The sequence below is a fragment of the Leptodactylus fuscus genome, chromosome 4 (assembly GCF_031893055.1).
Source record: "Leptodactylus fuscus isolate aLepFus1 chromosome 4, aLepFus1.hap2, whole genome shotgun sequence".
In the NCBI taxonomy this organism is placed as follows: domain Eukaryota; kingdom Metazoa; phylum Chordata; class Amphibia; order Anura; family Leptodactylidae; genus Leptodactylus; species Leptodactylus fuscus.
The window spans coordinates 71,551,331-71,623,419 of NC_134268.1; the positions used below are offsets into that span (position 1 = coordinate 71,551,331).

The 72,089-nt window shown below is 42.4% G+C and overlaps 1 protein-coding gene across 1 annotated transcript; it reads left to right on the plus strand.

Annotated features, from left to right (window-relative positions):
• The first annotated feature begins 240 nt into the window (after window positions 1–240).
• Window positions 241–20,910, plus strand: LOC142200341 (myosin regulatory light chain 2, smooth muscle minor isoform). Its single transcript, XM_075270633.1, has 4 exons — window positions 241–379; window positions 16,312–16,513; window positions 17,958–18,119; window positions 20,058–20,910. The coding sequence occupies exons 2-4, from the start codon at window positions 16,330–16,332 to the stop codon at window positions 20,228–20,230; spliced, it is 519 nt and encodes a 172-aa protein (XP_075126734.1). The 5' UTR covers window positions 241–379; window positions 16,312–16,329; the 3' UTR covers window positions 20,231–20,910.
• The last annotated feature ends 51,179 nt before the right edge of the window (window positions 20,911–72,089 follow it).

Sequence of the window (72,089 nt, forward strand, 5' to 3'; positions counted from 1 at the left end):
TGTCAGCCAATGTCTCATTACGTCATGCCGGCTGGAATGTGTCCCACCCTTCCCAGAGGACTCCACCACCTGCACGGCGAGTCACACGCCTTTCTCTCGGGTTATATGTAATGGATTTTCAGTAAATAAAACGCGACCACCATTATATTCATAACGTAAATAAAGACACTTTACCAGAAGCGCTATGTTGTTTAGGCGAGGGGCTTTGTGTGAGCGCTCCCCCCGTTGCTGAGTGGTACAGTCCATCCGCTCCCTGTGGCGAGTAATGCGGAAGTGACTGTGTGGAGGAGTGGTTGTGTGAGGGGTGTTGGTCGTAGGTGAAGCGTCTGTGTGAGGGATCCAGCTCCGGCTATATCAGTTCATCTCTGCCCAGTGTGCGGTAAGTGTTTATGTCCTACAGGAGTCCAGTGTAGTATAGTAAGTGTATGGAGGGCTACGGTACAAAGGCCGCGCCAGGGGTCCTGTCTACACCTGGCCTAACAGCGGCAATTACCACGCCCGGCATCCTGGAAGATGTAGCCTCAATGTACGTACTGTGTAAGATGTAGCAGAGCTGTACTGTGCGAGGTGTAAGATGTAGCAAAGATGTGCGTGTACTGTGTAAGATGTAGCAGAGCTGTGCGTGTACTGTGCTAGGTGTAAGATGTAGCAGAGCTGTGCGTGTACTGTGTAAGATGTAGCAGAGCTGTGCGTGTACTGTGTAAGATGTAGCAGAGCTGTGCGTGTACTGTGTAAGATGTAGCAGAGCTGTGCGTGTACTGTGTAAGATGTAGCAGAGCTGTGCGTGTACTGTGTAAGATGTAGCAGAGCTGTGCGTGTACTGTGTAAGATGTAGCAGAGCTGTGCGTGTACTGTGTAAGATGTAGCAGAGCTGTGCGTGTACTGTGTAAGATGTAGCAGAGCTGTGCGTGTACTGTGTAAGATGTAGCAGAGCTGTGCGTGTACTGTGTAAGATGTAGCAGAGCTGTGCGTGTACTGTGTAAGATGTAGCAGAGCTGTGCGTGTACTGTGTAAGATGTAGCAGAGCTGTGCGTGTACTGTGTAAGATGTAGCAGAGCTGTGCGTGTACTGTGTAAGATGTAGCAGAGCTGTGCGTGTACTGTGTAAGATGTAGCAGAGCTGTGCGTGTACTGTGTAAGATGTAGCAGAGCTGTGCGTGTACTGTGTAAGATGTAGCAGAGCTGTGCGTGTACTGTGTAAGATGTAGCAGAGCTGTGCGTGTACTGTGTAAGATGTAGCAGAGCTGTGCGTGTACTGTGTAAGATGTAGCAGAGCTGTGCGTGTACTGTGTAAGATGTAGCAGAGCTGTGCGTGTACTGTGTAAGATGTAGCAGAGCTGTGCGTGTACTGTGTAAGATGTAGCAGAGCTGTGCGTGTACTGTGTAAGATGTAGCAGAGCTGTGCGTGTACTGTGTAAGATGTAGCAGAGCTGTGCGTGTACTGTGTAAGATGTAGCAGAGCTGTGCGTGTACTGTGTAAGATGTAGCAGAGCTGTGCGTGTACTGTGTAAGATGTAGCAGAGCTGTGCGTGTACTGTGTAAGATGTAGCAGAGCTGTGCGTGTACTGTGTAAGATGTAGCAGAGCTGTGCGTGTACTGTGTAAGATGTAGCAGAGCTGTGCGTGTACTGTGTAAGATGTAGCAGAGCTGTGCGTGTACTGTGTAAGATGTAGCAGAGCTGTGCGTGTACTGTGTAAGATGTAGCAGAGCTGTGCGTGTACTGTGTAAGATGTAGCAGAGCTGTGCGTGTACTGTGTAAGATGTAGCAGAGCTGTGCGTGTACTGTGTAAGATGTAGCAGAGCTGTGCGTGTACTGTGTAAGATGTAGCAGAGCTGTGCGTGTACTGTGTAAGATGTAGCAGAGCTGTGCGTGTACTGTGTAAGATGTAGCAGAGCTGTGCGTGTACTGTGTAAGATGTAGCAGAGCTGTGCGTGTACTGTGTAAGATGTAGCAGAGCTGTGCGTGTACTGTGTAAGATGTAGCAGAGCTGTGCGTGTACTGTGTAAGATGTAGCAGAGCTGTGCGTGTACTGTGTAAGATGTAGCAGAGCTGTGCGTGTACTGTGTAAGATGTAGCAGAGCTGTGCGTGTACTGTGTAAGATGTAGCAGAGCTGTGCGTGTACTGTGTAAGATGTAGCAGAGCTGTGCGTGTACTGTGTAAGATGTAGCAGAGCTGTGCGTGTACTGTGTAAGATGTAGCAGAGCTGTGCGTGTACTGTGTAAGATGTAGCAGAGCTGTGCGTGTACTGTGTAAGATGTAGCAGAGCTGTGCGTGTACTGTGTAAGATGTAGCAGAGCTGTGCGTGTACTGTGTAAGATGTAGCAGAGCTGTGCGTGTACTGTGTAAGATGTAGCAGAGCTGTGCGTGTACTGTGTAAGATGTAGCAGAGCTGTGCGTGTACTGTGTAAGATGTAGCAGAGCTGTGCGTGTACTGTGTAAGATGTAGCAGAGCTGTGCGTGTACTGTGTAAGATGTAGCAGAGCTGTGCGTGTACTGTGTAAGATGTAGCAGAGCTGTGCGTGTACTGTGTAAGATGTAGCAGAGCTGTGCGTGTACTGTGTAAGATGTAGCAGAGCTGTGCGTGTACTGTGTAAGATGTAGCAGAGCTGTGCGTGTACTGTGTAAGATGTAGCAGAGCTGTGCGTGTACTGTGTAAGATGTAGCAGAGCTGTGCGTGTACTGTGTAAGATGTAGCAGAGCTGTGCGTGTACTGTGCTAGGTGTAAGATGTAGCAGAGCTGTGCGTGTACTGTGCTAGGTGTAAGATGTAGCAGAGCTGTGCGTGTACTGTGCTAGGTGTAAGATGTAGCAGAGCTGTGCGTGTACTGTGCTAGGTGTAAGATGTAGCAGAGCTGTGCGTGTACTGTGCTAGGTGTAAGATGTAGCAGAGCTGTGCGTGTACTGTGCTAGGTGTAAGATGTAGCAGAGCTGTGCGTGTACTGTGCTAGGTGTAAGATGTAGCAGAGCTGTGCGTGTACTGTGCGAGGTGTAAGATGTAGCAGAGCTGTGCGTGTACTGTGCGAGGTGTAAGATGTAGCAGAGCTGTGCGTGTACTGTGCGAGGTGTAAGATGTAGCAGAGCTGTGCGTGTACTGTGTAAGATGTAGCAAAGCTGTGCGTGTACTGTGCGAGGTGTAAGATGTAGCAGAGCTGTGCGTGTACTGTGTAAGATGTAGCAGAGCTGTGCGTGTACTGTGCGAGGTGTAAGATGTAGCAGAGCTGTACTGTGCGAGGTGTAAGATGTAGCAGAGCTGTACTGTGCGAGGTGTAAGATGTAGCAGAGCTGTGCGTGTACTGTGCGAGGTGTAAGATGTAGCAGAGCTGTACTGTGCGAGGTGTAAGATGTAGCAGAGCTGTGCGTGTACTGTGTAAGATGTAGCAGAGCTGTGCGTGTACTGTGTAAGATGTAGCAGAGCTGTGCGTGTACTGTGTAAGATGTAGCAGAGCTGTGCGTGTACTGTGCGAGGTGTAAGATGTAGCAGAGCTGTGCGTGTACTGTGTAAGATGTAGCAGAGCTGTACTGTGCGAGGTGTAAGATGTAGCAGAGCTGTACTGTGCGAGGTGTAAGATGTAGCAGAGCTGTGCGTGTTATTAACTACTACAGATCCCATAGTAAGTAAACAGTGGTGTTAGGTGGGACACTGCATCTCATCTCATCCCCCTACTACACCTGTATGTCAGTGATGAGTACTGATGGGGCATGCTGGGAATTGTAGTACTAAGTATGGGCCAAGATCTCTTTATGGGACATTTTTTGGGCTGTCTTCTCCAGCAGTGTAGGTCTACATTGTTAGTCCCATGTTGTAGTTCTCATCAGCGACCTGTTATTTGGCGGATATACCAAGTTGATCGGTTACTTGCAGTTACTTTGTTTTTTGTCTCATATTTCCCGTCTCCTACACGTTACATCATTGTGCACATCCCCTGCATACACTGTTACAATGTTACCATATAGTATCTATGTGGAAGACTTCTGGTGCTGAGAGCTGTCACCCTGGGAAGTAACTTCACAAAGCCTTTGTATATGGAGCAGTGATCGGGTGAATAAAAACTTGTTACCTGATCAATGCAAGTTTTATATAGTCAAATGTATGGTCATTGTAACCATGGAGTGTGCTGTATACGTAATGCAGGTGATATGAGTGATTGCATGTCCCCCTTCCTGTCTTTGTAAAGTATAACAGCCATTGACTTGCATATTGTTGGCTGCTACTTGTAATGCCCCCTGACATCTCTATCTGCTCTTATAACTGCTCTGTGCAGACTGTGTTATGTATGAGTAGTCTTTATCTAGATGGTACAGTGCAAGCCATTTCCTTCCCTTTAGTTTTCCTGTCTTTGACCATATCTACATATAACATGAAGATATCGGAGTGGTCCTCTGCCAGTCTGCAGTACCAAGACTCCTTATGATAGTGTAGATTCTTTTATCTCTTCTTATGTTACTGATAAGTCGTCCTCAGTATAATAGGCTTGCAAACATCCAGGGACTGATTCTTACTGTCTTATCATTGCAAGATCTGAACCTTTTACATGTTGAGATGATTAGGATTTCAGGAAAGCCAACCAAACTGAATACAGATGTGCTGCAGGGGATTGCATAATCTTAGATGTTTTATGTGAAGGCGCGCTACATCTCACACCACTGATGTCCGGAAGAGTTGCCATAGGTGTGCCATTTGTGGGATGCTTCATATGGGCATCATAGCACTGAGAGCCTCCTGACTACTATGGCGATTGTTTTGCTAGGATTGGCTACTGTGTTTTTGTTTAGTTTTTTTTTTCTAACTCAAAATTTTTATTCAAAAAAACTACAGATGGAAAAAACTAACTGAAACCTGCATAGGCGAATGTGCTCCTAATTCCACTCACATATTTATGTGAAAATACAGTGGGGCAAAAAAGTATTTAGTCAGTCACCAATAGTGCAAGTTCCACCACTTAAAAAGTTGAGAGGCGTCTGTAATTTACATCATAGGTAGACCTCAACTATGAGAGACAAAATGAGAAAACAAATCCAGAAAATCACATTGTCTGATTTTGTAAGAATTTATTTGCAAATAACACCGGGCACAGATCGGGAAAGCCGACAGTGCGCTGAATTCAGCGCACTGTCGGCTTTCCAGCAGTATATAGAACTGCCTGTGCCCCAAACCAGGAAAGGTCCTCTAAAGCAGTTATCAATCACAAGGACCCCATAGACTATAATGGGGTCCATGTGTTTTCCGAGCGGTGTCCGCATAAATCATGCGGACAGAAAAGTACTTCTTGCAGTACTCAAGTGAACTCTCCATTATGCTTTTTTTTTTTTTTTTGTAGATTTTGATGCTTTTTTTTTTTTTTTTTTTTTTTCTTGAATGGCTCAGAAAGGAATGGGGAATGTAAAGGAAGCTCTTATACTTTTTCCTTCTGTTAAATCCACTCCTGACTATGGCACACAAAAAAACGCAGAAAAATCAGTTTTTTTGCAACGTGAGGCTTTAATCTTAAAGAAACTAAAAGAGGTGTGCCAAGAATAATCTATAAATATAGAAGAGGACACAGCTATTCTTAAGTTCTATTCACATCTGCTGTGTCACAGATTCTAGTAAATGTTCCGGCAAAAAAAACAGCACAGCATGCAGCGCTATTTTTGACTAATAAAATGAATGAGCCTTGCGTGATTCCATTTAAAGTCAGTAGGGTCCTGTCACATGACGGTCATTTTTATGTTTTAGCTCAATGTGAATGGAGATGTAACCCAGCCTAACACCATTTAATAGAATCCATGTTGAAATTCAGTCCTTGAGCACATGAGATTGTTTAATGACAGAATTATTTTCAGCCATGTCTGGCAAAACGTTAAGGCAAAAATTGCAGCGTCATAGCAAAGTGGATGGGAGTCTAGTGCGGAAAAATACGCTTCCTGCAGGCAAGCAGTGATTTCTAAAACTGTGCAGCATGTCAATTATAACTACAGTTTCCGATAGGTATAACTAAAGCACTGCGGGGAGAATCGTGATGCATTGCCGCCATGTGGGGGTCTTAGCCTAAAATAGCATTGATTTAATTAGTTTGAAGCCATTGTATATTGTATTGTTGTACCTTGCACAGCCGCAGCTATGACTATGGCCGAGACCAGCGGTAATACACTTCTGTGGTACTACACTGTCCTGGTAGATTGCTATAGAAAATTGCAGAACTTCACCATTAGTGTTGCTCTATAAGGAGACACATGAAACTATATGTATATGTGCGGTTTCATGTTCTTCTCTCCTAGAGAGAAAATTCTAACTGCGCCAAAATCTGCGGTACGACAAAGAGGTGGATGTGGTAAAAGATCCTCTAACACACGTAGCAGTTCCTGTACAGCAACCACATACAGCTGACGTCCACCATTCACAGTGGGCCACTGGCTGCACAATGTTGTGGGTAACAGGTAGTTCCATGCCATGACCATTGGGCGGCTTAGGAGGGTGAAAGTTTGGTTATACAAAGTTGCCAAACGGTGGCAGCTATGTATGTCATCACCCTGATAATTCTTCATAAGAGATATAGTGCGCCAATGTTACCCATCAGCGTTTTTACCACGTTATTGTTTGCATTTCTTGAAACCACATGTGTGCATATATTATCAGTGTAAGGTGAGATTCACGTGAAATAGTGATTCACAAAGGGTGGGTTCACACCTGCGCCCGGTCTCCGCTTTGCAGGTTTCCATCTTCTGCCCGAGAAACTAGGACAGGAGATGGAAACCGACAGTCAGTTTTCAAACCCATTCACTTGAATGGGTTTGCAAAGTGACTGCCTGTGAGCGTCTTCTGCCTCTCTGCAGTGAAACTTTTTTTCTTTTTTTTTTTTTTTTTTTTTTTTTTTTTTAACCCAACCGGACAGAAAGTCGGACATGCAGGAACTTGTGTCCGGTTGAAAAAAAAAAACCAAAAAACATTTCGCCGCGGAGAGGCACAAGACACTCACAGGCGGACACTGACTGCCGGTTTCCGCCTCCTGTCCAGTTTCTCGGGCAGAAGACAGAAACCAACAAAGCAGAGACAGGGCGCAAGTGTGATCCCGCCCTAACAGGTATATGAGTGCTGCCATGCGATAACCGTATTCACTGTCATGTGAATGTACCCTTAGGAGCTGTTCATGTCATGTTGCCATCATCAATTTAACCGATTAGTTTAACACATAGTTCATATGAGCATTCGTCTCTGCATGGGCACCTGAAAGACGGAGAGCCTGTCCGCCTAAAAAGCTGTTATTCATGGACACCATAGACTATGATCCCTATAAAACTGTCATAGAGAAAAGTTCTCCTTGCAGGACTTTTCTCTCTGGCGATTTAAGGCAGAATCTGCAGCAGAGTCTGTAAAACTGATCAGTTAAACCGATGAACAAAATTTTATTTATTTTATTTTTTTTTTAAATGTAGATTGTGAGCACCATATACGGATCACAATGTACATTTTTTTTCCCTAACAGTGTGTCTTTGTAGAATGGGAGGAAATCCATGCAAACACATGGAGAACATGCAAACTCCTTGCAGATGTTGTTCCTGGCGGGATTCAAGTTATTGGTGTAGAAAACGGTACATGTGTTAGTGCAAGTAAATGTATGATGTGTAATAGCAGCATGAGGCTCCATTCAGACAATCAAGGTGAAGAACGGCCATTTTGCGCCCGAGGAGCGCTCATTTTTATGGATCCCCCCCCCATACATTTGAGTGGGTGGAGGGTTCTGTGAAAACGGACAAAAATAGGACATGAACTATATGTTGATGGCTTGTTGTAATGGTCATGTGACTAGCCGCCATTCATTGATATTGAATTCAATGCTGCCCTGTGACGTCCGTTTAAAAAAAAAAAAAAAAAACGTTACACGGCCTTTATTCAGTGTGCTGTAAATGTGGCTTTAGTCTGCATGTTCATGTAGCATTCCCCAGTGATAGCACAAACATTGGCAGCACATGCAGGCAGGATTTCGGCTGGATCCTTACATGGGACAGTTATCAAGAAAGAGCGCTCCATGGAACACTTGTCCCCTGTAATTGGGCTCTTTGTCCTTTATTGTACTTCTACATGAAACTCTTATGGAGCTGGTATATGGTCATCTGCATGAGATTTACTGCAGAAGTAAGTGTTTGTGTTCTATTTGGTGTCTAAGGCCCCACATGGTGTCGACGGCAGAGGTTTCCTCTGCGGACTTTCTACTTCCATTATACCTATAGAGAAACCATCGGCATTTCCATAGGTATAATTAATATAATATAATAATAATAATAATACATTTTATTTATATAGCGCCAACATATTCCGCAGCGCTGTACAATTTATAGGGTTCAGATACAGACATACATAACAAAGAACGTCATTTCACACAATGGGACTGAGGGCCCTGCTCAAAAGAGCTTACAATCTATGAGGTAGAGGGGGTGACACAAGAGGTAGCAGGGACGGCATTGCTTATACAGTGTTCAGACAATTTTGTGCATTAGGAATTGTAATAGGCTTGTCTGAAAAGATGTGTCTTTAGTTTGCGTTTGAAACTGTAGAAGTTGGGAGTTAATCTTATTGTCCGGGGTAGAGTATTCCAGAGAAGTGGTGCAGCTCGGGAGAAGTCTTGTATACGAGCGTGGGAGGTTCTGATAATAGAGGATGTAAGTGTTAGGTCATTGAGTGAGCGGAGAGCACGGGTTGGGCGGTAGACAGAGATGAGGGAAGAAATGTAGGGAGGTGCGGCATTATGGAGAGCCTTGTGGATGAGAGTGATAACTTTATATTTTATTCTATAATGAATAGGCAGTCAATGTAGTGACAGGCACAGACCGGAGGCATCGCTGTAGCGTCTAGCCTGATAGATGAGCCTGGCCGCTGCATTCAGAATAGATTGTAGAGGGGAGAGTTTAGTGAGGGGAAGACCGATTAGTAAGGAATTACAAGGCGAGAATGAATCAGAGAGACAATAAGTGTCTTTAGTGTATCTCTGGTAAGGAAAGGGCGTATTCTGGAGATGTTTTTGAGGTGGAGGTGACATGAATGTGCGAGTGATTCAATATGAGGGGTGAAGGAAAGGTCTGCGTCAAATATGACCCCAAGGCAGCGGGCATGCTGCCTAGGAGTTATAGTAAGGCCTGAGACTGCAATGGATATATCAGGGACAGATCTGTTAGATGGTGGAAACAGTAGTAGTTCAGTCTTAGAGAGATTTAGTTTCAGATAGAGCGAGGACATGATATTAGAGACAGCAGAAAGACAGTCGCTGGTGTTCTGTATTAGTGCAGGTGTGATGTCATGGGAAGATGTGTATAATTGGGTGTCATCAGCATAAAGATGGTACCTGAAGCCAAATCTGGCGATGGTTTGTCCAATGGGGGCTGTGTAGAGAGAAAAGAGCAGGGGGCCGAGGACCGAGCCTTGAGGAACCCCAACAGCAAGGGAAAGAGGGGAGGAAACAGAGCCTGCAAGTGATACACTGAAAGTGCGGTCTGAGAGATAAGAGGAGAACCAGGAGAGCGCAGTGTCATTGAGGCCGACTGAGCGGAGCATAGTGAGGAGAAGTTGATGGTCAACAGTGTCAAAAGCTAAACCAAGCTGGTTTTGAGAATCACTGCATATCCTCACTGCGGTTTATACCGCAAAGTGGGCATGGGACTCTCTGGAATCCCATTCACTTTGGTCTGACTGTAAAACGCCACAATTTTGCCACGTGGGGCCCTGGCCTAAAGTAATTTTCACTCTGCTATCCAAAAGTATTGAATGGCACAACAGCCTGAATATACATTGATGCATGTCTATATTTGCTAAGGCCCCATATAGCGGGTTACAGTTAAAAAGAGCTGTGGGAAAAATTGTGGTGGAGCCATATTGTAGTTTTTGCTGCATCGCTTTTCACTGACAGTCTGCAGACTTTCTGCCTGTATTATACCTATACGGAAATGTCAGTGTTTCTATAGACTAACATGCTTCCATCTACAATAACACAAGCATTTTTTAAAAACCACAGCATTTGCTCTGCAGATTTTTCCCAGGCAGTGTTCAGCCCCCAGCCTTCCTTCCCTGATATTGCAGGTGTAATTTACCTGTGCTATAGGGGCTGACTATAAGTAATTACCTGTAGGATTGGGGGAGGAGTGGGCATAGCACCCTGCATTTACACATTAATTGTAGAGAGTCATAGTGTAGCATCCATAGACATTCTGCATTCACTCTGCATCTGCGGCTCCATTCTCCTGAGGTTTTTTTCTGCCAGATTTCCAACACTGCAGAATATATTTGTACTCTATAAATAACTAAAACGCATCATAAATAAATATCACCTATGAATATAAAAGTATGCCATGTATTTTTAGCATTGCTGCTAGGGGACAATCCCTGCGTGGTGCGGTGACGTGTGTGCGAGCCTACAGCTGTGGTGTGTGACATCTAAGGCTGGGTTTACATGGTACATTTCTAGACTAAAGAACTGCATGCAGTTTTTAATTGTAGTAATGAGTAGCCTTTGTTACTGTGTCACATTTATTCTATCAACCACTAAACCAAAGCTATGTGCTAGGCATTACTGCTGTTAAAACTGCCAGAAAAGCGCTGTGTACACATGGCCGGAGGAGTAGGATCATAGGAAATCTTATTTAAGAGACATTACAAGGTGCCAAGTTATATCAAGCTGGTTGTAAGCATGAAATATTCTGCTGTATACTTGGTATGTGTGTTATGAGGAGAGAAAAATAGGGCAGACTGCATGGGTGAAGAGTAAAACCCAGGAAAAGAACCGCCAGTGCTGACAGCTGCCATTACAATGGAAAAGTGAGGAGAGAGACGGGACTGGCACAAAGGAAACCACAGCACAAGGAGTGTAAGCCTGCTAACATTAGGAATACAAGGAGTGTAAACCTGCTAACATTAGGAATACAAGGAGTGTAAGCCCGCTAACATTAGGAATACAAGGAGTGTAAGCCTGCTAACATTAGGAATACAAGGAGTGTAAACCTGCTAACATTAGGAATACAAGGAGTGTAAGCTTGCTAACATTAGGAATACAAGGAGTGTAAGCCTGCTAACATTAGGAATACAAGGAGTGTAAACCTGCTAACATTAGGAATACAAGGAGTGTAAGCCCGCTAACATTAGGAATACAAGGAGTGTAAGCCTGCTAACATTAGGAATACAAGGAGTGTAAACCTGCTAACATTAGGAATACAAGGAGTGTAAGCTTGCTAACATTAGGAATACAAGGAGTGTAAGCCTGCTAACATTAGGAATACAAGGAGTGTAAACCTGCTAACATTAGGAATACAAGGAGTGTAAGCTCGCTAACATTAGGAATACAAGGAGTGTAAGCTTGCTAACATTAGGAATACAAGGAGTGTAAGCCCGCTAACATTAGGAATACAAGGAGTGTAAACCCGCTAACATTAGGAATACAAGGAGTGTAAGCCCGCTAACATTAGGAGTACAAGGAGTGTAAGCCTGCTAACATTAGGAGTACAAGGAGTGTAAACCTGCTAACATTAGGAATACAAGGAGTGTAAGCCTGCTAACATTAGGAATACAAGGAGTGTAAGCCTGCTAACATTAGGAATACAAGGAGTGTAAGCCTGCTAACATTAGGAATACAAGGAGTGTAAGCCTGCTAACATTAGGAATACAAGGAGTGTAAGCCTGCTAACATTAGGAGTACAAGGAGTGTAAGCTCGCTAACATTAGGAATACAAGGAGTGTAAGCTCGCTAACATTAGGAATACAAGGAGTGTAAGCTCGCTAACATTAGGAATACAAGGAGTGTAAACCCGCTAACATTAGGAATACAAGGAGTGTAAGCCCGCTAACATTAGGAATACAAGGAGTGTAAGCCCGCTAACATTAGGAGTACAAGGAGTGTAAACCTGCTAACATTAGGAATACAAGGAGTGTAAGCCTGCTAACATTAGGAATACAAGGAGTGTAAGCCTGCTAACATTAGGAATACAAGGAGTGTAAGCCTGCTAACATTAGGAATACAAGGAGTGTAAGCCTGCTAACATTAGGAATACAAGGAGTGTAAACCTGCTAACATTAGGAATACAAGGAGTGTAAGCTCGCTAACATTAGGAATACAAGGAGTGTAAGCTTGCTAACATTAGGAATACAAGGAGTGTAAGCCTGCTAACATTAGGAATACAAGGAGTGTAAGCTTGCTAACATTAGGAGTACAAGGAGTGTAAGCCTGCTAACATTAGGAGTACAAGGAGTGTAAGCTCGCTAACATTAGGAGTACAAGGAGTGTAAACCTGCTAACATTAGGAATACAAGGAGTGTAAGCCTGCTAACATTAGGAATACAAGGAGTGTAAGCTTGCTAACATTAGGAATACAAGGAGTGTAAACCTGCTAACATTAGGAGTACAAGGAGTGTAAGCTCGCTAACATTAGGAGTACAAGGAGTGTAAACCTGCTAACATTAGGAATACAAGGAGTGCAAGCCTGCTAACATTAGGAATACAAGGAGTGTAAGCTTGCTAACATTAGGAATACAAGGAGTGTAAGCCTGCTAACATTAGGAGTACAAGGAGTGTAAACCTGCTAACATTAGGAATACAAGGAGTGTAAGCCTGCTAACATTAGGAGTACAAGGAGTGTAAGCCTGCTAACATTAGGAATACAAGGAGTGTAAGCCTGCTAACATTAGGAATACAAGGAGTGTAAGCCTGCTAACATTAGGAGTACAAGGAGTGTAAACCTGCTAACATTAGGAATACAAGGAGTGTAAACCTGCTAACATTAGGAGTACAAGGAGTGTAAACCTGCTAACATTAGGAATACAAGGAGTGTAAGCCTGCTAACATTAGCAATACAAGGAGTGTAAGCCTGCTAACATTAGGAATACAAGGAGTGTAAGCCTGCTAACATTAGGAGTACAAGGAGTGTAAACCTGCTAACATTAGGAGTACAAGGAGTGTAAACCTGCTAACATTAGGAATACAAGGAGTGTAAGCTTGCTAACATTAGGAATACAAGGAGTGTAAGCTTGCTAACATTAGGAATACAAGGAGTGTAAGCTTGCTAACATTAGGAATACAAGGAGTGTAAGCCTGCTAACATTAGGAATACAAGGAGTGTAAGTTCGCTAACATTAGGAATACAAGGAGTGTAAGCCCGCTAACATTAGGAATACAAGGAGTGTAAACCTGCTAACATTAGGAATACAAGGAGTGTAAACCTGCTAACATTAGGAATACAAGGAGTGTAAGCTCGCTAACATTAGGAATACAAGGAGTGTAAGCCCGCTAACATTAGGAATACAAGGAGTGTAAACCTGCTAACATTAGGAATACAAGGAGTGTAAGCTTGCTAACATTAGGAATACAAGGAGTGTAAGCTTGCTAACATTAGGAATACAAGGAGTGTAAGCTTGCTAACATTAGGAATACAAGGAGTGTAAGCCTGCTAACATTAGGAATACATGATGTCTAGCAGAGTGGAGAGGCTTCATGCAGTGATAAGAACACACCACTAGAGGGCACCTACAGTAACGCTCCATATAATGAAATCCACCTTTATTCTCTGAGGGTCTGTTCTTGTGATACTTTGGGGTATTTCTATACAGAGAGTATCCTGCTACACACACAAATGGAAGAAAAGATGGTTTTCATTACAATCCTCTATAGTTCTGGGAGAAAGAAAAATGAAGTGTGAACAGAGCTGTAGATAGTAGATGTATAGTTTTTTGTGCAGTAATGTTTACAGGTCTGAATTGCTTCAGTTATGGATCAAAGAGATAAAAAGGCCTCAGGATAGACCAGATCATGGAGTAATATGTCATGTATAAACTGACTGGGTGACTAGTGACTGAGTAACCAGATCTGAGCTAGAGAAGTGCTGCCTGCCAGAGCTGGGCCTCTATAGGGCACCTTTATCCCACAGTGATATCATACCGTATATAAAGCTCGCCGTAACACATGGCAGGAATGTAACCTTTCAGAGCTCCATGACGGGGCCATCACAAAGACTATTAGAAGAGCTGCTCGCTCGCTGACTGTCATTGTCCTGTGGAGATGAGTCAGGTAAAGCTGCGCACTGATCAGAACTCTATGGATATATTTTACTATATTGTGTGGATTCCTAGGATAGTGGACTGTGGTGAGATGTAGGATTGTTCTGTAGCTGTGTATGGATATACTTTACTATAATGTGTGGATTCCTGGGATAGTGGACTGTAGTGAGATGTAGGATTGTTCTGTAGCTGTGTATGGATATACGTTACTATAATGTGTGGATTCCTAGGATAGTGGACTGTTGTGGGATGTAGGATTGTTCTGTAGCTGTGTATAGGATATACATTACTATAATGTGCGGATCCCTAGGATAGTGGACTGTGTGAGATGTAGGATTGTTCTGTAGCTGTGTATGGATATACCTTACTATAATGTGTGGATCCCTAGGATAGTGGACTGTGGTGAGATGTAGGATTGTTCTGTAGCTGTGTATGGATATACTTTACTATAATGTGTGGATTCCTGGGATAGTGGACTGTGTGAGATGTAGGATTGTTCTGTAGCTGTGTATGGATATACATTACTATAATGTGTGGATCCCTAGGATAGTGGACTGTGGTGAGATGTAGGATTGTTCTGTAGCTGTGTATGGATATACTTTACTATAATGTGTGGATTCCTGGGATAGTGGACTGTGTGAGATGTAGGATTGTTCTGTAGCTGTGTATGGATATACCTTACTATAATGTGCGGATTCCTAGGATAGTGGACTGTTGTGGGATGTAGGATTGTTCTGTAGCTGTGTATGGATATACCTTACTATAATGTGCGGATCCCTAGGATAGTGGACTGTAGTGAGATGTAGGATTGTTCTGTAGCTGTGCATGGATATACATTACTATAATGTGCGGATTCCTAGGATAGTGGACTGTTGTGGGATGTAGGATTGTTCTGTAGCTGTGTATGGATATACTTTATTATAATGTATGGATTCTTAGATAGTGGACTGTGGTGAGATGTAGGATTGTTCTGTAGCTGTGTATGGATATACATTACTATAATGTGTGGATTCCTAGGATAGTGGACTGTAGTGAGATGTAGGATTGTTCTGTAGCTGTGTATGGAGCTTCTTTGTCATCCTCTGTCTAATTCACTTCTGCCTGTTCTGAAGGATGAATTCAGGATTTATTTATTTGTTGATGTCTTTAACAGATTGTGTGACTTGTAACTATAAAATTCATAATAGTGACTGGGGTGTAATAATGGGGTTAAAATAGTTTTCTAGTCTATTTCTATTTGTCATTACTGAAGCTCTCTGTTACGGGCAGGTAGAAATGTAAACGGTGTGGACCAAGATGGCTTCCCGTACACTGTAAATGAGCTATAATCCTTCTATCATGAAATGCATCATTCTGATTTACACTGTGATTTTATTCCTAATCATTTCTACGATCTCGGTTCAAGGCAGGTGTATGGAAACTTAAGAGATAGATAGATAGATAGATAGATAGATAGATAGATAGATGGTGTTTCACTTAGTTATGATTTTTTGGGACTGGATATATTGGGGGACATTTATCAAGGCTCTTGCACCTATTTTCTTCACCTTGTATTTGTAACTATTTACAAGTCCTTTACACAAGGTCCTGTTGGGGTAAGTGGACATGGTTTATCTGGAGTAACATTTTTCAGTGTATTTATAAAATTATAAAAAAGTGTCATCTGTACTCCACCCTAAGGGCAGCGTAAACCCCACCACTCAAAACCCTGACATGTGACAGCATTGGAATCATAATATCTATGAGGTGAATTCTGCACAGTTTATCATCTGATCGTGTCTTATTAGTAAATTAGGAGTTTTGGGATTTAAAAAAAAAAAGTGCTCGGCAGAAAGCAGCACGTCAAAACATTTGCAGAGAGATGAGAAATGACACTCATTGTATTGTCAGTCACTGTCCCATAGTCATTTCTCTATCAGTATGCCATTGGAGTGTGGGAGGAAACCCATACAAGCGGCTGTTGTCCTTGGCCGGACTCCAGAGTGCTAACCACTGAGCCACCAGGCTGCCCATTCCTGGGTTTGTTATAAAGGCGCCGTGACTGGCATTGGGATTTTACTATTCGTGATGGATATAATACTTAAGATTAGTTCAATTACACCAGGAACATATTGGACTTGTTTAGTGGCCAAGTAATGAGACGCTCTATAAAAATCAGAAGTAAAAAAAAAAAAACAATAAAAGTTAGGATGTCTATACTGTTCCTAGGATATGCCCAACCCCCTCCCCCAACAGATTACCAGTATTATGTAGTTTTAAACCTTTTACGTAACTTAATAAGAGATCATTTGTTTCCCTTTTAGACTAACACCACCGCCAAGATGTCAAGCAAAAGAGCAAAGACAAAAACCACCAAGAAGCGCCCCCAGCGCGCAACCTCCAATGTTTTTGCTATGTTTGACCAGTCCCAAATCCAGGAATTTAAGGAAGCCTTCAACATGATTGATCAGAATCGGGATGGTTTTATTGATAAGGAGGATTTGCACGATATGCTCGCTTCCCTTGGTAAGTAATATGTCCTAGCATTTACTTCAAGAAAACAATGTGAATGTCGCCATTGGCATTCATTGAGATGGATCGGGTTATAGTTTACACATAACATTTTTCTTGGGAGATTTATTCCTGTTTTTATGCAGTTTGTCAGACATGACTTTATTAGAGATAAGGTTAGGGCTTCTACTTCTCATTCTGCTGGATGCAGTGACAGATTTCCTAAAAAACTCACTTAACCATTTTCTTGGAAAATTACATTCCAAATGAAATGTTGGCAACAAAATTGCTCCTGTTATAAGGAAATGTATTTTTGTCATTTGCACTGCTGAACGGCACCTACTAACTAATAACTGTAACTAAATTCTGGTGAGCGTGTCTGGGGTACAGAGGCGACGATGTCACATTGCTCATAATATCAGAAGAGCTCCCACTTTTATATGGGGAGGGATTCCAATAGGCCACAGGTGACAAACATATACCTAGGGGTAAGTCCATACATGCTGGAAAATAATACTTTGCAGATATTGCCATCAGTCCTCAGTAAAAATCCTTGTTTTAGAGAAGCTATCCACTTTTACAAAACTGATGGCTTATTCTTAAGACAGGTCATCAGTTTTAGGTTGTCAGGACTGTTGTTTTGACAGATCAGCTGCTTTTCTGGGCACTCTGCTCCCAGCGTTGCTTACACTGCTCACACTAGCATTCAGGTTTTCTTTCTTCGGACCCGAAAAACTGCACCCTATTCATTTAAACATTGGTTACCCTCGGACTCCATAGACTATAATGGGCTCCGCCGGGTTTCTGCCCGAAATCGGCAGAGAGAAAAGTCCTGCAAGCATGCCGAATGGGGGACAGAGTCCCTGAAGTTAGTGCGAGCCGAATGTTACTCGCTGTATTCTTGATGGTAGAGGTTGTGAGTTCTGCAACGGTGTCCCATTTCAGTCGACTACCCCTTGAGAGAGGTGAAAATCCGAAAAAAAAAAAAAAAATTGACATGTTGCAAATTTAAAATCCGGCCAGATTTTTTTTTTTTTTTTTTTACAGTTAGTGAATCTGATTCACTTTTTCACATGCTATGATATGTCATGCTATGGACTTCCTGCATGCAAACCCAGACCGAAAATCTGAAGCTTCTCAGTCTGAGCAATAGATGACTATAGTAATTATTTTGTGTTACTACCTGATGGAAGTGTTAGTGTTTAGCAGGTAAAAGCCCATGGGTCCGCGGTGCTTGTATGACTGTAAATGGTTTTCTATGTTGAAATTTTCTGTGAAAGATAACAGATATCTTGCTGTTTATTCCCTTTTGAAGGTACAGCTTGAATTGGGTTAAAGTGACCTGTGTATGCCAAGTTGTTAGTTGCTTAGTTACTACTGAATAGTCTTTCAGAGAATATTTTCATGGAAATGTAAAAAAAAAAATAAAAAAAAAATGACACTCTTATTTCTGTTTTAGGTAAGAACCCTACAGATGAATATTTGGAAGCCATGATGAATGAGGCACCTGGACCCATTAACTTTACCATGTTTCTTACCATGTTTGGAGAGAAGCTGAATGGTACAGATCCAGAAGATGTCATCAGAAATGCATTTGCATGTTTTGATGAAGATGGACACGGTATGTAAACCCTTCTGAGGGAGCAGGTTGTGTACAACTAAGACAAGTAAATTGTAATATCCAAACATATTGAAAACCAGGGCTGTGCAGTAGATAGGCCAAATCACTGAGCGACTCCAACCTCATAAATGGCTGACAGTGAGTGTTTGGTTAGAATGAGTCCCCTTCAGACACACATCGTCTTGTCATCTACAAGGTGCCTTTCATTAACTGATGTTCTAGGACATAGGTTGGCACTTCTGGCAAATTTACTTGGCTCTCCCTAATGTTTAAAATACTGCCATAATGCTACTGTCTCATGGACCATCTAAACACAGTCAGAAAAGAGGAAGCACTAAGGGGGAAAGGCATGGTGTCCCCATGTCCAGGCTGTGATCTAGACTAGTTAGAGGGCAGCAATTGTCTGTGCAATTCATTTTTGTACCTTGACGCAAGTGTAAAGTTCATTTGGACAAGGCTGAACAAATTTGCATGGGTTTATGGAACAGAAGAGACCGGGCTATGTGAGGGACATCCTCTGCCCCCACAAAGCTGACTTACTGCAGATCACACTGTGTACTGTGTTCAGCCAAAAGCCCTGTCCACCAGAGAAGAATCATCTTTACAGAAAAAAGTCAGGGACAGGGTCACATTGACATGGAACCTTAATCACCCAGTTAGTAGGTTGCTGTAATGGTTTGCAGTATATATAACTTTCATGTAGGTGTCTACCTCTTTACCATTATTACATAGTACACTGAGAATTCTATTATTTTATTTAGCATAATTGTATAGCTCCATCATATTCCTCAGCACTCTACATACATTGTCTGTCTCTGTACCATATAGGGATCAGGTCTACATTCCCTATCAGTCGGTCTTTGGACTTGGATTGTTTACTGATCACTTTGTGATTTACTGCCACACAGTTTCCAGTTTGAGGAGAGTCCACTATCACCTCTCATTGTCTAGGAATCTGGCTAACTGTGAAATGACATTGGGCACCTGAATATCTATTGATCTCTCCCCTGTTCTTTACGCTGGCGGGAGACGATGGGAAATCCTAGAAGTGTAATTGCTCAGGCTTCCTGTATTGAAGGAATGTTCCTGTCTTGCACATAAATGGATATTCACTTCTGGAACCTGCACCGAACTCTGTCCTCCCAATAAGGTGGCTGCTGTATCCAAGTGTAAATTGAATGACAAGATGACCATGTATTTCTGTGGTTCTCATTCATTTCTGTGAGAGTTGGAGGTGGGGTTTGCATCTGTGAGACATTTATGGCATTTCCGGTTGATATGCTATGTGTACATGTTACTGTATGTAAGTTTGGCTAAGTTCACATCTGCACTGGAGTGTTTGTTGGAGACTGCCGCAGAAATAGTCAGAGAAAGTTGTGCACAGAGGACTGTACTCTGCACCGTTTCCAGTATTAAAAACGTCAGACCTCATCATAGTCTGTGGGTTCTGCCGGGGTCTGCAGGTAACTGCTATTTTGCTCGTCGGCAGCGCCGTCTTTCGGGTCTGCCATTGGACCCAACTGAAAAGAAAATTTGTCGTATGCCAGAAATTGTTTTATACTAGGAAATTGTATACCACAAAAGTGCTTAGCCCAGCTCTATATTTTAAGACCTGTGACTGCCTTCTAAGATTGAAGATGGTGGTTATATGAATGTTCAGAAGTGGTTGGAGTAAAGGGGTGGACAGATGAGGAAGCGGGTATATTAATGAATTACGTGGGCATCTTCATTTTTCCAGATGTGGCACATCACAAGGCCTTGATATAAAGAGCTGATGTAAGCACTGAGCTGGTATAGCGTTTCCTAGCAGAAGACATTGTTTATGGCATGTTACAAATTTTACCAGAAAGTGGGCAGCCCCTTTAGGCTCCATCAGGGGGTGGAGGTCTTACTGGGAAAGTCTTAGTCTTTGCTTGATGGTGGTTTATTCGGTTGCAGGTCATATCCCAGAGGAATATCTGAGAGAGCTTCTGACCACAATGGGAGACAGATTCACAGACGAGGAGGTGGACGAGCTGTTCAGAGAAGCACCAATTGACAAGAAGGGCAATTTCAATTACATTGAGTTTACACGCATCCTGAAACATGGCGCTAAGGACAAGGATGACTAAGTCTTCTCCTTGGTCTCCACTCTACTCTAGCTTTCTGCTCTCTGAGTTCCTTCTGGTAGATCTGTGCATGCATGTAGCTCTGTAAAACCTTCTTTGTGTATTTATGGATTTATTCCAAGCCAGTATGGCGTACGCACATCTATAAGCAAACTGGAAACAGAAGATGTAATTGTAACATTTTACTAGGAAGTATAAAGAATTGCTGCACAACAGACCAAACGATTCTGTTTTTTTGACTCAAGCTGGATTTTTTGCAATTTTGTAAAAAAAATAAATAAAATGGAAATAAAGAACTGTCTATCAAATTGTATCTCAGTGTGGTTTGGCAGAGTGGAAACAAACGAAGCTCAAAGTAGCAATGGTTGAAGTGAAAATGTCACTGTACCTCTTCACTTCCAATATGCTAAAACCATACGACTTGTTTCACCTGCTAAAGGTCACACTCTTCTATCTGGCAGCTGCCTGCACTGCACATTGTTCTTTCATCTTCTGGATATTGTATTTCTGAGACTGCCACACACTAAGTATTAAGGAATGACGAAGAGTAACCAGGGAGCCCCATCGGGGGATAGCGAGGAGAACACATCATCAGCATGTTTAATAGACAAACAGATACACTTTTATTTTCAGATCAGTTACGATATTTCAACATTTTATATAATAAAAGTGTTTTTATCAGACTCTGTGTTTGAGTAGTGTTTGTCTTATACCATTTTTTTTACTGTGAATATTATAGAATATTTACCATAGAGAAGTAGGTAGAAGTAGATCATTATTAAAAAAAAAAAAAAAATTAATTGTCCTCACATATATAATTGAGATGAGCGAACACTATTCGCTCGAATATAACGCTCCCATAGAAATGACTAGCAGACTTTGCCAGCGGCCGACCGCTTAACCCCTCGCAAGCCGGCTACGTCCATTCATTTCTATGGGAGCGTGCCATTCAAAACGGCTGTTTCGAATAGTGTTCGCTCATCTCTAGTACTAGACCTAAAAACATGATCCAGAATTATTTCATGGGGAGAGCTGACAGATTGTAGGCGTCACCCCACAATCCTCATTTATCATGTGTCATCTGATCACCGAAACTGGGGGTGTTGATCCTCCTATTACTCCTCACTGCATGACCAGTCCTGCGGCCCAGCCTGCTCCATATATTGTCTAATGGACTAATAGAAAAGGTTGAACTCTGTACTGGGAACCCCTGAGTGATCAGTGAGGGTCAGCCATTTATCACCTGTCCACAAATGACAATTTTAGGATGACCCCTTTAAACGTTATGCTTGGAGTCCAATGTGTTTCTGATGTTCATTGTTATTTTTCCAAGCTGCCTACAATGGTAACCCTGTTCTTTTTCAGTGGTGTACAGTATATACTCTCCCAAACGGTTTATATGTAATGTAGGAACAGATCCTGGAATTGGTTTCTCCTTTTCAATTTATAAGTTTGTTTCGGAGAACCAATCTCTTGAACGTGATGTAAGCCTGAGGGTTTGTCTACATGAGACTGAAACACTGCAGAAAATCTGCAGCAGTAAAGTGGATGAGATTTTCATATATATTATTCACATGCTGTGAAAAAAACATTACGTAGAATTAATGGGAAATTGACCTGTACTGCAGCAATTATGTGTAGACTATTTCTAGCCTACAATTATGTGTAGACAAATTTCACCCTTTGTATTGCAAAAGTATGTTCACATGGCCTCAAATTCTTCTGTTTCCGACCCTCCGGCATCCCGCAGGTGCAAGGCAAAGCAGAGCTTCAGCTCTCATCTACTGATATAGGCTCGGAGGAATGGCGATAGTTCACAGAGTGGTTCACGCACCGGAGTTTGCAGCAAGCTGGAGCAAAAATTCTGTAACACAATCTATAACAAAGAAAGGCACAATTTAGTCTCTATTCAGATCACATTTTTTTACATCTTCAAAACTGACGCAAACGGAGGGCTATCTGTTTCCATAGACCTTAATGTTTAAAAAAAACCAAAAACTGAACCGTTGCTGTCTATTTTTTGGACGAACACAAAAGTATGGTATACTACAGGGTTGGCCAAAAGTATTGTCACCCCTGCAATTCTGTCAGATGATACTCATTTTCTTCCAGAAAATGATTGCAAGCACAAACTCTTTGGTATTATTATCTTCATTTAATTTAATTTGTAGAATGTGAGGAAATCCAGACAAACACGATGAGAACATACAAACTCCTTGCAGATGATGTTCCTGGAGGGATTCGAACCCAGGACTCCAGCGCTGCAAGGCTGCAGTGTTAACCACTGAGCCACCGTGTTGCCCTCGTGGTTTTTTTTTTTTTTTTTTGGGGGGGGGGTTCGCAGTGGATTGTACAATCTTTGAGGCTAAGGCCCCACCAAGTGCCCTACAGCATCACTGTTTTTCCCACAGCGCTTTTCACAGAAAGTCCGCAGACCTCTACAGACTTTCTGCTTCCATTATACCTATAGGGAAACCTCCAGTGTTTCCATAGGTATAATTGACATATTTTCAGAAAAGTTGGGCCCCTGGGGTTCACTAGAATTCCACTCACTCTATGACTGTAAAATGCTGTGTCATTTATGCCATGTAGGGCCTCGGCCTGAGAACGATTCAAGATGGGACCGAAACATCGCTACTTGGAATAAAAGAAAATTTGCTATTGGAACCAGTAGAGTCCTGCCATTTTTAATTCTTATATGCACATTGAAAGTAGTCGCCTTCCTTAGGATTTGCAAAATCCAAAATAGTAAATATATATAAATATATAAAACTTAACCTTTAATTGAAAAACATGTCCATAAAATACAGCAATACCAAATTCACAGCATGATTAGACGATAGACTGACCTACATGTTGTCCAAAATGGCATAAAAAAAAAAAAAAGCGTGGCCCAGGCAGGAGAAGGTAGGGATCTGAGCGGCAAGAGCAGTGCTCCAAGGTTCGGAAAGTCTGCCTCAAGTGCACCAACTGGCTCATTTACATAAGACTTGCATAAGGTTTTTTTTTTCTCTAAATCTACAAAGGTGGCATACATAACAGAGGTATATTGTTTATCAGTGTTTGTGCTCTGTAACATGGTGGTGGCAGTTGTGTATGCTTGGGGGAGGTAGCTGGCTCCTTTAAGTAGTTCGTACTAATCTTTCTATATCCTGAAAAGCCATCTTGTTAAAACTAGTGGACAGCTGCATCTATTTGGATCACTATTCCATGCACAATGGCTGCTCAGAAGTATGTGAGTTATTTCCCCCTTATTTATGGCACAGGAACTGCTGTATTATCCGAGACAGATGCAGCTGGGAAATAAGAGTACTGATGACAGGAGATAGCACAAGTACATATGGAACTAGCACAAAGTGCTGCAGCGCTACAACTGTTATTTGTCCAGTAATGACATGGTTAACATTTTCCTGTGGTTCAGTGCTCTATGGTATTTGTTCACATATGCCAAATGTGAAGCAGCACAAAGATTTCTCATCTGTAAGAAAATGCCCTTAAAGTGGACAGTTCATGTTCTCTGAGCTCAATGGCGTTATATACTGCTAGAAAGCCGAGAGTGAACTGAATTCAGCATACTGTCAACTTTGATAATATGCCCCATCCGCCCTGTTTCAGAGATATCAATACTGTCAGTTTTGGCACTGATATTCCTACACCCTGGTCCTGGGACATATACCACATATACCAAAAGCCATTCCTCTTAATTTTCCAGCGCCGGCATTTTCGCCTGCAGTCAGCCGTGACCAGATACTAATGCAGAGCAACAGCATTCCAGTGCGACTCCCAGATGAATGGGCCTAACCAACAGAGAGTCTCAAGCCGTGGCTGGATTGGTCACAGAATCTGCCTCAAGATCAAGCAGGATGCTTCTTTTTTTCTGTGTCCTGCTGTGATCTCTGCATCCCTTAGCTTCCATTCACAGAGAGTTTTTTGGCACTGATTTTAACGCAGAATCCGGATTAGAATCCATCTGGAAAATAGCCTCCCATTCACATCAATGGGTTCCTTTTTCAGGGAGCAGCTGTAGTCAATACTAGGGTGTGATATTTGGCGGGTGTCACTGAAAGTATTGTGGCCCCCAAGAGCAAGAAGTGTTTGGTAAAAAAAATAAATTCATCAATACAAATAGCAGAACAAGAAGCCAACAGCTCCTCTGCTCTTATGCTAACCAAGTAGGGTAGAATAAAATTTAGCAGTACCTCCACTGGAACCCCTATACGGATTATAAAGGAGATTTGACGCAATAGCAACACCACATCACTTCCTGTCAGATCACAGATACAAATGAATCATTATTGCTATGCTTGAATTATTACTATTGTAGTTGTAGTATTACTATTGTAGTTAATCCTTCCAGTTAGGGTCCATTCACACGGAGGAAAATGGCGCCAAATTTAATGTGGAATTTCAGCGCTGAAAAATAAGCTTCCCATTGACTTCAATGGGTTCCTATTTCTGCAAGCAAAAGTCAATGGGAGGCTTTTTTTTCAGCGCTGAAATTCCACACCAAATTCAGCACCATTTTCCTCCGTGTGAATGGACCCTTAGAGGAGTAGTACAATGTATTATAAAAATTGTGGTCCTCGCCACCCTAGAAGCAATGACATCCTGCTTGTCATCAAGCGACTGCTGTATTATTGGCCTCAACAGCGATGTGTGAACAAACATGTGGGTCATGTTCTGTGTTTTCTATCTATCATTGTTGTAACTAGTACTGACCGTAGTGGTCATGTGATGACAAACAGGATGTCAACACTTCCGGTCTGGCAACAACGGGAAACAGCGGTGACCAGTCAACTGGTGCTGGAATAAAACATATATAAAGGGTAATCCAATGGAGAACAGTAAAAAATATCATTTGTGGATTTGTCGCTTTTTAATTCCAGGTTATATTCCAGGTGGTTGTAGCAGTAAATGTAAAGTCTGTAATTTATTGTCTTCATAATGACCTATATTTTGGGTTTGTTACTGCGGAGGTGTGGAACTACTACATGTGGTTAATAGTCCTTGGAGGAGTGATGGATGAGATCAGGGGAGATTGTGAAATCAGTTTGGTACATTAAGTTTCAGGGTAAGGCAGGTAGAGTTATTGTCATAGCTAAAGAACTGCAAATGTGTTGGCCAAATGGTTGAGAAACTGCATGGTACAAAACACAATCGCTTTCTGTTTGCATCCAATCCTGATGAAGGTCAGATGGGTCCACCAGACTAGCACATGACCCCGTGCTGAGCCCTGTTTCTTCATAGTTTCTGAAGAAGGCAAACTGATTTAGAGCCCATAAGAGGACTAAAAGGGTTAAACACACTAAATCTAATATATCGGCTAAAGTGATATTTCCTCTGTGGTTTTGCTTTAGTTTGAGAACCCAGGAGAGGAATAATGGCAGTAAGTATCCAGAATACTGGAATATAGGTTATTCTCAGTATATTTAGAATGTTTACCCTTTGAACTGAATGGAAAACCAGAATTGTTAGCTTGTTATTGGCTTTAGCATTTCTGCAAGAACATTTTATTGTGTAAACTGATGCATGACTGAATATGGCCACACACAGAGAATAGACTATGTATACAAATGTGGTAGTAAGGAATAGCTCAAATAATGGTAATGCAACCTACACCTGTGTCCAGGGCCCACACACCGAGCAGCTGGGCGCACACTATGCCACAATATTACATCCAATGTAGTCCTTACATCTGACCCTGTGTCCACATACCTTGTTGTAGAGAAATGATACCACCATGAACATAAAGTACTGGGTACCATGTGCCCACTTGAAATGAACGGAAACCATAAAAGGATTTGGAATAGTTATGTCTGTCATTTTTACTTTATGGTTGGAGTGCCTTTCCTTTGTGTAAGAATGGGTACAAATTTGCAAACATAGAGTCCAAAATCTTACCAGAAGAGTGGAATCTGCTTTAGATGCAAAGAAAGGACACACTAATACCTATAAATTTGGAATAGGATGGTGTGGGTGTCCAGTAATATTGTCTATATAGCATTCATGTGAGTGACCTCTAGTGGCTATTCCCATAGATCTTCTATTCCAGAGAAGAGTAGAAACAATTGGAACAGCCAAGTAATAATGTTGCATTCAGTTGCAAGGGTTGATATAGTGAGGCGCTGTGTGGCCAGCACTGTTATGGAGGAACACTGTGCTGCCACTGTTATTAGGGGTATTGTCTGGCCAGCACTGTTATAGAATGGTGAGGTGCTTCTCCAATAACAAACCATGGATCAACTCTGAGATTAAAGCTCTTCTCAAGGAGAAAAGGAGAGTCTTTAGATCTGGTGACAAAAATTGCCTGGGGGAGGTGCAAAAACAGTTGAGAGGATGGCTGATCAGAGAGGGGAAGGCCAACTATAGGCGGGAGATGACACTACAGATGGGACAAGGAAGGGTCATCAAAGTGTGGAATAGCCTTAAGGCAATATCTGCCACAAACAAGGCAGGTCTCCAAATAGAAAGTGGCAGGAAGTGGCTTAACGAGCTGAATGTGTTCTTCAACAGATTTTACTTCACCACAACTAGGCCCTCACCAGCATGTCAGTCAACCCCCCTCCCCTCACACACCAAGACCCCACCCCCATCGACTTGCAGTCAATTGCCTTCTGGCTATCTGATCCTCACTGAGTCTCAAGTGTGTAGGGAAATCAAGAGGATTAAAGCAGACAAGGCTGGAGGACCCGATGGGATAAGCGCAAGAGTTCTTAAAATGTGTGGAGACTCGAGATGAGCGAGTACTGTTCGGATCAGCCGATCTGAACAGCACGCTCCATAGAAATGAATGGATGCACCTGGTACTTCCGCTTTGATGGCGGCCGGCCGCTTAACCCCCCGCGTGCCGGCTACGTCCATTCATTTCTACGCGAGCGTGCTGTTCGGATCGGCTGATCCCAACAGTACTCGCTCATCTCTAGTGGAGACCAGTAACTGCTGTAGGCGCTACTGTGAGGAAGGGCATTCCTGACTGACTGTCAGAAACGCCGTCTGACGGTAAAGAACTACATTTTCGTCACCGATAGCTATTCACCCGGGGCACAGAACATGAAAGCCGATATTGCGCTGAATTCAGCACACTGTTGGCTTTCTAGCGGTGTATAAAACCGCATGTGCCCCAAATGGTGGATGGTCCTCTTTAAAGGATTATCTTATCTTATAGAGGAACACTGTGCAGTCACTGTTATTAGGGTATTGTCTGTCCATCACTGTTGTAGAGAAACACTTAGCTGTCACTGTTACTAGGGGCACTAGGGGTGTTTGTTCTCTCTCTGAACCCCAGAGTCTTGCACTGCCTTCTTGTGCTTTGCACTATATATAACACAGTGCATATGATTTACCCAGACTATGCTTTAAAGAACTATGTGTATATATATATATATATATATATATATATATATATATATATATATATATGGTTTGGCAGTCAAGTCAGAAGGAGACAAGGTGTCCTACATGCCTAGAATGTCTCACTAGGAAAACGTCAGCATAATAAACAGAGCCATGCAGACTTACACAAGAAGATCATATCAGGAATGTAGCATTGGTACAATGTGACAGGAAGCAACAAGCACAATAGATTCATTTCGCAATACGTTTGGAACAGTCTAGGAGACCAAAGAAGTGAGGGAAAGGGCCTGAAAACAAAATAAATTGTGGTACTTGGAGCTGAAAAAGAATGTGAACTCCTGAACTGGACTAAGAATAGATTCACACTGCAGATGGAGACTACATTCATCTTATTGGTCGAGGAATGTTCCTGACATATCTATTTTATGTGCCTGTGACATCACAGATCTCTTCTTGAGGCCTGCTGTAGCCGCTGATTGGCCTCAAAGGTCACATGACCGCGGAGGCCAATCATTGGCCTCTGCGGAAGAGATCCGTGACGTCACAGATGTCAAGCAGTTTCACTTTGAGAGGACACCGAATCAGCAGACCGGACCGCACTTAGAGGACACCGTAGCATTGGGGACAGGAGAGTGTGATTTTTTTTTCCCGCCTCTCCCCAGCCTATATAAAATGTATCATTTTTTCTGCACAGCCTCTTTAATCAACATACACTAGAAGTCTATGGAATGGTGAAAGGGAAGGAGGAGTGTCACTGCTGGAGATAGAGAGATGGCAGATAGATAAGGGGCCCCTCTGCACTGTACAGAGACAGTTTTCTGTCCTACAATAATGCTGGAAGATCAGGTGAGTTATTATCCAGATCTGTTGTAAGAGAAGTGACTTATTACATGCTTCAGATGACCTCATGTTTCTCTCTGCCTTGTGTCTCCCTCTTCCTCCTTCATTTCTTGACTTCATTGTAAATTGATCTGTCTGTGTACATACTTCTTGTGTATGGATAGGATCACTCTGAATACAGATGTGACAACAGGAGAGAAGATAGTGACATTTTTCCTTAGCAAAGCGCTCTACAAAGTTTGTTACCATCACCTGAACTACTGATTTATGAAATAAAAACTTAAAGGGGTTGTCCCATAACAAGGATCCTATCTATGCTGTTAGTTTATGTGGATTTAAGACTTTTCTAAATACATTGCTTTATCAAAATTGCTTTTTTGACCGCTATCTTAATTTATTCACTTCATTGTTTACATGCATTTCTATGACCAGGGGCCTAGTCCCTCAGTGACTTAGCTGCCTGCTCTCAGGAGGGGGGGGGGGGGGGGGAGGGAGGGAGGGGTTGGGTGCTCGGCAGCAGCTCTGAGCTGTGTATGTCTGACAAGTAACGGAGCTTCTTAGATAGGGAAGGGGGGAGGTGAGAGCTCTGGGATTACTGTGCTGTCTATGTTCAGCTCTTCCACTTATCAGTCGGTTTAATTGAATTTGGTTGATAAGGGCTGAGATAGGGAGTCCAGTACCTCTGTATGTATTACAAACTGACTCAAATCCAGCTCTGCTACATCAGCTTCATACTGTGGTAATTCATTTACAACCAATCTCTCATTACTGACTGCAAACATAGCAGATAGCAGAGCAATTGAAACCCCGCCCACTAATGTTGTGAGAAAACCAGGAAGTGAAGAGAGCACAGAGCCTGCAGGTTGGTGAACAAGAGTTATGGGAATATCCCTTTAAAGGGGTTGTCCAGGAATTTCAGTACTAAGTCAGGAGGCCGGGGAAGGTGAAACATAAAAACTCAACATACTCACCTGTCCCGTCCCTGTCCAGTCCAGTGTACTCCGGTGCCTGTGCTGGCGGAAGTCCTCCTCGCACTTGACCATTGAGGCCAATCAGCGGCATCAGCGGTAACAGGAAAGGAACCAGTGACGTATGTGAATGACGTCCGGACAGCATTGGTGAATACCGGATCACCGGGGACAGGCGACTGGGATTTTTTTTTTAATGTTTCACCTTCCCTGGCCCCTGGCTCAGTACCTTTACAACCCCTGTAACTCTGCACTGATTTCAATGGGATTTTTAATGGCAAATGCAAACAAGGAAATTTTGTTCATAGTATTCATGGACATGATTATTTTAATGACAGTCATCTGGAGGCCATTACTGATATTTTACTGAACTGAGAAGTGCATTGAAAATCATTATTCAGGTAAATTCAGAATCAGTTGTATTAAGACTATCTACTTAAATGATTACATCTATTCTCACTTTTAATCTTTATATCATTTTTATGTGATTAAAATAGCATTTTCATTATGGATAGTTTAGTCATATCTGACCCTCCAGCTCCCCCATGTGCTCTAGGATACAAGCCACTGAAAAAACTTTAATATTAGACATACTTATGTATTTTAACCTACAAAAATTCCAGTATCTAGCTGCTAGGCAGATGTCCTTCACTGCCTGTAAGCACATTGCTGTGGGGAAACTACATGATGTTTCGTGGAAGAAAAAAAGTCTTATAATTATTAGAGATGAGCGAACACTAAAATGTTCGAGGTTCGAAATTCGATTCGAACAGCCGCTCACTGTTCGAGTGTTCGAATAGGTTTCGAACCCCATTATAGTCTATGGGGAACATAAACTCGTTAAGGGGGAAACCCAAATTCGTGTCTGGAGGGTCACCAAGTCCACTATGACACCCCAGGAAATGATACCAACACCCTGGAATGACACTGGGACAGCAGGGGAAGCATGTCTGGGGGCATAAAAGTCACTTTATTTCATGGAAATCCCTGTCAGTTTGCGATTTTCGCAAGCTAACTTTTCCCCATAGAAATGCATTGGCCAGTGCTGATTGGCCAGAGTACGGAACTCGACCAATCAGCGCTGGCTCTGCTGGAGGAGGCGGAGTCTAAGATCGCTCCACACCAGTCTCCATTCAGGTCCGACCTTAGACTCCGCCTCCTCCGGCAGAGCCAGCGCTGATTGGCCGAAGGCTGGCCAATGCATTCCTATGCGAATGCAGAGACTTAGCAGTGCTGAGTCAGTTTTGCTCAACTACACATCTGATGCACACTCGGCACTGCTACATCAGATGTAGCAATCTGATGTAGCAGAGCCGAGGGTGCACTAGAACCCCTGTGCAAACTCAGTTCACACTAATAGAATGCATTGGCCAGCGCTGATTGGCCAATGCATTCTATTAGCCCGATGAAGTAGAGCTGAATGTGTGTGTTAAGCACACACATTCAGCACTGCTTCATCACGCCAATACAATGCATTAGCCAGTGCTGATTGGCCAGAGTACGGAATTCGGCCAATCAGCGCTGGCTTTGCTGGAGGAGGCGGAGTCTAAGGTCGGACCTGAATGGAGACTGGTGTGGAGCGATCTTAGACTCCGCCTCCTCCAGCAGAGCCAGCGCTGATTGGCCGAATTCCGTACTCTGGCCAATCAGCGCTGGCCAATGCATTCTATTAGCCCGATGAAGTAGAGCTGAATGTGTGTGCTTAGCACACACATTCAGCACTGCTTCATCACGCCAATACAATGCATTAGCCAGTGCTGATTGGCCAGAGTACGGAATTCGGCCAATCAGCGCTGGCTCTGCTGGAGGAGGCGGAGTCTAAGGTCGGACCTGAATGGAGACTGGTGTGGAGCGATCTTAGACTCCGCCTCCTCCAGCAGAGCCAGCGCTGATTGGCCGAATTCCGTACTCTGGCCAATCAGCGCTGGCCAATGCATTCTATTAGCCCGATGAAGTAGAGCTGAATGTGTGTGCTAAGCACACACATTCAGCACTGCTTCATCACGCCAATACAATGCATTAGCCAGTGCTGATTGGCCAGAGTACGGAATTCGGCCAATCAGCGCTGGCTCTGCTGGAGGAGGCGGAGTCTAAGGTCGGACCTGAATGGAGACTGGTGTGGAGCGATCTTAGACTCCGCCTCCTCCAGCAGAGCCAGCGCTGATTGGCCGAATTCCGTACTCTGGCCAATCAGCGCTGGCCAATGCATTCTATTAGCCCGATGAAGTAGAGCTGAATGTGTGTGCTAAGCACACACATTCAGCACTGCTTCATCACGCCAATACAATGCATTAGCCAGTGCTGATTGGCCAGAGTACGGAATTCGGCCAATCAGCGCTGGCTCTGCTGGAGGAGGCGGAGTCTAAGGTCGGACCTGAATGGAGACTGGTGTGGAGCGATCTTAGACTCCGCCTCCTCCAGCAGAGCCAGCGCTGATTGGCCGAATTCCGTACTCTGGCCAATCAGCGCTGGCCAATGCATTCTATTAGCCCGATGAAGTAGAGCTGAATGTGTGTGCTTAGCACACACATTCAGCTCTACTTCATCGGGCTAATAGAATGCATTGGCCAATCAGCGCTGGCCAATGCATTCTATTAGCTTGATGAAGAAGAGTGTGCACAAGGGTTCAAGCGCACCCTCGGCTCTGATGTAGCAGAGCCGAGGGTGCACAAGGGTTCAAGTGCACCCTCGGCTCTCCTACATCAGAGCCGAGGGTGCGCTTGAACCCTTGTGCAGCCTCAGCTCTGCTACATCAGAGCCGAGGGTGCGCTTGAACCCTTGTGCACACTCTGCTTCATCAAGCTAATAGAATGCATTGGCCAGCACTGATTGGCCAGAGTACGGAATTCGGCCAATCAGCGCTGGCCAATGCATCCCTATGGGAAAAAGTTTATCTCACAAAAATCACAATTACACACCCGATAGAGCCCCAAAAAGTTATTTTTAATAACATTCCCCCCTAAATAAAGGTTATCCCTAGCTATCCCTGCCTGTACAGCTATCCCTGTCTCATAGTCACAAAGTTCACATTCTCATATGACCCGGATTTGAAATCCACTATTCGTCTAAAATGGAGGTCACCTGATTTCGGCAGCCAATGACTTTTTCCAATTTTTTTCAATGCCCCCAGTGTCGTAGTTCCTGTCCCACCTCCCCTGCGCTGTTATTGGTGCAAAAAAGGCGCCAGGGAAGGTGGGAGGGGAATCGAATTTTGGCGCACTTTACCACGCGGTGTTCGATTCGATTCGAACATGGCGAACACCCTGATATCCGATCGAACATGTGTTCGATAGAACACTGTTCGCTCATCTCTAATAATTATCAATATAGCTCATGGGTGTATATGCAATATATACAGAACAAATAATACATGTGCTTATTTGTTGTAAGGCTTCCTGTATCACCGATTCAGTGGTATTACTGACAGGGCATCTCCAAGTAAGTTCTAAGAACCTTCAGAAATTTTTCTATCCAGTCCAGGCAATGCTCTGTGAGCTAAACATCCTGGACTGCAGATTGACATACCATTACAAACTGCCTGAGAGTTTGCACAGCTGCCTCTGAAAATTGTGAGAAACTGAATCACAAAGGGAGAATTTATTTTTAGGGGTTTTTTTTGCCACAAAATAATCACTTGTGACACAAGTGGCAAATGGCCACCATCCAGGCAACATTCATCATCATTTACAGCACGAAAGTGGCGCAAATGACAGCAAGAGCTAAGCAAGCAAGGAACAGGCATAGAATTTGACCTAGGCATAAATACAGTGCCTCCTCTGCTGGTGCAGGAGACATAAAGACCGGCATGCAATACACCAGTCTGTATAAGTCTCTCTCACAGTTTAAATAGGGAATTGTTTATGATGCTTTCTCAGTTTTTTTTTGGTGTAAAGTAGTCACAAATCAGCAGTTTGCAAGTATTTAATGTCAATTGCGGCTTAAATAGTTGCAATTGTCAGTAAGGAGTACTTTTTCCTAGGTGCAAGTTCACCAGGTAGAATGCTCTTAGGGGACATAAAGACTGGCGACAATATGCCAGTTTTTATGAATCCTCCCCAAAGTATATTAGACAATTGTATAAATTTACAAATAGACTTCAGATAAAACAAGGTTGGTCTTTTTTCTTTTTTTTTTCAAGGGGGGAAAGGGACTCCTTTGGCACTGGTCAGAGGTTTCTATTACTGCAAATCTAACCTGACATTCTAGGCATAGTGCCATGGGAGTTGGAGAATAATTCCCATCCCATGTATGAGACTGTGATAGCACTGGGCAGTACTGTCAGTGACTGCCTGCTTCACCCCAAGTGTGAGACGGAGCGCTATCGGAGATCCTTCTTCCCAACCATGGCCAGGCTGTATAATCAACATCAGGCTAATCGGAGATCACTCTGCACAGAGAACTAAATGATCCTGAAGTCTTTCTTTTCTTTTTAGTTGCTATGACTCCTAGTATCTTTTCTATCTATGAGCTTGTATGTGTTCTTTTCTTGTAATATTACTGTATTATCCATGCTGTTGTAACACACTGAATTTCCCCATGGCATGGTGGGATTATTAAAAGATTATCTTATCTTATTTTATAATAACATTTCAATCTTACTTATGCTAGGTTTACTCTAGAGCTAGGCAGTCTGCTGGGGTACCCAAATGACAGAGAGCTGGACCACTTAAACAGCGGTTACACATGGGGTCCGCTGTGTGTCTGCCAGCTGTGTGCCGTAAAGCGGCAGAGAAAAAAGTCCTCAGTGCAGGACTTTTCTCTCTGCAGATTTTTGACAGTTTCTGGGTGTTGGAGTCTCCAACAGAACTTAGCCTTGGAATGTTGTATCCCATTGTTTAGCTCTGCCATTCTGAATACCATTGTTGATGAAACAATACAATCTTCCCTTTGTATCTAAGATATCAGGACAGTTTGACAGTATTTTCTCTTTCATTGCTTGCTTTTCATTTTGCCCATGAGTTTTCCATCTGAGGTTGAAATAAACCCATCTCTACCTTCCTGGGGTGGTTGGGGGTTACAGAAGCGGCTGAACTGACTGTTCTACGCTGTTTCTGTTAATCCCATAATTGTAAAGAGTAATCACAGAAACTCCTTAAGTGTGCTGTGCTATTGTGTTACTGTAACTCCTATTTAGTTCTATGGGAGTTACAAAAACAGCATAGAACAGCCATATTCAACCTAGTGGTCGGGAATCAGTCACGATTACTCAGAAAGAGAATACACCTCTAACCACAGAGGTAAATGCAGTCGACCCTATTACAATAAAACAAGCCAATATTTTCTAATAGGTATGGAAGGAAGGATCAGACAGCTTACTCTTTTCTCTTTATTGAAAACACATGCACACTCAGTCAAGCCAAGCTTTCACGTGTTTGGGGGATCTTGGGCAAATAGCTATTGGCTAAATAAGTTGGCTGACAGCTATTGAAAGTATATGAACAACCTTACAATCAAAACTATAGGAGAAGTAGTCAGGTGTTAGTGATTAGAGATGAACGAGTAGTAATCGATCGAATACCTCACCGCCATAGGAATGCGTGTAAGCGGCCGAACACCAAGGGGTTAAGCACATTGAATATTTGATGCGTGTTCGTGTAAGTTCGGCCACTTACACGCATTCCTATGGCGGCGAGGTATTTGATTGAATACTACTCGCTCATCTCTATTAGTGATACATCTTTGGTCTGTATATTGTATGTATTCATACATCCTCACACATTCACGTGGAAATCTATGATTTTATTCTGACCTTTTCCTTGGCTTAGATGGATTGAGTATTACCGGCACACACAGAAGGTTAAAGTCTACTGGCACCATGTATTTATAGAGGACCTTTCGCCACCTCCACCAAGTCAAACTTTGTGCATCCTTCAATAGCTGCCACTCCTCCGATACTGGCAGAGTTGGAATTTTTTCTCTAGCCCTGACCATATCTGAATTATAGGTACTGTCAGTTTCAGCGCATAATATGCTAATTCAACTTTTTACTGTCAGGGCGGTCCTGGGCTGGATCAAACAGTCTGGGACCGCCCACCTGACAGAAGAGAGTATAATTACCTATTGGATGCTAAAATTAACAGAAATGAATGCTCAGCAAGAGTAGGGGCTAGAGGAATAATCCCAACTGCACTGGAGTCGGTGAAGCAGCAACTTATTGAAGAATGCAAAGAGTTGAAGTTAGCAGTGCCGCACCTCCTATGAGGCGACCGCTTCAGGCGGCGCTATGCCAGGGCCCCGGGGAGGGCAGCATTTTTGCTTACCTAAGCCAGTCCAGGACAAGCTGTCCTGGACTGGCTTAGCGTCACCGAGCGGTGGATTGGGGAGGCCGCTGGAGTAGCACTGCTCCAGAGGCCTCCCCTCACGCTCAGGCAGAGAGCAGGTCCTCTCCGTGCCTGCTCTCTGCCTGCGAACGGCGCCCCGCCACGCCCCCTTCACTCCGCCCCGCCACCCTTCGCTCCGCTCCACCCCCTCCGCTTACTGTCGTCTGTCTCAGGCAGCGAAACAGGCAGGTTCACCCCTGGAAGTTAGTGTTGGTCCGATCATAAGTTCATCACTAGCAATTCTGCTGCTGTGACCCCCAGTGATCCCAGCGCTGTTGGCCGATCCTGCAAGAATCCCTGTTTGACCAGCATTTACCTTTAAGTAAAGCCTAGATGTCTGATAGCAACTGACAAATGCCACCTCCAAGAGTGCCCCTGGCCAGTCACATAATGACTTTTATTTAATGGGCTATATATATTGTGTCTCTTCTTGTAATCCAGCCATTAGACAACAAAGTAAAGTGGGTGATAAGGTTAGAAAAGTTCTTTTTTTCTTTGCATTTGGACAGTGCTCATATTATGTCCTTCAGGGATGAAAGATAGGCTTTCAGGCTGCTGTAAATTGAGGTTTAATGTTTCATGTCAGCTCTTCTCACCTGAGGCCATAGTCTTCTGGAATTCTGGAGACTAATTCCATTGTTTACTGCTCACATAAGGTTGGCTGCTGATGACAGCAAAGCCTGTTCTGCTGTTTGTCTATTTGGCAATATGCAGTTAGGTGTCATCGGGTGCTGAGTCACTGTCTCTGAATGTCTGATGTGTAATCCTTGTCAGAAGAGCTTCAAAGCTTCTATGGCTGCCTGCTCTAGATTGCAATAATACAAACTATCTGGGGAGATTTATCAAGACTGAAGGTTCCAATGCCAGTCTTCATCTGCCCTGCACCTAATGTATTAAGAAGATCATACCTCTTAATAAGTTCAGTGAATCTCCTGTCCTGAATCATCACAACTAAGATTTTGCAATTAATTGGGTTTGTATTATTTACTCTTGTGCACACTGCATTTTTCCCCATTCTCATAGCGCCTACTACAGGCTGAGCCATGGACTTTGCTGCAGGTACTGAAGGTTTAAAATTTCTATTCCCTTTTTCTGTAATGGGTTCCATGTGCTTGCCGCCAGATCACCGCAGGGATCGTACGGACAGGAAAGTAGTTCACAATCTACTTTCCTGTCTGCATGATTCATGTGGGCAGTGCACGGCAAGCACACAGACCCCATTATAGTCTATGGGGTCTGGGTGCTTTTACAGCACAGCGTTTGCAATTGCGTTTGTATTCCGTTTGGGTTGTCTCAATGCGGGCTCTCCCCGGACGGAATCCAAATGCAGATGTGAATAAACCCTTAGACTCTGTGCACAGGATATGGCTTCAGGTGTTTGGGGCAAATGACAACCCCATTCTCTTCTCATCAGTCAGAGGTATTACACACAGCCTCTAAATAATACATCCTAAAAGTTACCATGTAATACACTTTACACCATTCACTTAACATCTCCATACTATGACCACATATAGTGACTGAATGATACCTACATCTTGTTACCAAATAATATTGTCACACAGCGACCAAACATTACTGCAGCACAGCTTATCACCATTTCAGCAATTTCTCGCCTATTCCCAACTGTTACACATATGTCCCACCTGCTGGTGTAGTAATAGGGACCTTTACATCTCTAGTTACCCACAAAAAAAATGTGTGCTTAACAGTTGGTTGCCTAGATGTCAATATATTCCCACCCAATAATGATTCCTCCCTTTCTGCAACACCAATAATAGTGCCCCCTTTTTGCCTACACTGTATTATTTCTCTCTCCCCCTTTGGTGCCCCACACACAATTAAAGTACCTTAAGGCTGGGGCCCCAGGGGCCGGAAACGCCGCTGGAAAAATCGCTGTGTTGTACAGTACTTGCAAAGTGGATGGGATACATGCAAATCCCATGCCCACTTTGCGGAAAAAATCGCAGCGTGTCCATTATAACCGTTCCGTTTTTGAAAGTCGCAGCATGTCAATTATATCTATGGAAACACCGGAGGCTTTCCCATAGATATAATTGTAGCAGAAAGTCTGCAGAGGAAAAACTCTGTGAACTTTCTGTTCAAAGCTCTGTGGGAAGAACCGCAATGCGTTCACGCCACGGTTGTTCCCACAGTGCTTTAACGCAGCGGTTCCAGCCCGTGTGGCTCCGGCCTAAAGTGTCCCAGAAAAAAAAGACTACCTAACCCCATTTCCATGGTGAACACAGCTGTTCAGATCACAGGCGTCTTCTGCCAGTATATAGTCATCGCTGTCAACTGCACAGCACAGGCACATCACAGGCCATAGTGCTAACCACTGAGCCACTTCTCTATTAGACCGTGTGGACAAGGAGGCCATTTGTCTGTTTACATCACTGGCAGCCCATCTTCGGTACAGGAATCATACAACATGAACATTAGTATGGACATAAGTTATAACTTTAGGATATTTTAGGGACCAACTTTTTTAAAAATGTGAGGATTAGAAAATGTTCTATGTTTCTGTTCACATGTTTAGCGCCATACTGTGAACTGGTTTTGATGGGACATGAGCTTAATGGAATTGACATTGAGGATGCCTTAGCCCTTATTGTGTACACGCCAGTATCATAACCTGACATTCTCATGCACAGACATACAAGACCAACTCTGAGCAATGCTAATCTTGTGGGCCTATCTATTTCTGTAGGAAACACTCTCATGGCTTCTTGTTACATCCAAACCACAAAACCGGCACTGTCTACAGTCTTTTAATGTATTCAACTCATGGTAAAACTTTTGTTGAATTTGGGAAATAAACTGGGAGTCTCAATGAGCTGAGTACACCTCCATCTGATAAAGTGGTATTTTTTGTGAAGATAATAGCACAAACACATATGTCATCGTTACCTACAGGATGTTGCCCCTACAGTCCATGGATCTAGAACTACGTATGTGACGTCTCTGTTGTATGTACTGACAAAAACAAAGACGTCTAGCTGGATATGTGCCAGCTTGTCATACCTGGGAAAACATGTCAAGCAAGGAACCAGATCAGCTAGGTAAGACTATGTTCACACTACATCTGCCCCAGGTATCAGACTTATATATTTAGATTAAAAGTATAGTAAGTATATGTAATATAATGTACAAATAACTTACTATGGAGCAAATGTTAGACAAGTGGACAAAATTAAATTGGGAAGAATATCCAATATCACAGTGTGTACAATTGCGTAGGATTTTTATTTTGACTACACCTAGCGCTGTCATATATAAGATAAGGCATAAGACAATTTGAGGGAAGGTGTTTTGGGGACAATTTGGGAGAAAGTTATGACCGGCTGTCTAACAACCTACAAAAGCCGCACTGCATTCATATTATTTTCTGATGGCATTATGAAGAATAACATAGAGATGGTGGTGGAAAAGAATAAATATTTTACTAAGATACATTCTTTGTTATCCTTCCTTTAATATTATTGTATACGACACTTTTCACTGTTATAATTGGAAATACCTTTGTGTCCTGAATTATACCACACAAATACAGAATTATAGACATTGTAGTTAACATTCATGTATGTGGTACAGCGTGTATCAGAACAGACAAGTAAGGAGGCAGGGTTGTCAGGAAGACCTTAGACTGGGACACAATGATCTACAATTACGTTATTACGGAATTCTACCTCGTGCTCACTGCAGTAAACATGACGCTATTTTACCACCAGAGGGAGGCAGAGCTGGGCTTTACTGTCTAAAATCTGTCCTGTAAAGCTGAAGAGTGGAACAGATTGAAAATGAGCATGTAGAAAATCAAGACTGGAAGTCTGAAAGATTGTACGCCAGAAGTTTAAGCTCCAATACCCGCATTATTGATTGTGTTTAGTTTGTTGTTTTATTTTATTTTGTACAAAGCACAAAAAAATGTAAAATAATGAGAAAAACATAAACACAGCTCAATATTTAACACAGCAGGATATGTTCAGTTGTCTAAAAAAACAACTAAAAAACAGCAAATAAACAAATGCTATAGCCTAACAAACTACTCCCTGTTCACCTTCTAGCTCACACTGCCCTCCTCCTGACAGCCTAACTAACAGCATTGATTGCTTGGGAATGGTGTGGGCTAGAGAAAAAAATCCAACTGTCCCAGAATTGCTATTAATTTATGCAAAGATCTGGACTTGTCAGAGATGGTGAAAGGTCTTCCTTAAACTATAAAAAATAAATTTTTTACATTGGCATATTCTGACATCTGTAAGTTTTTATACTTCCATCTAAGAATCTGTGTAAGGACTTTTTTTTCTGCAGGACAAGCTGCAGTTTTTATTGATGCCATTTTGGGAAATGTATAATTTTTTTGATCACTTTATATTTAGTTTTTTAATAAGATGAAGTTTTGAAAAAAAAAACGGCAATTCAGGCATTTTTCTATTACGTCTCTTAATATACAGAATAAACAATTTTATTATTTTTAGTTACTTTTTATTTTAATAGTTTGGGCACAATAATACTCAAAGAAGTTTATATTTATGTTTAATTTTATTGATAAAATGAGGGAAAAGAGTAATTTAATTTTCAAATTTTTTTTAATGTTTTTTTTTAACATTTTTTACTTTAATTTTTTTTATCTCCCCTGAGGCATTGAACATCTTATCATTAATGACAAACCACCCTCAGTATGTGAGAGCCCAGGACTGTGTGTCTGACACTGTGATCTGTAGTACGGGGGCACCACAAGGTACAGTTCTTGCCCCATTTCTCTTCACACTGTACACTGCTGACTTTAGGCACAACTCATCCAGCTGTTACTTACAGAAGTACTCCGATGACTCTGCTATAGTAGGCCTTATCACTGATGGCGACGATAGGGAATACAGAGACTTAAACCGGGATTTTGTTGAATGGTGCCAGCAGAATCACCTCAGGATTAATGCTGGGAAGACCAAGGAGATGGTCGTGGACTTTAGTAAATGGAGAGGTGCTCCGACCCCGGTGGAGATCCAAGGAACATGTATTGAGATAGTCAGGACCTATAAGTATCTGGGCGTGCTCCTCAATAATAAACTAGACTGGGCTGATCACCTGGAGGCGCTGCACAGAAAGGGCCACAGCAGACTCTACCTGCTCAGGAGGCTGAGGGCCTTTGGAATCCAGGGGACACTTCTTAGGGCCTTCTTCAACTCTGTGGTTGCCTCAGCCATCTTTTTCGGTATGGCCTACTGGGGGAGCAGTATATCAACCAGGGACAGAAATAGACTTAACAGGCTGATCAGAAGGGCCAGCTCTGTCCTGGGGAGCCCCCTGGACCCAGTACAGGTGGTGGGTGACAGAAGGATACTGTCCGTGGTGACCTCCATGTGGCACAACAAATCCCACCCCATGTATGAGACCTTGATGGGACTTGGCAGCACTGTAAGTGACCGTCTGCTTCACCCAAAGTGTGAGAAGGAGCGCTATCGCAAGTCCTTCATTCCAACCGTGACCAGGCTGTATAATCTACATCAGACCAAACAAAGATCACTCCGCACAGAGAACTAATGATTATGACTATGAAGTCTTCCTTCTTTCTTCTTCTGTCCCTTAGCTGCTATGGACTCCTAGTATATCTTCTCTTCTCAGCATATGAGTGTCTTGTATTATATTACTGTGTATTATCCTGTATCTGTATTACTCTGCTGCTGTAACATGCTGAAATTTTCCCACTGTGGGACTATTAAAGGATTATTTTATCTTATCATCACTTATACCACAGATTGTAATCCTGTAGTACTGGAATCTACAGTGAGACATATATAACTTCCTATATACAGTATATTCTTGATATGTGTCTCATATTAATGATTGGAGAAACTGAATTCCTGTTCATACATAAGACGCTTTGTCAGATGGAGGGCCTGATTGCTGGTCCTGTGACAGCGCTGAGGACCAGTAGGTAGTGTATAACGCACAAATGCAGCTACCAGTAAAGATATTAACTTTACTATAATTTACATCATGTTCCTTTCTAATGGGATAGAAAATGAAAGACCTGTAGGAGTGCTACCTTATTCAGGCACCGTGGGGCTCAGTGGTCAGCACTGTTGCCATGCAGGCTTTCTGAATATAAATCTGACCTTGGAGACATCTGTGTGTAGTCTGTAGACTCTCACTGTGCACGGCTTACCTCCCACACTGGGAAGTTATTTCACTTTTTATGACCATACTATTGAATAGAATGATGCATAATCATTTTCAGGAACTCAATATTATGGTGTAGGACAAGTTTGTTAGTAGTCAAAATATCATCTGTATAAGCTTGGGCAAACTTTAAAAAGTTTAATAGACTATTATAGAATTTATTGTTAAGTGTTATATTTAGTGAAAATAATGTCATATATAAATATTGATGACGTTACCATTTTTTAAAAATCATTATATGTACATTTAAAAAATATAGATAAAAAAGGAAATAGTAACTGGAAGGGTTCTTTTAAGATGGGCTAACCGAGGAGATATTGATCGAGAACAAAGGTGTTACTTGAATCTCCTGGCCCCTAATGGAAAATCATTAATGGGGCCCTTACCCACCTTATACCACTATTCTAAATGGCATATTTTATGTGGCAGAAGTACCTTAAGACCCCTTCAGGGTCCAGCAACCAATACTGACTACCGCTGCTTCCCCATAGCTATGTCCTTGCTAGAAACATTTGTTTCTGATCACTGCTCCCTCCCTGGCACCAATCACTGTAATCTCTATTTGTCAGCAGCAAATCACCATGTTTATGTAGGCCAGGCAATATACTGCAGACAACATATAAAAAAAATGTGATCACTCCATAAATGGGCATTTGCTCCTCTGTTAGGTAATTGTTGGTATCTTGACATGAGTCAATTATCAGGAACAACCAATCCTAGGAAAGTCAGTTTCTGAAAATTGACCCCATTCTTGGCTGGATAAGATAAAAACAAAACTAAACTAAACACCCCTTTGTTGGGGGATGAAAGGTGGAGGAAGGTAGGGGATGGGTGAGGGGAGGTAAATCAAATAACATTACAACCAGTCCATCAGGAAGGGTGACTCAGCAAGGCCTCCCTGTCAGAGGAGAAGAACAAAAGAGGTATCATGTAAATAGGGATTGACAGGTCCACCAAATGAGTGTACAGAGGAATCCAAATGCAGCTATCAGTCCATCTGTATAGTCTATTATACCCCCAGGGTATACCTGCAACCCAACGGGGGAAGTGGGGCAGGGTCTGAATGAAAGGAGAGAAGAAAAAAACAGAAGAAGGAGGGATGCAGATCAACAGCCCCCCACATCATACAGATTCTCAAAGATCCACCATTATAGTAGCAGCAGATTGCTAGGACAGGAGGGTCAGAGGGGATCTTGTCCAAGAAAGTTCTGTTCCAAGTACCGTGTGGTTGAGTGGAAGCAATCTTTAATTCTCTACCTAATCTGTAAGGAAGTATTTACCCAGTCCATGTGTTGCAAAACTCACTTTTCCAGAAATAAATGATGCCATGGAATGTTTGGTGCTAGCCATGTATAGTGTTGCGTGCAGCGACTTATACATAACAAATTAGGGCTTGGTTTGTGGAGGAACAAGTGGGCCTTGAGGGAGTAGGTAACCAAAGTTGACAGAAGTGGGGGTAAATGGTATCGTACAAAAAAAGGTGTGTACCCATTTACAAAAAAGTTGTATTTGCGGGCGTTCCCAAAAGCAGTAATAATGATCCGCGATCAGTTCACCACATTTAGGACAGCCGCGGGTCAGTTGCCTCTCCCATTAGAAAAAAGCTCCATGTTTTTTGTTATGTAGCTTGTAATATTGAGTCTGTAAATATTCACATTATATTTAACAGCTTTTCAAAACCATTTTCTGATATTTTACAACAGTAAAATTGTAGTAACGTTGTTGACTTCCTTTAGGACTTTGTTACATGGCTATTTTCTCCACTAAATAACACATTGGTGGTCCTAAGGTCACAAGGTGAGATAGAAGTCATAAAGCTGATCATAGAAATTAGCTGAAAGTCTATCAACAATGCTGACAGTTTAACCAACTATTAGGAGAAATTTTTACATAAATATTTGATCACGAGGCTGACACTCAACATATACATATCTTGGGGAACTGGATTATTTTTTGTCTTTACCAGTAAGTTTCAGCTTTGTTTTGCTAGCTTATAAAAATGGCTTTCCTTCAACACTGGTAAACCCATTTGCAATGTCTTTTGGACCAGATTTGTGGGTCAGAAGGGGAACTGTGTCTCATGAAGGAGGCACCAATATGAGGGGTACAGGGACTTATTAGACCATGCATGCCCTGCTAAGAATTCTGGGTAAAAAATATGCAAATAGGCATTCATGGTGGAAAAGAGTAACTTATTCTAGCGCCAGTGTTTGGAAGTCAGCTTTCTATAGATTAATGACTGGTTCTCATCAAACCTAATAGCATAATCTGAGAATATCACTAAACCAGAATACTTCTTAACATGGAAATAAGAATCCATCTACAGACAGCTGTTTGGAGGTTACTGACTGGCTGTGTATTAGGGCAAAGATGTGGGTCAAAAGGGGTACTGTGTCTCATTAAGGAGACCCCACCATGAGGTGTACAGGGATTTATTAGACTATGCATGTCCTGCTAAGAATTCTGAATAGGAATATAGAAGTAATATCTCTTTGGTGGAAAAAAAAACTTGCTCTAGCACCACCTTTCGGAAGGGAGCTCCCTATATAATATTATAAAGAATAATATATATTTTTGTATATATACAGTATATGTATTGTTTTTGGTATTGGATGCAAGTTGAGAAAGTTGGGATTCTTGGAGTTACCAGCTGGTCAAACTTTAACAATGGAATAGCCTTGTCTCTTTCATCTGTATTCCTGAGATAAGTTCTATTGTGTGCAACCCCCAAGCCTGATGTATAAATTGCCCCAAGAATGTAATCCTCATTAAGGGTAACTGAATATTCAGATACATCTCTTTGTACTTTGACCAACACCCTCATGGAATGGTGTTCTCCCACTTTTGTTAATGTACAATAAAGGAGGCTAGGGGGAGGGGTATAGCTAAAAAAAAATAAATAAAAAAAATAATAAAGGAAGTTAGGGTCTTTTGGCACTTGGACTGGATAGCTACACACCTTTTGTGTATTTCTTCTTGTCTCCACTAGCCATAGAAAGCTACTTTATAAATAGTAGAACCCTCAGACAACAAGAAGAAGGATTTAAGTTCTCACATAATTTGATTACTATGACACAGTTCAGTAGCAGATATGAGAACCATTTTTAACATTTTTGCTTGAACAACCGGTCGTTCAAACTGCCAACTTACCAGACATACATGAAATAGCAGACTCACTGTGGCCATTTTTGAAGGAAACCATGAGGAACAGAGTTTATATAGATTGTAAACTCTGACGAGCAGGGCCCTCACTCCTTTTCTTTGTTATGTTAATTCATTGTGATATCAAATAATGTCTGTTTCATGTCCCCTCTGATTTGTAATATGTTGGCGCTATATAAATAAAGTTATTATAATTATTAGCAGACCCTTCCTCAGGGACAATTTACTAAGGCTTGGCTTGATTCCCATAGACTGTAAGCCCTCGCGGGCAGGGCCCTCTACCCCACTGTGCCAGTTGGTCATTGTTAGTATTATATCTACCTGTATATTCTGTGTACTGTATGTAACCCCCAAATGTAAAGCACCATGGAATTAATGGTGCTATATAAATAAACAATAATAATAATAATTCAGCCAAGCATGCATGTGTTCAGATTGCTGATAGGGAAGTAAGGCACTACTAGACAGCCCTTGGCAGTGGTTTCTCTTCCCTGAGAACAAAAGGATTGAGTACCAAAATTTAACACACCCTATATTTTCTTTTCCTGACATCCTCTCTTTGAAGTAGAGTCAGAGGCCCCCCCCCCCCCCGCGCGCGGTGAGCCGCGTCTCTCTCTTGTCAAAACCCGCCTGCCGCGACCGCGATGGTGAGCCGCGTCTCTCTCTTGTCAAAACCCGCCTGCCGCGACCATCGCGGTCGCGGCTTTCCCCTCCTCTGTCGGCTCAAATGAATGAGCCGACATAGGAAGGAGCTGCCAGGGGCGGAAGCCGCGCGGCTTCCACCTGAAGAAAGGGCATGTCGTTTCTTTTCTCCGCTAGCGGCAGCCCGCCGCTAGCGGAAAAAAAAAGCCCGGTGGTCTACATAGACCACGATTGTAAATGGGCGGATTTTGAAGCGAAATCCGCTGTCAAAATCCGCCCCTTTGCCTACGTGTGAACTAGCCCTTAAAGAGAAAAAGTAAATTTATTTTTGCTCAAAAACCCAACTTGTGCAAAAAATACATTTTGCAATGCTTGTACGTAAGAGATTTGATGTATAAGACGTGATAAAACTGTTCCTATATTTTCCAATATGTGAATATTTTAGTAAATATTGCTCTATAAATGTAGATTTTTGTGCCCACTAATGTGTAGTCTCTGAAATACATAACAATGTCTAATACTGGTCTTGCTTTCTAGGGACAATATGATTTTATTACAGAAAAAGTAATTGACCTATAATATTTAATGTAGCACATAGATTAATATTTACTTAGTAAAATGATTTCCTGAATGTAATTACGTCCTCTCCGTTTATTAGTATATTTTTGTACAGTATGTTGGGAATGTCCACTAGAAGTAAATTACTCCGCTCAATGACATGGACAATTAAAATGACAGAAGTGTATTGAGCACTTTTAGCACATTGGAGAGGTGATATTAACCACCAGATGCACATAAACTGCGCTAAGAAACCTCTGAATAAAGAGATCACGTTTCCTAAAGTAGTAATAATAATAATAATGGCGTAACCTTGAACAAGGCTAAAATGTGTAATAATACAGTATATTATCCATTATAAAATCTGAAGTTAGAGAAAATTAGATATCACATCTATTGTCTGCAACGGTCAAATAATACTATGCATTGAAAATCAATGGCAAAATCCTAGTACAAGAATAATACCAATACTGCAGTGAATTTAGCTCCACCCACTTCCAATTTGACTACACCCACTCTCATCAATTTCTTTTTGTGCCCCCACACTGTATAATGTCACATGGTATTCCCCCACATTATAATGTTCCTCTCCAATCACCCTCACAGTATAAAGTTCCCCTCCAGCTACCCCCACAGTATAATGTCCTCTTCAGTTGCCCCACAGTTAAATGTCCCCTCCAGCTGCCCCCACGGTATAATGTCCTTGTCCAGGTGCCCCTAGTTTAATTTCCCCCTCACCCGCCCCCACAGTTTACTATCTCCTTTAGCTGTCCCACAGTTAATTTCCCCCTCCATTTGCCCCAGTTTAATATACCCCTCCAGCTGCCCCCCCCCCCCACACAGTTTAATGTTGTCTTCTAGCTGCCTTCCCATTCCCCTGCTGTTCTTCTGTCTTTGCTCTGTGGCCTTCAGGGAGCTGCAGGTGAGATGTAAGTGACATCACTGTATTGTGCCTACTACTCCCAAAGCAGATATGGGGCCGAATGGTAAAACAGAAAGCAGATGGCTTCCTGTTCCACTATTATATGCAGCCGGACATACCTTCCACCAACTGGTACAACACCTGGAATCCTGTACTGTCCCGCTGAATCCGGGACGGTTGGATGGTATAATTGCATGTTAAAAGAAATTGTGATTGTGAATCAGTAGGCCATGTTAACAACTGGATTGTCCTAGTGTGGATTCCACCCCATCATCTTTCAAATCCATACCATGTCCTATATATTGCAGATTTCCTAAAGTTTTGGCATAGACTTTACAACACCATGAATATTAAAGGGGTCATCCAAGCCTAGATAATGATGATGAGAGCTGAGCTGCAGTAGCATGGCAAAGCCAATACACATTGGACAAAGGTATCTGCTTCGGGCTCTGTACACTCTGCTGAGAAAAGATGATCAGAGGGGGTGCTGGGTGTTGGACCCTCAACAATCTAATATTATTGACATATCCTAGGCCTAGGTCAATATCCATCAACATCCGGGTTCAGAAACCCTTTTAAAGGTCCGTTCATGTATGTGTGAAAGGCTACTTAAAGAGTTTTTTTGGGGGGTTTTTAAATCTTTTTTTTTAAATCTTTTTTTTTTCTTAAGTTCAGTTAGTACTATTAATAGGTTACTAAGTGCACCCAAATACAGTTAGCAGTGTTTCGAGTGATTTCTGGGTTTCTCTGGGATCTCCTAGCAACCTCTGCATTTGTTTACATGGGTAGCTTCCTGTCCCTACAAATACTATGCTGCATTGCACTTCACTAAGAGCTGACTCCCACTAGCTCCTCCTCTCACTCCCTCTCCTCCCTCTCTCACTCCCTCACACCCCCTCCTCTTAAAGGGGCTCTATCAGCAAAATCATGCTGATAGAGCCCCACATATGCGTGAATAGCCTTTAAAAAGGCTATTTAGGCACCGTAAAAGTTATATTAAACTATTCCCCCCCCCCGTTTTAAAATAACACCCTAAAACAGAATGTGATAAACTTACCAAACGTGCACGGGGGGTGGGCATTCAGGGCGCGCCGTCTTCTTCATCCACGCCTCTTCTTCCTCCGATGTCCTCGGGTCCCGTCTTCCTCCGGCGCTCGCGAACTGACATTGCTTTAAAAAAATGGCCTGGGTGCATGCGCAGTAGCCGTAGTAGAAGCAGCATGCTTATTATTATTATTATTGTTTATTTATATAGCGCCATTAATTCCATGGTGCTTTACATTTGGGGGTTACATACAATACACAAAATATACAGGTACATATCATACTAACAGTGATCGGCTGGCACAGTGGGGTAGAGGGCCCTGCCCACGAGGGCTTACAATCTATGAAGTTCGCGAGCTCCGGAGGAAGACAGGACCCGAGGACATCGGAGGAAGAGGAGGCGTGGATGAAGAAGACGGCGCACCCTGAATGCCTGCCCCCCGTGCACATTCAGTAAGTTTATCACATTCTGTTTTAGGGTTTTATTTTAAAACGGGGGGTAGTTTAATAAAAACTTTTACGGTGCTTGAATAGCCTTTTTAAAGGCTATTCACGCATATGTGGGGCTCTATCAGCATGATTTTACTGATAGAGCCCCTTCAACGTTTGCTGGATCCTGAACAATAGAGCCAGAGTTTCGGTAGACGAAAGGAAGTGAAATCCCATGCCCAAGAGATTTGGACAGGAAGATAGGTAAGTATGATGGAGTGGGTTTTAGTATTGGTTACGATCCGTTTCCGGAAATGGGGAAACAGAACGTCACTGGAAAATCTGAAAATATGCCTGGAGCGGTCACATGACCGACCCAGTGTTCTAGATATATATAGAATATAGGCAGGGGAGGGTGTTTAGCTTAGTATAGAAATATAATTTTATCCCGGACATCCCTTTTAAGAGCTTTCTTTGCTGATTTTATAAAACCTAAAGGAAAAAATAATGCAGTGCTAATTGGAGGTCAAAACAATAGACACAATCAAAATGTGAACAAAGTCATATCCAATGCAAAATTGTATTTAAATTCTGCTCTTAACATTTTTTTTTTTACATTTTTTATGTGTGGAATTAAAATTATTTTGCATATTCCGTACACAGATGGTTTCAGACATGATTCAGCATATGCCCTTTTAACAACAAGCACTTTGCATATGCAGCTTTCTGCAATAGTCGGGGGCACATCTTGCAAAATGTTTCTAGAAGTGTTTTTATAAAAGGGATTTTATTTATATAAAGAGTGTTCATTGTATAATTTCTAACATTGATGTATTATTCTAATTAGATTTGTGAGGGTTTGAACCCCCACAGGTCACCTGTACCAAGACATTGCTTACATACTGAAAGCTGTGCTGCTCACTCGCCATACAAACTGTAGCAATGAGTGTAGGTATTGCTGCCCTGCCACATATCTTTATATGGGACAGTGCTGAGGACCCACACTCACAGTTACAGTTTGCACAGCAAGTGAGCAGCGTGGTTTGCAGTATGTAAACACTACCGCGAAACATGCTGTCTCAGTACTGGTGATCTGCGGGGTTCCTGGTTGTTGGACCTTCCCCAGATCTAATATTGATGGCCTATCCTATAGGCCATCAATGTTAGTAATTGAATAACCCTTTCAAGCAAGTAGGCAACTTGTGCATCGAAGTTTGGCATCAGGGGTATACGGTGGAGGCTTATGATGGATGCCATACAGGTTGGTCACTAAGAAATTTAATTCCTCATAGTTGTCCCAGGAGCCTAGCAGTGCCACTTTGTTCTATTAGTTGTGCATTTCAGTACATTTGAAGACATGCATGCAAAATCTGAAGCCATGTATGATGCAGTCACTTCTATTTTACCATGAGGCTGACCCTCAGCAACGCTTCCCTTTTATAAACTGTGTTTTTACATAGTGTATCAGTACATTCTGCTGCTTTGACTAGAGGCACAGTGGAACAATGTATCAGTAAGCACAGTAATATTAACAAAAAAAAACAACCTATTATTATTGTTAGCTTACCAGTAATAAGGTGATCTTTCTGTACTGTAAACCACTTGCTAACTTTGCCTCTTTGAAAATCTAGAGCAGAATGTTCCCTGTACCACAAATGGAACATTTTTTGGTATAGGGAACTTGCAGAGCAATGCATTCTAATGTTTTGACAGTGCCAGGAACAGACTCAGGGAAAAAGGTTGTGCAGATGTAGAATATTCACAAGTAATTGTCACCATTATAAAAATACCCAGTGGAAACATCTTGTGCAGAAATCCTGCAGACAGAAATCTGCTCATGTAAAGGTCTGGAGCATGAAACAGACCACCCCTGCAGTGTGATTTATATTACCAGGAAGACAAGGACAGTCACTTCTGAATTCTCACTAATAGCTGGTTGGTCTGGTGGGAAATCTTCTCTTTAAGTCATTTTGTGTATTTATTCATTCATTTAAAGAGCTAGCTGAATAAGCTTTAAGTCAAGTTACAGAAACAAAGCGTCAAACACACGGTGCAGTAATAGAGTCGAGCTTTATATGTAAGCATTTAAAAGTCTGAACATGTTAGTTTAGTAAAAGATGTATATGTATAATCCTGTCACAAAGTATAATACACTACCCTCAGTCTGTATTACTCCATTATGAGCTCAGGATATAGTAGGACACTGTCCCTGAGTCTGTAGTACTCCATCGTGATCTCAGGATATAATAGGACACTGCCCCCGAGTCTGTAGTACTCCATCGTGAGCTCAGAATATAATAAGACACAGCCCCTGAATCTGTATTACTCCATCGTGCGCCCAGGATATAATAGGACACCGTCCCTGAGTCTTTAATACTCCATTGTGAGCCCAGGATATAATAGGACACTGCCCCCGAGTCTGTAGTACTCCATCGTGAGCTCAGAATATAATAGGACACAGCCCCCGAATCTGTATTACTCCATCATGATCCCAGGATATAATAGGACACTGCCCCGAGTCTGTATTACTCCATCGTGATCCCAGGATATAACAGGACACTGCCCCCGAGTCTGTAGTACTCCATCGTGAGCTCAGAATATAATAGGACACAGCCCCGAATCTGTATTACTCCATCATGATCCCAGGATATAATAGGACACTGCCCCGAGTCTGTATTACTCCATCGTGATCCCAGGATATAATAGGACACTGCCCCCGAGTCTGTAGTACTCCATCGTGAGCTCAGAATATAATAGGACACTGCCCCCGAGTCTGTAGTACTCCATCGTGATCCCAGGATATAATAGGACACTGCCCCTGAGTCTGTATTACTCCATCGTGAGCCCAGGATATAATAGGACACTGTCCCCGAGTCTGTATTACTCCATCGTGAGCCCAGGATACAGTGGGAAACTGCCCCTGTGTCTTTATTACTCCATCATGAGCCCAGTATATAGTTGTACTGATGCTTTTCTGATTTACTAAATAGCTTTTTGCTGGAACAAGCTCCCTGTAATCCACTATAAATTACAAAAACCTAAGCTAGCCATACTGTAGGCCATTTTCAGATGAGCATATTATGTGCATTTCGCCCATATTATAGACAGGTGTCCCAGCCATCCAGTTGTCTGCTGACCCAAACTCATACATCTGTAATATGTTTAGCAGAAATTGACCATTGCAATGTTAATTCAGTGGGAATATAGCCTTTAGAAAGGCTATTCGTCTCTTACCTTTAGACGTGGTCTCCGGCCCACCGTTCCATAGAAATACAGCCAGCCGGCGGCCATTTTTGGGAGGCCACTCTTGCTCTTGTAGTCCAATACAGGAGCGTACTGTGCAGGCGTCGGAGGTTGGACCAAGATGGAAGACAGAAGAGGCAGTTGCAGCTGAAGATGGAGGCGTCGCTGGAGAGAGCTCTCTGACAGCAGTGGGAACGCCCCCATCGGTGTTTGAGTGCTGTGGCCCGCCCCCACTGCTGCGAGAGAACTCATTTGCATACCGGTAAAAAACTTCTATGGAACGGCGGGCCGGAGACCATGTCTAAAGGTAAGAAACAAATAGCCTTTCTAAAGGCTATTGCGACGTCTTAAGCACAAAAAAACAGTTTTAGTCGTAGAATCCCTTTAATTCTTATCCTTCCTGAAAAAATGTAAGAACACATCCCCCTATACTTAAAAGTTTTTTTCAAATGAAATCTTTTAATACATACCTCTGTACCTAGATTATTGCTGTTAGATCATTTCTGTAGTGTCTCCTGGTGTGCTTCCAATTTCCTTTCAGAATATCCCCCTCATGTGCCCGCTGCTGATAAGAATAAGCTGTAACTATTATTGTAGCGACTGCCATTTAATTTGCAACTATTTTGCAATAGATATCTAGTGTAACTTAATAAATCTTCCCTTGTGTGCACTACCAACCTAAAGATGCACCAGATTTGTCATTCAGCCATTGGGATAAATCTTGCACATTTTCAGACTGCCTACGTTTCCACTGTCTAACTATTAATAAATGGGGCCTATGTCTTGGTTGTACAGTTACTAATCTTTGTTCAGCTTTCCTTCTCTTGTGGACTGATAGGTTTTTATGAGCAATGAAGACGCTTTTCATTCTCTTCCACTGAGGCAGTGTGAGGTCTCCTGTCCTCTTTGATGTTGTTCTGGAGTGAATTTGTAGCTTGTGGTCATCTATTTTATATGACATTTGGCAAAAATACAAAGGAACTTTACTTGAGGAAGGGAAACTAAATGTCAGTTCTGAAGAGTATATAGATTAGCAGTAGATGTCTTCAGAAAGGTTCTCAACTGGTTCACATAAACATTTAATATTTCTGTAATTTACTGCACAATGAGTATTAGTTTACATTTAAAGGAGGATTCAGATGTATGTAAATATGGCTTAAAGAGAATGTTCACCAGAAAATTACCTATTTTTAAATCAGATTTTAATGTTAATCCTATTTTTTAAGAATGTTTGATAACTTTTTTTTATTTTCCATGTCACTATATATATATATATATATATATATATATATATATATATATATATTTAAATACTAAATCCTAAATTCTCACTCTGGCTACTAAGCCTAATAGTAGTTACTTAATTTAGTTCACAGGCAAAATAAACAGGTTTGCAATAGCAGATAAAATCAATCTAGATAACATCACCATCCATTATTACATGTTCTACTGACAATAGATGATGTAACAGCTTATCTACTCCTCTTGCATGCACAGAGCATGTCTACACAGAAAACAAAATAAAACAAAATTACAATCAGAAAAACAGGTTAGAAAACAGTCATGTATTTCACTATAATGTTTTAAAGAGGACCTTTCATGGTTTGGGGCACAGGCAGTTCTATATACTGCTGGAAAGCCAACAGTGCGCTGAATTCAGCGCACTGTTGGCTTTCACGATCTGTGTCCCAGGTGAAGAGCTATCGATGCCGGTACCGTAGCTCATTACAGTCAGAAGGGCATTTCTGACACTGTCAGGAACGTCCTTCTCCACAGCAGCGCCAATAGCGCTGTAGAGTGTGAGCGGGGAGGAACGCCCCCTCCCTCTGCTCACAGTGCTCGTCTATAGACAAGTATTATCAGGAGGGGAGGAGGGCGTTCCTCCCCGCTCACACTCTACAGCGCTATTGGCACTGCTTGTACAGAAGGTCGTTCCTGACAGAGTGTCAGAAACGCCCTTCTGACTGTGAAGAGCTACGGTACCGGCATCGATACCTCTTCACCCGGGGCACAGATCGTGAAAGCCAACAGTGCACTGAATTTAGCGCACTGTCGGCTTTCCAGCAGTATATAGAACTGCCTGTGCCCCAAACCGTGAAAGGTCCTCTTTAATAATTACATAATTGATTATATATTTCCTTTAACCCCTTCTTGTCACATAAATTTTTTGATTTTCATTCTTGACACCTCGTCTTTCAAACCCCATAATCTTTTTATTTTTCCATTCACAGAGCCACATGAGCACTTCATTGTTGTGGGACAAATTGTTCTTCATAATGGTATCATTTAATATTCTGCATAATGTACTGGGAAGCTGGAAAAAAAATTCAGAACGGGATGGAATTGGAGAGAAAGTGTATTTGTGCGACTTTCTTACAGGCTTCGTTTTTATGGTGTTCAGCCAAACTGACATATCATCTATATTCTATGTTTTGGTATGATTCTGTGGATACCAAAATTATATAGTTCGATTTACATTTTAACCCCTTAAAAAATCCCAAACTTTGCAAAAATTTTTTCTTATAATCGCCATATTCTGACACCCGTAACATTTTTATATTTCTGTGTATGGGGATGAATAAGACGTATTTGTTTTCAGGGCCAGATATACTTTTTAATATACCATTTTGGGAATGCCTATTGTTTTGATCGCTTTTTCTTAAAATTTTTATCAGAGGTGAAACATCGAAAAACATTGGTTCAGCACTTTAGATTTGAATCTTTAATTCTTTTTAATTTTTTATATTTTATTTTTTGCTTTTATATTGTATTTATTAGACCTCTTAAGGATCTTGAGCCCCAGGGAGTCTGATCACTAGTGCAATACTTTGTAAAGTTAATGTACTGCAAAATAGTGGTATATGCCAGACTAGCCTAGGAGCCTATGCTCTTGGCTGTCATAGCAACGAATCACTGGTCCTGAATCTCATTCTGGATGCTGATGATCCTCCCCAAAATTGTTGCGCCAATGTAGCACCAAGATAATGGCGCCTCAGTCAGCTTTGACCAAGGTACTGGGTCTTTAATGTCTACAATGAATGGGCACTGATCGTGGGCATTAGCACCAGGTCTTTGCTGTATAATACAGCAAAGAACCAGCAGTATGGTGGCTGCTCAGCTCCCAGCGGATGTCGGGAAAGGGTTCTTAACACTGTTAAGTCCTTTTAAGGCCCCACGTTCCGGAAAAGCTGCTTTTTTTGTTACAGATTTTGCTGTGTTTTTTTGAGCCAAAGCCAGGAATGATTGAGCAGGATGGAAAACTATAAGTGCTTCCTTTACATTTCCCAATCCTTTATTTAGCTACTCGTGTGTTTGGCTAAAAAAAAAAAAAAGCCGCAAAATCTGCAACAAAAAAGCTGCTTCTCCGCAATATGGGCCTTAGCATGGGCCTAATGCATGGGCATGAGCCTATTTGGTCCATAAACTGAGAAGGGACCTGAACTGTAAGCATCATAGTCATCCATAATGCTAGGTATTGTAGGAATGGAAACAGCACCAACACTACTTTCCAGGACTGGACATCGACTGTTTCATGTAAACCAGCTCTTATCCACTGAGAATACTCCAAGGAAAAAGCACTGAAGTCAACATTCATCAGAAGAAGATTTTTTCATCTCCCATTGGACAAAACACCATGCACCACTTTTTACTTGAAAATAAATCTCTTAAGGGAGCAAAATATTGCATGGTGTTTTGTACAATGGGACATTGCTCTTTCCTTGAACTATGATACTTGCTTCCATGACCTAAGACTAACATCCTCTATTATCAGAAACTCCCAGCCCTGTATACAAGACTTCTCCTGAGTTGCACCACTTCTCTGGAATGCTCTACCCCTGACAATCAGATTAACTACCAATTTCTACAGCTTCAAGCATAAACTAAAGCCACATCTCTTCAGACAGGCCTATCAGAATTCCTAATGTAAACCCTTCCGCAGTTAGAATCCCTAAAATGAACCCTCCGCTGTTCACACTCCCACATTACCCTACAGGATATGTTGCCATATTGCACTGTAACTTTAAAGTTACAGGCACCATCTGAGCATTAAAGGGAGTCTCCCATTGGTAAAACTCATTAAGTAAACACATTTCTCAATAGCTGCTGTCTTTATATTTTTAAGGCAGTCAGGAGTCCCAATATTTTTGTCATTATAGTGTAGACTATGTTCACTTGTAATAATGCTAAGTGAAAAAGCTGCAATATTACTAAACCACAAAAAAGCAAAAAATAGGTATTTATAACATGAACAGTTCCGGGAACACTTTCTTATAACTATGTCTTTGGAAAACCATGTTGTGGTGTTGCATGTAAAAATCGTGACTGTGGTTTCTACATTTGGTTTTCAGTGCTGCGGTTTTTCTCACTGAGGTCAAGAAACCACTGCAACAAAAGTGAGACGTAACCTCAACCAAACCAAAGCAGGAAAACTGATTTTCATAAAACCCAATTCACTACACCAGTGGACTCCTATCTGTGGCTCACCAGCTGTCGCAATAGTGAAACCACCAATAAGATAAGATAAGATAAGATAATCCTTTAATAGTCCCACAGTGGGGAAATTTCAGTATGTTTCAGCTGCATAGTAATACAGATACATGATAATACACAGTAAATATTACAGAAGTAGTAGACACACATATGCTGAGAAAGATATACTAGGAGTCCTAAGGAACAGAGAAGAAAGAAGGAGGACATTCATAATCATTAGTTCTCTGTGCGGAGTGATCTTCGCTTGGTCTGATGTAGATTATACAGCCTGGTCGCGGTTGGAAGGAAGGACCTGCGATAGCACTCCTTCTCACACTTGGGGTGAAGCAGTCGGTCACTTACAGTGCTGCCAAGTGCCATCAAGGTCTCATACATGGGGTGGGATTTGTTCTCCCGCATGGAGGTCACCACGGACAGTGTCCTTCTGTCACCCACCACCTCTACTGGGTCCAAGGGGCTCCCCAGGACAGAGCTGGCCCTCCTGATCAGCCTGTCAAGTCTATTTCTGTCCCTGGTTGATATACTGCTCCCCCAGCAGGCCACACCGAAAAAGATGGCTGAGGCAACCACAAAGTTGAAGAAGGCCCTAAGAAGTGTCCCCTGGACTCCGAAGGCCATCTGCAACACTACAGTATAACATATGAACTATATATTATTTTACTGCAGCCGTGATTCTGCTTTGTATGAATGCCGCCTTATAGATAAGCTTATTACTTAACCTTGATTTATTTGGCTGGATACCTCTTTGAGGTTCAGTAGGCAAAATAGGTTAACAGAAAAAGCAAGGTTTGGCTGTATTCACACTGAGTAACGCTGGCGTTTTTTGTGCTTATTTTTGCACATAGCGCCGCGTTAACACCACGTATACGCCGCGTTAACGCCGGGCAACGCCACCGCAAAATAGCGCGGCGTTAACGCGGCGTACACGTGGCGTTAACGCGGCGCTATGTGCAAAAATAAGCACAAAAAATGCCAGCGTTACTCAGTGTGAATACAGCCTTTAAATGGAGTCTATCACCAGAACCGTTCCTATTGAACTATAAGCACTATCAGATAGCCAGGGTTCACATATATAACACACTTTTTATTGCTGAGATATTAACTTTTTTCCTGATATGCTAATGAGCTGTTTGTACAACAAGGCATCATGCTTGGGTCTCATTGCACCAAAGAGCTATACTTTCCTGCCACCAGTCCACTAAGGGGGTTGTCCAGGTATTATAGATTTCTGCCAGGAAGTGTGGGAAAGTGGAAAAAAAAAAACTTAATCCAGTGTCCCCCACCGTTGGACCGGGAACTCACATATGTCACCTGTGCCATCCTGAGACATCACATGTTACATATAACTGCAATGTCACTCACTGTGACATCCCGGCTCCTATCAGAAGCCTGAGGAAAGGAACTGTGATGTGACAGGTAACGTATGTGAGTGACATCCAGGTTCCTTGGATGATCCAGCGGTGGGGGACACCAGAGTGAGTATAATTAATTTTAACATGACTGAGCTGTAGCTTTGCCACATGAACAATGGACATCAGAAGAAGAAAGCGGCCATGTTTTCTAATCCTGCACAACCCCTGTGTACATGAATCCGGTATGTATGGTTCCATGCTACAAAGTCATGGGCATGACAGCTGGTCCAACACATGAGATATCTAATCTGCAAATCCAGTTTAATTTAGTAGCATCTACTGTTATTCTTCTGTATGACCTCCATAGGCATCAGATTTTTGGCAGATTTCACCAAGTGCAGTTGGATGTGGGTTGCAGATAACTATATCATGTATATGGCCAGCTTAAAGAGGACCTTTCACCACTTTTGGGCACATGCAGTGTTATATACTGCCAGAAAGCCAGAAAGCTGTTATATACTGCCAGAAAGCTTTCCCGATCTGTGCCCGGTGTAAAGAGCTTACAGTGCCGGTACCGTAGTGCTCTATGGTCAGAAGGGCGTTTCTGACCATTAGCCAGAGACGTCCTTCTGCCTCACGGCGCCTATCACGCTGTGCTGTGGAGCGGGGAGGAACGCCCCCTCCCTCTGCTCACACAGCTCGTCCATAGACGAGCATTATCAGGAGGGGGAGTTCCTCCCCGCTCCACAGTACAGCGCGATAGGCGCCGCGAGGCAGAAGGACGTCTCTGGCTAATGGTCAGAAACGCCCTTCTGACCATAGAGCACTACGGTACCGGCACCGTAAGCTCTTTACACCGGGCACAGATCGGGAAAGCCGACAGTGCGCTGAAATCAGCGCACTGTCGGCTTTCTGGCAGTATATAACACTGCATGTGCCCAAAAGTGGTGAAAGGTCCTCTTTAAGTGTGCCACTGTATGGTGCCTTTGTACTGCATGATTTTTACATCCTGAAGTAAAGCAAGGAATGCCTCTGGCGCTTTTTCCAAAGTGTTCTTCATTGCATTTTTGCACAATTTTTCTCTGCAGACTCTCTGCCCTTATTATACCTAAAATGTCAGCGTTTCCGCAGGTATAATTGACATGCAGCAATTTTCAAATGCAGACGTTTTTGAAAAACACAAATTATATGATACAGATTTTTTCATGAAATGTGTGGATGGGATTTGCCAGAATCAAGTCCATTTTGAAGGTACTGCAAAATGCACCATTTTCACAATGTGGGGCTTCAGCCTAACACAGCATGTGAAATAAATGGATGCATACAAGAGGTGTTTTCTATGGGTCACATTTTACAAATACGCACAACCTTCTTATGGCATCGCACTTTACCCCTAAAGATCTTGTTTATACCTCCTTTCTTTGTTCCCTTTTTTTTGCCCTGGGCATGTTATACTGCAGCAAATCCGCCAGAATGTACGACCATGACCCCTGTGTTCTTGTTCCTTGCAGGTTTTACACTGGAGTAACAATTACATCCATTTTCTTCTGCTTCTGAAGGAAGCTCTGCTTAGCTTTAACATATGGAAATGCCCAAAGGGAAAAGATTTCTGACAATCCATCATTTCTGTTAAGAAGATGTCAGCCAAAGTGACCTACACGACTCCAGGACTACATGTGTTTGTGTTTTTTCTGTTTTCCCTTACTTTAACAAAAAAATATTCTCTGGTATCTTTTAGAATTCTTTTGTAGACTCAAAGAAAGAAAAAAAGAAATAAAAATCCTCTGGAGGAAAGCAAAATAGAGCGAAAAGTAGTGTGCTGAGAATCCTGCACATGTTTTCCATGCTGCTCGGGGTGTAAAGTGATACTCTTTGAAAGCTCATATTACTCTGCATTCCTCCATGTGGTAGAGTGACATAACTGCTGCAAGAAGGCTTGTTTGTGTTTCCAATTGTCCTCAGTTCCTCTCAGCAGATCTGCCTGCATTGAAAAGGCTCTAGCATCCTGTGTAATAGTTTCATTAAAATACACTGCCCTATTTGTTTGTTAGCTAAGATTTACCTATGAAGACGCAAAAGACGCAGCAATTCTAGTTACTTTACGCAAACCCCTTGGAAGAAAGCCACATCCTTATTACCATCTACACTAACAACTACAGTTTTATGTGCCCACATGGCTCCAAAGCCTTGAAAAATGAACCATTTCTGGTTAAGTACAGAAATAGTTTACCTGTTGCAAGGGTTTTTACAGCTGTGCTGTCTTAAGGCGAGAGGTCAGGGGGTCATCTTGAGTGGTTTTAGAAAGCCATTTGTTTTCCTTTTTGTATGTAAGCTTGATTTACCATGCAGATGGAGAATGTGAAGAGCCTGACAGCTTTGTACTGAGCTAAGCCATCAATTAGAATGGAGCAAATATTCTCAGCCTGTGTATGGGATATACAGTCACAATAGTAATTGTATGGAAGCGCAACAAGGAAGGTAAAAACAAAACTTCCTTTGTAAGCCTGAGGCTCCACAATGCGGAAACGCAGCTTTTTTTGTTGCTTTTTATTTTTTTTTTTAGCCAAAGCCAGGAGTGGATTGAGCAGAAGTGAGAAGTATAAGAAGCTGCCTTTCAGGTCTGTTCACACTGAGTTTTTTGGCAGCAGATTTTGACATGGAATCTGCCTAAAAATTTGCTGCCAAAAATGGCTCCCATTGACTAGCTAGTAGCTGAAAAAAGAAGCGAGCTGCCCTATTCAGCCGTGGCATCTATGGCGCAAGGCTCCCTCTCGATTAGGCCCATTCATTCGGGCCTAATCTGGAGCGGAATACCATGACAGATGCCGGCGCACTGTACCTGAATTCTGCCGCGGCTAGACGCGCGGAATGTCCCTATGTGGAATCCAAATTCCGCCGTGTGAACATACCCATACCCTCAAAAATCGCAACATAAAAAGCTGCGTTTCTGCAATGTGGGGCTTTAGCCTAAAAATCAATAATTTTATGGCAAAGGCTAACACGGTGACCCAGATTTACTAATAGACAGAGAAAACTTAGACAGTCAGTCTTAAAATACACCAGATTTCTGGTGAATCTTTAGACTAACCAGATGAAACTCTGTTTTGTGTGAATGTGGGGTCAGTAAATACCACCTTTTAGTTAGCTCTGTTTGAGCCAGAAATTTACAATATATCATAAGCACTTTCCCCTTTTTCTGAGAGTCTACACCCACATGTCTGGCAAAATTCCACCCAAACTAGATGCGCCACATTGCACCAAGTTTATGCCAGTGTCTACTTGTGACTATAATAGTATATCTGGGCTGTGTTTGGAAAAACATTTGACTTGACCGGTAGCTTTGGAAAAAGGGAGTTAGGGTGAGTTCACACTACTATTCTAAGCTCCGGTTGACAATTCTGTTCAGATAGGAAGAATAGTACAGCAGTGGCACTTCCTTCTATCAAGTCAGCGGCCACCAAGATAGAAGCCCAATGATCAATAACATAAGTCAAAGAAGTCTATCGGGTGCTGTTAAGGTCTGACAGCAGTATGAACAAAGCTTTAAGTCCGCCATACACCTTAGACAGCTATCAGCTCCTTTGGCCCACAGCTATTTCTTTTCGACTCCTCCATAACATTTGACATCTGAGCAGAGCTGTACATGCTTTATCAATATGAAGAGAGGGCAACCCAGAGAAGAACTGACTCTATTGATATCTAATATTTATTGTGGCATTATGGGGCATGGTATACGTGTCACATCAAAAGTAAGGCAAAATGGTTGGTTCTCTTTAGAAAAAAAAAAATCCTAAAAAAATGTATGAATTAATATGTGAATTTGAAGTCATAGGTAAAAGACTGTGACAAAACTATGACATACTGGGCATCCTTCCAGTTCTGAAAAGAATGGTGAATTCAGAAAACACAGGTTTTTGATTGCAAAAAGACACAAAAAAATAGCTGCACTTAAAGTACATTGTCTGAAGAAAACCCACGTGTAGTTTTTTTAAAATGAGTTTCTCTCATTTATTGACCTGTAAATCGCTGTTGGGCATGAGCTCTTACTCATAGACACTAATATGCTACATAGCTAAGGCATTTCTCAGCAAAAATGATGTCCAAAGACATTTTTCCCAGACGTCTCACTGCTCACCCAGACAAACCATGTTAATGACATACAAGACATTAAAACTTTTTCAGATCTCCATCTTGAAAATAGATTGCGGGAGATTTATCGAGGAAAATGCTCTCAAATTTTACAATAAAAAACTGTTGAGGCATCACTGAAAGGGAGCGTGGCCAATTTGTGATGCTGTGGTGCAAATTTTTATGCATTTTTTTGTTTCTTGCAGGCAGCGCGCGGCGAGCACACAGACCCATTATAGTCTATGGGGTCTGTGTGCTTTTACAGCACAGCACTTGCAATTGCGTTAGGGGGGTCCCCATACAGACTCCCTGAACTGAATACTGAATGCAGATGTGAACAAAGGGTAAGGATCAATGCACACAGAGTTTTTTGGCGCTTAATTTTGACACTGAATCCGCCTCAAAATCAGCCTCCAAAAAAAGCCTCCCAGTAGAACTCTATTGGGAGGCTATTTTTGGAGGCTGATTTTGAAGCGGATTCAGTGTTAAAATCAGAGCCAAAAAAATTCTGTGTGCACTGATCCAAAGGGTATCTTCACACAGAGGAATTTGAGGCAGAATTTGGAGAAGAGTGGCACTGTATTTTGCCTTTTATTGGACTGGCAGAAATTCTACTAGCGGATTTTGTCAAATTCTGCGCTGACGGAAAAAGTATATCTTACTCTTCCCAGTGGAATCTGCCTGAAGAGTGAGCAGGATGCTAATTTTTCTGGTAGCTGAAAAAATCTGCTACTGCCTCCAGAGAGGTAGATTTCAGGCAAAATTTTAAGCGGATTCTGTGTCAAATTCAGTGCCAAATTCCTACTTTACATGTAACTTTTAAAAAGTTTGCACTGTCTAACTTTTTGACAACATTGATAAATATGCCTCAATAAGTTAGGGTCAATTCACAAGGAGGAAAATGGTGAGGAATTTGGTGTGGAATTTCCCACGCCGAAAAAAAAGCCTCCCATTGATTTAGGGTGCATTCACACTGAGTAAACGCTAGCTTATTTTGTAGAGTAAAATTACACTTGTAAATTTTGCTATCCCATTGACTTCAATGATATTTTTTTGCAAGTGTAAAAATACGCCTGTAAAAAATACGCCTGTAAAAATACGCCTGTAAAATGTCATTGAAGTCAATGGGATAGCAAAATTTACAAGTGTAATTTTACTCTACAAAATAAGCTAGCGTTTACTCAGTGTGAATGCACCCTAAAATGGGTTTTTTTGCTAGTGGAAAAAAAAAGCTAACAGAACCCACTGATATCAATGGGAGGCTTTTTTTTCAGTTTGGAAAATTCCACACCAAATTCCGCACCATTTTCCTCCGTGTGAATGGACCCTAAAAGTAAAACACTGTTTATATCTAGTACTCTTCCTTTTTATATGCTGAATTGTCAATAGCAGTAGTCAGCAACCTTTGGCACTCTATCTGCTATGGAACTACATCTCCCAACATGCTCCATTCACTTCCATGGGTGTTCCAAGATCAGTATAGAAAGTATGCATGCTGGGAGTTGTAGTTTTACAACAGCTGGAGTGCCGAAGGTTGCCTACTCCTGGATTCTATAGTTTGTAGTTCACATTGTCTAATCAATATGTAAGAAATGGAGTTTAAAATTGAATAGTGATCATGGAATGTGTGTGTTTGCCATGTCAGCTACAGAGCCTAAATATGGCCTTTAGGCTTTCATGTTTGGACAACATGCAGCGGACAAACCTGATGTTAAAACAGGCTGGTTTTCGCTGCTGGTTTAACCCCTGCAGCTATAGCGGATTTCATCCTATGCATTGCAAAGGTTGAAAGCCACTGTGGAATCTGCAGCAATAATTAACATGTTCCTGCAATGTGTAGATGGGATTTGCTGGAATTCCATCTGCTTCACTACTCTACTGTAATAAGGTATAGCCTTATTCACATGAGTAATACCCGTGAGTGTCTATGGGCCTATTAGGCTTTATTACCCATGAGTGTCTATGGGCCTATTAAGCTTTATTTCCCATGAGTGTCTATGGATCTATTCATGTCTCTTTTTTGATGGTATGTTTTTCATGGCCGTCAAAAAAACTGACTTATTCTATCTTTGTCTATTTTGATGGACACAAGGATAGCCACGTGAATGGGGCCATAAACATTCATAGGTTTTAAAACATCCATATGATGGCTGTTGGAAAAATGTTAGGTCCATGAATAATGGCATGGCACTACTGTGTGAATAAGGACTTAGCCACCACGATTCTGCACTGTGTGACTCTGGTTTAAATCAGGAAAATTGTTCATACTGGAAAAATATATTTTTTTGCACCAGTGTACAAATGAATGCGCTCATTGGATGGGGTGATAGTGTTTCTGCGTATGACCAACTTCCTCACAGTATAACAGAAACACACATTCTGCTACTTAGGGTGCATTCACACTGAGTAAACTCTAGCTTATTCTGAACGTAAAACACGTTCAGAATAAGCGGCGTCTAAAGCAGCTCCATTCATTTCTATGGGAGCGGGGATACGAGCGCTCCCCATAGAAATGAATGGACTGCTTCTTTCACTCCGTGCAGTCCCATTGAAGTGAATGGGGAGTGCCGGCGTGTACGCTCCGGCATGAGCAGAGCTTGCCGTATACGCCGGCACTCCCCATTCACTTCAATGGGACTGCACGGAGTGAAAGAAGCAGACCATTCATTTCTATGGGGAGCGCTCGTATCCCCGCTCCCATAGAAATGAATGGAGTTGCTTTAGACGCCGCTTATTCTGAACGTGTTTTACGTTCAGAATAAGCTAGCGTTTACTCAGTGTGAATTAGTATTGTTCACTGCAATCTGGTTGTTGCAACACATTTTTGCTACTATATTTGATTTGTGTAAGATTTGAGTAGCCAGTGTCCTTTGGTTCTTATTACTAAGATGGAAACTTTGTAATGCTTCAGCAATGATGTCTATTTCCTCCTTCCAGCACCGTTACTTTGAGAATGATCCTAATTTATTGATGTGTGGATATGAGCAGTCACTGCAGCCTTTCTGTCACTGACATGACAGTGGAACTTCCAGGAAATGAAGACGGCCTCCTACAACAAGCTGAGTCATTAGTTCTCTTCTCCTGTCACCTCTTGACTGCACTTGTTTTCCGCTCTAGAGGGGTTATTATTTTCTTTAAAAGGCTGTGAGAAATAGAGACTTACTGGACGTGGGTTTGATTCCTTGGTGCTCACCTGCTGAGAGATTGTGATTCAGAGCATTAGTCAGACCCAAAAGCAGGTTGTCGTGCCCATAGACCTGTCATATTTTCAGATGCAAAACAGACTGCTGTGCTTAGATGTCTGTGTGCTAGGTGCCACTCTTCTGGTACAGGCCTTTCTTGTGCTTATACCGGGGCATCACTTCATTTATACAGATCCTTAGAAACTGCAGCCGAGCTGAGCAACCTGTGCATCAAAAAGCGTTAGCAGTATAGGGTCTATTTATCAACGGTCCATATGTGATCTGTAGTTTCCAGAAAGCTATATCCGGGATATAGAAATGAGACATAAAAGATAGAGCAGGATCAATTCCTGTCAATTTTGTGACTCCATTCAGTTAAGTGTATGTGAAAAACATGGATGGCTCACACATCCGTTTAGTCTTTAGCGTCCTGTATACTGCATATGCTTGTGTGCATGTAGCTTAAGGCTAAAGCCCCATGGGCTGGAACCGCCATGCTAAAGCGCTGGAGGAACAACCGCGGCGTAAACGCATCACGGTTCTTCCTGCAGCGCTTTGAACAGAAAGTTCACAGTTTTCCTCCACGGACTTTCTGTTACAATTATATCTATAGGAAAGCCGCAGGCGTTTCCGTAGATATAATTGACATGCTGCGATTTTCAAAACCGCAACGGTTTTGGAAATCACAGCGTGTCCACGCTGTGATTTTTTCTGCAGAGTGGGCATGGAATTCGCATGAATCCCCTCCACTTTGCAAGTACTGTAAAACGCCGTAATTTTTACCGCTGTGTTTCCGGCCTGTGGGGCCCCGGCCTAAAGTTTTATTCACACAACAGAAATTAATGGCAGGGTGACATCCGTTTTTTAATGGACATCACACGGCAGCATTGCATTCAATGTTTATGAATGGGGGATGTTCAAATGACCTATTTGTGTCTGTTTTCACTGATTCCTCCATATACCTCCTTGGGTGAAAGTCGGCCTTGATAAATGGATGTTTTCCACTGTCGTTTTGCATCTCGGTCATGTGAATGTAGGCTTAGGCTGGCTATACTGCAGTTTTGGCTTTATCATCTAGAACACAACTGGACAAACTAAAAGTGGCCATACACATTAGATTTTAGATTGCTATTGTTTGTTCAGTCAACTGGCTCAAAAATTCAAACAACGAACATTCTGACAAATAGTTGTTACCCCAAATACATGATCTTTGCTAGATCATACAAAACTAAGGAATGTTTGCCCAATCTATGGGGTTTCTGACCAGCACATACTTTGAAAAATACATGCCCACGGTATACAAGTCATCAACAGAACTGTCAGTCTTGTCCATACACAAAGATGGCCAGAAAGAAATCCAACACAGCTGATTTTGGTTGTGACACTCTTTAGCTGATAGTTGGCTATATGGGACAAACGTTTATAGCTTTATATATTATTGTATATACTACTATCATTCGCCAAACATTCAACATCTGCCACTTCAGCAATCTAATGTGTATGGCCAACTCTAGTTATATATAATTTTTATAAATAATTAATGCATTTTAATATTAGAAACTTTCTAATATATCTTATGAAGATCTGTTTACTTCAGCACTTATTAAAGGGATTCTACCATTGAAATTAATTTTTTTGGCGATCACACGTCGGAATAGCCTTTAGGAAGGCTATTCGTCTCTTACCTTTAGATGTGGTCTCTGCTGCGCCGTTCCTTAGAAATACCGGTTTTTACCGATATGCAAATTAGTTCTCTCACGCAAATTAGTTCTCTCGCAGCGATGGGGGCGGGCCCCAGTGCTGAAAATGCAATGGGGGCATCCCCACTGCTGCTCGAAAACATGCTCCAGTGACGCCTCTATCTTCGGTTGGATCCTCACCTTCGTCGTCTTCCTTTGCGTTACCTCTGATACCTGCGCAGTTGGCTCTGCCAGTGAGACACCAGCAGAGCCGAGTGCGCATGCTGGCCGGCAGCCATTTTTGGGAGGCCGCTCTTGCTCTTGTAGTTCAATACAGGAGTGGCCTCCCAAAAATGGCTGCCGGGTGCGCATGAGTGTGTTGTTAGCGTTGATGATCCGTCTCAACTGCGCTTCAGGAGGACTGTGTGACTTCCGGCTCCTTCATAGCTGTCGTTGTTTGCAACAAATAAGATTTTCTTTTTCCAGGCATGTTTAAAATTGGCAAACTGCCAATTTGGATTAAAGGTGTTTGCCCATGTCGTTTTGTCAGCACTGGAGCAGATCAGATAATATGCAAATGTGTATACACACTGAGGGTTAGGATGTGTTTACACAGAGTGATAACAGCCCTGGCTGAGATAAGGCGCTACTAAGTACAGTTTAATATAGTATGTGAACATAAATTCATAACAGTCATGAAGCCATGTCATTTACTGGAATAAAAAGTAGCCTATATTTTGATCGAGGTTACAATCTATCTGTGTGCCAAATTTCATTCAAATCCATTCAGCCGTTTTTGCGTGATTGAGGTACAAACACACAAACTTTCACATTTATGATATAAGCAATATACAGTGATTTAGGGGTGTTGGTTCTAATGCCAGGGCTGTCCCTAACTGCCACCCAGCTCCATTGCTTGAGTGACTTAGTCTGCAGCTGCCTGTTTCTGAAGCTGGCCTTCTGCACTTCTGGCTGCAAGATGACATCATCAGACATGTGCAGCACAGTCAGTACTGCACTTTATATGGATAATCCACACAATGAGCACAGTTAGGGAGATGTCACTCAAGCAATGGAGGGCAGGCCCCAGCAGAAAAAACACCCCTAAGCTGATTTACACAATAATAAAATGCAGATTTTCATGATATTAGAATAATAATAAAAAGAAAAAGTGTAGGAGCAGCCCTATAAGGAATATTATTAGTCTGATGCAGATTTTTCTGCTGACAGGCTCCTTATTCAGATGGCACAGTTGGGTGTGGTTAAAAGAGCATTAAAAAAATTGCTTTTCTGGCATGAGTTACAATGGCACAGGGACAACACATAGGTTTATGAAGAGGCCAAAGACAGATTTATGAAGATGCTGCAGACTTTTTTTTCAGTAATATAAGTGAATGGAGTCACATTTTGATCCTGCAGATGCTGCAACGTCTAGTCGTTTCATTTTCTTTGGCAACTGGAAGTCACAGTAAGGGAGCCTGCACACGGAGTTTACGCTCCGCTCATTCTGAACGTAAAAATTGTTCAGAATGAGAGCGTAAAAACCAGATCCCATTGACTTGAATGGGTTCCAGCATACCAGCGCTACCCATTGAAATCAATGGTAGGTTTTTTTCCCTATTGCTTTCAATGTGATGCGCGTGTAGCCTTTGGATAAGGACCCACCTAGTGAAACAAAGCTAAAGAACCAGTGTGGAACAAAACATTTTTCATTGTTTTTGCTTCATTTTGTTTTTCACTTATTAAATCTACAGAGAAAATGCTTGTGTTTCCGCAGCTAAAATTGACATGCTGTTCTGCAACTTTTTTTCCCCGCAGTGTGTGGATGAGATTAGTCAGAATCTCATTCACTTTGCAGGTGCTGTAAAAGGCAGCATTTTTTTTCTCTGCTGCAATTCCGCAACAGGCAAAAAAACAACCAAACAAAAAAACTTCCACGGTTTCTGCAACATGGGGTCTTTTACAGTATCAGCAAAGTGAATGAGATTTTGCTTAATCTCATCTACACACTATGAAAATGTTGCAGAATCTTACGTTGTGGAAAAGCTGTGTTTTCAAGTTTAGCTGCAGAATCACAAACATTTTTCCTATATATTTAACAGGAGAAAAAAAAAACCCTCAATAACTGCAAAATAACACTGCGAAAAAAATTGCCACTTTTTGCTGTGTCTTCTCCACAGAATTCTTTAAGCTGCTTTTAGCTACTTCGGCTATAGCCTACATGGCAACTTTGGCTGCAACTGTCATGATGTGACTAAAGACCGATGGGTCGTCCTAGGACAAAAAGATTCAGCAGTGTTTGAACTTTTTGCCAAAGTCGCAGTGTAATTCTAGCCTTAAAGGGGTTGGCCACTTTCAGACCAGTATGAGAGACAAAAATAAATATATTGTAATATTGTTTGTAATAATAAGTTATACAATTTTCCAGTCTATTTTCTGTATCAATTCCTCGTGTTGCTGTCATTAATTCTATTACTTCTAGGGGATGAAAGCCAGAACATGGTCATGTGATTTACGGTCCATGGTCATGTGATGCACAGCTCATTAGCAGGAAGATGTCTGATTACTGTGCAGTGACTATAACGAGTTGTGCACCTGTGTGTCCATCACATGACCATGGTCAGAATTTCATCCACTTGAAGTAACGCAATGAATGACAGCAAGCAGATCTAGAAAGCTTTGGAGAATTGATGCAGAAAGTATATTGGAAAACTGTACAATTTTTTTTATTGTTTCAAGCAATGACATTGGTCTGTCAATATTGGTCTGAAATGGGCCATCCCCTATAAAAAGGACCTTTCATGTCCTCAGAGAAGTGTTGTATTACATACACAGTGTACTGTCAACTTCCCTGTTCTGTACCCCAAATTTAGGAGATATCTGCTCTTTTCATTTCGGTATTGTCAGATAGGTGAGCCAAGAGTGATGACTAAGCTGTGAGAAACAAAATAAAATCAGATCATTTTACCTACTGATAATAAAATTATGGCAGTCAGGGGGAGTGTACAAAAAGGAGCAGTCTGACACCCCCTCATCCATTGCTGGTAATGTTCTGCCAAGAATAACTCAACATTTGCAAACAAATACCTGAGAAAATCGCAAGTGACCATAATATAGGAGATTCAGGAACACTAGATTGTAAATATAGGGCAAATACATGCAACCAAGCAGATAAAAGACAAGATAAAAAACCTATCTATGAGCAGTCAGTAAAGCTGCTTGCTGTCTGTGACTACTATCCCATCTGTAATCACAGAAGCAGCCAGATGTACAGAGAGGACTTTTCTCAGGCCCGATTCACATCTGCGTTCCCAAACGGAATACCGAACGCATTGGCAAGCAGTGAGTTTATGAAAGCACATGGACCCCATAGACTATACTGGGGTCCATGTGTTTTCCGTGCGATGTACACGAGTCATACGGACAGGAAGGTAGTTCATGAAGTACTTTTCTGTCTGCATGTTTCATGCAGACACCGCACAGAAAACACACGGACCCCATAGTTTATGGGGTCCATGTCTTTCATAAGCTCACCCCTTGCTAATGCGCTCAGTATTGCGTTCGGGGGGTCCCCATGCGGACTTCCTGAACGGAATAACAAATGCAGATGTGAACCAGGCCTTACATTGGCTGTGAGATTTGCAGGATCCTCAGTCTTTTGCACACAGTATTGTGTGGTAAATAATCAAACAGTGAACTGCTTGTGCTGAATAGGTGCATATACACGGTAAAGTTGGGAAAAAAAATTGCATGCAGTTATTTTTACCAGTGAAACATTTAACATTTCACCATGCAGTTTTTACTGCACCGTGTGAATGCACCCTAAGTCTCAGATTGAACAGTAGGAAATCTGACATGAGTCACACTAACACCTGGTGTTCCAGACAAATGACACCGGATTTAGGCTCCAGAAGTGTCAGGCAGACACAATACAGAAGTTGTGCACTCCAACAACAGATGAGGGTCCAGCAGCAGAAGTAGGTGGAGAGCATAGTCGTGTACACTCCCATATAGTGACTAGTCATCACAACAATAGTGAGAACAGCTGCACGTACAGGACAGGCTCCCTGCTAGTGACTCCGGGGAGGATGGGGCACTGGAGCAGGCTGGCTGCCTGGGAGGAATGTCTCACTTTTACAACCTCACAAGCTGCAGCTTGGCGGCCAAACAAAAGCAGTTTCTGTTTTTCAGCTGCCAGAGAGCAGTAAATGAGTGGGGGAAGGTGGAGGCGGAACCAGGCGAAAGCAGGTCTCCCCTCCCCCGGCCAGGAGCTTCAGTGACTCAGGCTGAATGTGTCTGGCCCCCTCCATAAGGCCGGATATGAGCCACCAACAACACCAGAGTCATGTACAGCAGCCACGTCTCCCGTCACATGCAGTGGATGACTTCACCCACTGGCACACAGCGGCGCTGCCTCCTCCCTCATGTGACTGCACGAGCAGCTGTCACACTGGGCTGACATGGTACATACATGTGTGAGCTAGAGGACGGCTTATGTGGCAGGGGGAGGTGCCTGGACGGTGTCAGTCTGCCATCAGCCTCTGCTCAGCTTCTCATGGTTGATAACAGAGAGTAACAGAGTGTATTATAGGATGAGCTTGCAGAGGCTGTTCTGTAGTCATAGTAAGCAGAGGGGACCCTGGTCAATTCTCATTAAACTTTCTCAACTCATTGGGGGATTCAGTAAGCGCGTGCACTCCATAGTACTGGGGTCAAAAAGCTGCAAAAGTGGATTTCAACTTCTTTGTTTTACTTGCAAAAGAAACCCATGTTGCTCCTCACGTTACTCTTCTCCAAAGCAGGTGAGAGCATGAGTGTGGTTAGCGTGTCATGCGTGTGATGGACCGCATTTATCAAACGTGTTCCGGTAAAATTTCCTGGGGAGGTGAAAAAAAAAACTTGCCTGACCCGGCGCTCCTTTGTCCTCCCAGCCTGGCCCCATCCCAGTCTATTTAAAAAATAACGTTTTTGCCTGGACAACCCCTTTAAGGTCCCACGCTTCAGAAAAGCTGCTTTTTGTATTGCAGATTGTTTTATTTTTGGAGCCAAAGTCGGGTGTGGAAGGGGCAAGTATACATTCTCCCTTTATATTTCCTATTCCTTTTGTATCTGTTTCTGGTTTGGCTAAAAAAAAACTGCTGCAAAATCTTCAACAGAAAAAGCAGCTTTAGGGAGCCTGCACACGGAGTTTACGCTCGCTCATTCTGAACGTAAACTCATTCAGAGTGAGCGGCGTAAAAAACACCTCCCATTGACTTGAATGGGAGCCGACATACGCGCGTATCACATTGAAATTAATGGAAGGCTTTTTTCCCCTATTGCTTTCAATGTGATACGCACGTATGCCGGCACCCATTCAAGTCAAT

Excerpts from the sequence above, each read along its gene's own strand:
- LOC142200341 (XM_075270633.1), top strand. The coding sequence starts at position 16,330 with ATGTCAAGCAAAAGAGCAAAGACAAAAACCACCAAGAAGCGCCCCCAG. Across the intron at positions 16,514-17,957 it reads CGATATGCTCGCTTCCCTTG|GTAAGAACCCTACAGATGAA; the intron begins GTAAGTAATATG and ends TTTCTGTTTTAG. Across the intron at positions 18,120-20,057 it reads TTTTGATGAAGATGGACACG|GTCATATCCCAGAGGAATAT; the intron begins GTATGTAAACCC and ends ATTCGGTTGCAG.